The 72089-nt window shown below is 40.5% G+C and overlaps 1 protein-coding gene across 1 annotated transcript; it reads left to right on the forward strand.

The window, feature by feature from the left end:
* Nucleotides 1-24043: 24043 nt before the first annotated feature.
* LOC111879915 (uncharacterized) lies at nt 24044-46182 on the forward strand. The gene is made up of 3 exons (XM_023876343.1): nt 24044-24319; nt 24533-24895; nt 45931-46182. The coding sequence occupies exons 1-3, from the start codon at nt 24044-24046 to the stop codon at nt 46180-46182; spliced, it is 891 nt and encodes a 296-aa protein (XP_023732111.1).
* Nucleotides 46183-72089: the final 25907 nt, after the last annotated feature.

The following is a 72089-nucleotide window of genomic DNA, read 5'->3' on the forward strand; positions in this document are numbered from 1 at the left end:
GAGATAGTGAGACTGCATGGTGTTCCTTTAATGATTGTATTAGATTGTGATAGTCGTTTCACGTCAAGATTTCGGAGAATTCTAGAAGAGGAATTGGGTTTGAAATTATGTTTAAGTACGGCTTACCATCTGCAAACCCATGGTCAGAGGGAACAAATGATTCAAACATTAGAGGATATGTTGAGAGCATGTACCCCAGAATTCCAAGGAAATTGGGATGAACATTTACCTTTGGTAGAATTTTCCTATAATAATAGTTTCCACTTTAGCATTAAGATGACACCTTATCAAGCTTTGTATGGACAAAAGTGTCGATCGTCGTCATGTTGGCTTGAAGTTGGAGAAAAGCAGTTTATGGGAGCTGAGATAGTCCATCAAACTGCTGAAAAGTTAAAAATGATTATGGAAAGGATGTAAGCAGCTCAGGATCGTCAAAAGAGCTATGCTCACAAGAAAAGAAAACCAATAACATTCAAAGTTGGAGATTTGGTTTTACTTAAAGTCTCACTGTGGAAGGGACTTATAAGATTTGGTAAAAGGGTAAAGTTGAGTCCAAGGTTTATTGGACCAGTTAAGGTTCTTCAGAAGATTGGGAACCAAGCTTACAAGCTAGAATTACCAGAAGAACTAGATGGTATTCATAACACTTTCCATGTGTGTTATTTGAGGAAGTTCACGGGATTAGTACCAGACATCATTCCAATTTCTGAATTAAGATTGGATCAAAGCAAGAGGCTAATCGAAGAACCAGAGGCAATCGTTGACCGTAAGACTAAAAATTTATGACGCAAGATGGTTGAATTAGTGCTTGTGCGATGGAAACATGAGAATGAGACAAATCTCACCTGGGAAATGGAGAGTGGCATGATGAGTCGCTACCCACATTTGTTTTCTTATGTATGATTCTGAGGACGGAATCATCCTAACTAGGAGAGAATTGTAACGCCTATGTTTCTGGGCCAAATCATAAATGATGATGTATTAGTCTAGGTTAACCTTTGTAAGTCGTTTATAAGTAATAAAGAGGAATTATGTGAATATTATGTGAATTATGTGCTTATTTGCTTAATTATTAGGATTTAATACATTAAGGATAACTATAAGCGTCAAAAATAAATATTAGATAATCCCGGTATATAAGGCTGAAGATGTAGTGGTCGAAACAAGGATTCCAGAGAAATAAAGAATACCGAAATCTGAGTTATATCAAGAAGTTATGACCTATCGAAGTTTCGCGACAGAACCAGCATAAATCTGTGTGACGTAGAAAGTGAATTTACGATAAAGTGATTTTTAGCCGTAGTGATCTAAATAAAAGTCGTAGTACACGTTAAACCAAGAGTGAGCATAGAAAGAATGTCCAAATCTGACTTCGTATGAGGAAGTTATGAATTTTCTAAGATTTGGCATAGTAGCATGCAGCCCGAAACTCGAATTTTAGATCGAGTGATTTTTAGCCGAAACAACCTAAACGAGAATCGAAGATCGTGTTGATAGTAATTCAGCGGTAAAAATACAGACAAAAATAGACGTCGGATGAAGAAGTTATTAATTTTTAATGGACTTTTCCTGGGCCGGCCTTTTAAAAATATAACTTTAAAAATAATATCAAAATTAGCCGACAGAGTCTAAACAAAAGTTGTAGCGCACGGTCATACCTACGTTTGGATATAAAGAAGCTCAAAAAACAGAGTTCGTATGCATTAGTTATGGATATCTAAAGTTTGGAAATTAGGAGTACTCCCTGCGTACTGAAGGAGTACGCCCAGCATACTCATGTTCGTGGTCTAAAATGGGCCACATCGACCTACTCCTCGCAAGCGACACATATCATATGGAATCGACACGTTTTAATTCCACACATCTTACTACGCCTAGCGTACTAAGCTATAACGCCCAGCGTAGAACCTCGCAAGGGAGTATGCCCAACGCACCAAGTATTACACCCAGCGAAGAGGTTAACAGGGCAGAACGCCCCGAATAAATGTGAATTATGCCTAGCGTAATTTGTGATTCAGCTACTATAAATAGAAAGCGATGGCTGTCGTATTTTGTTTAGAATTCTCACTCTCTTTCACTATCTACTATACTTTTAGCCTACTTTTAACCCCCGAAGTCCAGATATCATCCCCGACACCAGAAGCAAGTTCCGAAGTCCCCATGAAAAGAGTTTTCGAGCCAAAACTCTTACCATGTGAAGCCCATTTTTGAGAAAACACCCTGGTTTCATCTGAAAAGATTATTTTAAGAGACAAGGTGCTGCCCAATTTTCGTCTTAACAAGTGAGTGTGTAGTCACTTTCATCTTACACATAGATATGAAGTATTTTCTATAAAATACATGATATCTGTATATATATTGTTTGTTTATTTGAGATAGGTGTTGAATGAATAATTTATAAAAGTTTTAAAATGATTTAAACTGTATATGTATTTTTATCTACAACTATGTAAGGTATAACATGGATAGATGAAATAGTTGATGTGTTTTAAAATGATGAGAGGCCTCGATGTTGTTGTTCTTGCTATTGTTTTTGTAGTCATCTTGCGGAGTATAGATGACGACCATGGACCTTTCTAGAAAGTCCAGTGGAACACTAGCAAGTTCGCAATCTGTAGGTGTTGGTGAACTATATGTTTGCTGGTGTATTCCATCCCCCTCATGGTTGCCTTAAGGACACGTATGGCTGAGGAATCCCCTTAGTAGTAGTGTCCATCCAGATGATGATCCTTAGGCTAGGTCCATTGTGATAGGTATTTTGGGACGTAAAGTGAGGATAATGGGAACGGGTAATCCAGATTATTGTTGATTAATAAAATTAATAAATTTATTTTAGATAGATAAATTTGTTTTTGGGTGATGAAATTAATAAATTTATTTTTGTTAATGAATTTAATAAATTTATTATTTGTGGGTTGAAACCCCTATATACTCACCAGACTCCCAAGTCTGACCCACTCAGCTTTTGATATTACAGCTAGTGGACCCAGAGCATAATTTGGAAGTGAAGATGGATTTTTGAATTATAGACCTTTAGATGTAAATATCTATTATAAGGTCTATAATGTATTGATATGCTTATGGCCTATATCAAAACCTGACATCCCGAGGTTTTGTTATATAATGAAAATATATTTCTTTAAAGAAATAGTTTGATAAAATTTTATTATATTTTGTTTTGGGAACAAATTCCACAACATCTTTTGGAAGATTACTCTGATTTTATTTTAAAAGCATAAACTAAATCGGTCTATTCTAGCTTAGAAATTGGGGGATGTGACACTACTTATCCCTTTTCATTTTGAGTAAAGAGATTTATGCTATGTCTATATCATTCGCAAAGGTACAATGAGTTTACTTAACCAATCTATGTATCCGAAGTTTTCTTCACGATCACACACATCACTGCATATCCTCGACATCTCTGGTAGAAACCAACCAAAATGTTGATATTCCACCAATCTATGTTTGTGATACTGATTCATTTTTCCGTGATGATGATGAAACCTAACAATCCCAACTTCTAAGACATTGACGGTGAACATCATGTTCATGATTATAATGAAACATTTGTTTCGGTACCATTTTTCGATATTCAAATTAATATTCCTTTCGTTATGTGTGATTTTAACAAAATTTTCTCTCACCAAGACATTTTTCCCAACGTGATCCAGATCTTAATTTTTGTTTGGAAAATGATCTCCGTCTGAAAAATTTTCACAATTCCTATTACTTCAAAATTTATCGAATGTTACTTGTTTTTTACTACACTTGTCATCCAAGTAATTTTTTTCAATTAACTCCCACTTATTTTAAGTTGTGGTATTGAGCAAAATTGTGACTACCTTCGATACCTATAGGAAAAGAGGCCCTTTGATGCTCATTTACGAGTATTCGACTGTACATCACGGGAAACCACGCAAACAGTTCATCATATCTATTGATGTCAAATGAAGAGATCTTTGCCTAGGATCCAAATGCTTTCGTATCAAATGCTATTTGATATCACTAATTGCATATTTTTTTAATTTGATTCCCACTTATTCATTGGCACACATTTTCATTGGAATCCTTGAGGTTTTGGGTAGTACCAACTTGAAACCTAGATTTTGCAAATTATGGCATATGATTTTGCTTTACAATCCCAAAAGCGAATGAGCCTACCTCAAAGTGAAGGCCTGGTGTTCTCTAGATGTCAAAACTATATGGTTTACTTGATCTACAGTTTAAAGCATGTGACGGTTCTTATCCTATAAGGAAACATTGAAAAGTTCAGCGGACGTGGCGGTTTAGTATTTCACAAGATTATAGGAAATCGTGATGATCAATTTTTCTGACTTGGCGACTTTTTCGGAAACCGGACCATAACCAATGCAACATGTGGCAGAGTCTGATTGGTTACCAGTTCAAATACAAATTATCTGTCGACTATAGAAGGAATTTGGTGGTGATATTTGAAGACTTTATGCGATATTATCAAATTTCCATAAATTTCTCCAAAGATTATTGTCTTCAGACAACCTTTGCAAACCCAAACAATGGCGGCACCTGCTGAAAATGTCAATCCTTCTAATGCTACAAATGAAGAAGAGATTTTTCAACCATTGTTAAAGATTTAAAGTTCGAATCTTCGTCTTCTACCCCACTATGGATCAATATCATGAGCAGTTGCAGATGCTAATTTTAACCATAAATCACTCTATTCTTTAAACTATCTTATGATCGTCGCTTGTTGTTCTAATGACATGGTTATCACTTGTTGGTTTAATGGAAATATTCAACAATACAACGAAGTTTGTTACTTTCCAACTGACGAACAACAAATGGAAAAACCTCACCAAGCGTTAGTTGCTCAGATTATGAAGTTACCATACTCAAGTCCATTCTATGAAGTTACGAATGAACAGGTTGTTTTATGTTTAATGAGATGGGTCATCAACTTCCTCTTATTGTGATAAGTCTATTCCGCAAGTATAGTATTCCCTGTGTGTGGAATCTTCTTTTTGGCATTATACTATGATGTTTGGCTGGCCGTAGTTCAGGGTTAGATTAAGCCAAGTTGGAGGTTTATTCGATGATTGATGGTCTTATTATGACTTGTGTTAACATTATCATGTACGACCACGTTAAATTTAACATAAAGCATAAACGAGACATTATTATGCCAGAACCTTGGCCTAAGTAACTCAGCACAAGGGTGGCAGTTCGCTTCCCTTCACGAGGAAAGAATATTCCTTGTGATCTTCTCATTCACTCACGACCAATCAGGACGTGACAAATAGTTGATGCCTAGAACTGACGTCACTAGGTAATTAGTTAGCGTGGACATAATTCTCCCAGTTAAAGGAGCCCACGTCTCACACTCATTGGACAAGGTACCCATAATTCGTTAGTAACAGGTATAAAAGGATCTCTTTCGTCTCAAGGAAGAGATCCATCTTCTTCCTCATTAAATTTACCCAAAACTCACTTTTTTAGAAAACTAACTTGGTCGTCGCGGTGAAGTCCCGGGATAACACTAGGTCATCCTTTAACAATTCTTATGTGTTGTGTTCTCAGGAAAACATCGATGTCTGATTGTGACATCCCCAAAATCACGGCCAGAAAAGACCGATTTTGTTTATGCTTTATGAAAATCAGAGTACTTCGTTTTATAAAAAGGTTGCGGAATGTGTTCCTAGAAAAACATGGTAAATACGTTATTAAAACATTTTCGAGGAAACGTATTTATTTCATTTTAAAACGTTTGGGATGTCATCGTTAATACCGAAACATAAGCATAAACAGAACTTACAATGATTTACACTAGTGATCTACATCTCTTTAAATCTCTCAGTGTAATGTCACTTCACTTCGTCACCTGTGATATACATAAACTGAGTGGGTCAGGTTGGGAAACCTGGTGAGTACATAGGGTTTTCAACCCACGATAATATAATTGTTATGTTTAATCATCAAACAATTAACCCCATTACCCATCCCCGTTATCTTCTTTACTCTTAAGGATTTAACCTAAGAGTCGTCTATCCTGCATTCGTTTATTCCGAAGTCCCTTACTTCCAGGGTTATAGGACTGGCACTAAATCCATAGCTGCCAATGTTCGTTCATAAAGCACTAATTCCATAGCTGCTATAGTCTATTTATCGGGTACTAAATCCATAGCTACCAGTCTTTATCTAATAGGTACTAAGTCCATAACTACCAATGTTCAACAGGTACTAAATCCTTAGCTACCAGCGTCTAACTAATAGGTACTAAGTCCATAGCTACCAATTCCCAACAGGCACTAAATCCATAGCTACCAACGTCTAAAAGGTACTAAGTCCATAGCTACCGGTGTTTGTCCCATTGGCACTAAGTCTATAGCTGCCAATGTATACTCACGTCATCTTCTATCTCTCATCATTCATCTACCCATCTCATACCCAACATTTTCGTATATATAAAATACATATACAGTTTAAGTCCTTTAAAACATGTATAAAACGTTCAACCAGCATAGACAGCAAGTATTCAGATAATGTGCACACATAGCACGTAGTTTATATAAAATACTTCATATCTATGTGTAAGATGAAAGGGACTATGCACTCACTTGAAAGGTGGTGAGTCGGCACTCGGACAGCACTTCGTTACTCTTAAAACAATTATCCCTTGACGAAACCTAGTATCATTACCACTAGAGTTTAGTCTAACGCTTGACGAGACTAATTTAATAGTCTAGCTATTATTACTATTATATAAGCGTTAAATAACACTCAATATAACTCATAATAATAGCCTAAATAATTATTTTAAGGTCCTAACAATGTTACTATAATTAAATAAAATCTATATTAAATATACTATAGGCGTAGCTCACTTACAGCGGGTTTTTATTAAAAACCGGGCTTCGCTGGAGCAGCGTTTCCGAGCCGAAAGCTTTTCTTCTCGGAGCCGTCGGGCGCTCCGGGGCTCTCTTCTCGTGCTAGGGAGGTTCCGTAGACTTGGGAGGGGTTTAGGGAGGCTAGAGAGAAGTTAGAGAGAGAAAGAAAGGCTTATGGTGTGAAGAAAATATGAGGAGTTCACCCTTGTATTTATAGGAAATGTATAGTAAAGTAGTCTCCAAGCTTCGTCCGTAACTTTTGCATACGAGCTCCGTTTTTGTCTGTCTTTTTACTGTTGATTTCCTATTAATGAGATCTTCAACTTTCATTTAGACCTCGTTGGCTAATTCTCATTCTATCTCGGATTTACAAAACTGTATCAAATTCGCCGCGCTCGAAAAGTAGGGACTAAGCTTCGTCCATAACTTTTGCATACGAGCTCCATTTTTGTATGTCTTTTTACCGTTGAGTTCCTATTAATGAGATCTTCAACTCTCATTTAGACCTCGTTGGCTAATTCTCATTCTATCTCGGATTTACAAAACTGTATCGAATTCGTCGCGCTCGAAAAGTAGGGACTAAGCTTCGTCCATAACTTTTGCATACGAGCTCTATTATCGACGTTCTTTATATCCACGCGTTGGTATTTATGAGTACTACAACTTTCATTTAGATCCCGTCGGCTAAAAATCGACGGATCTAAAATTAAGATTTCGGGTTGTGCACTGCTATGCTAAATCTTAGAAAAATCATAACTTCCTCATACGAAGTCAGATTTGGGCGTTCTTTTTATCGATGTTCTTAGTTTAACATATTCTACGACTTTCGTTTAGATCTCTAAGGCTAAATCTCGCTCTATCGTAAATTCACTATTTACGCTTCCCGGTATCGTGTCAGTTCCGTCGCGAAACTTCAACGGGTCATAACTTCTTCGTTATAACTCGGTTTTCGGCGTACTTTATATGTACGAAAACCTTGTAAAATACTCTACAACTTGGTTAAGATTATTTATTCTAAATAATCTTTTGTCGAAAAGTCGTTTTCGACCCTTATTGCCTCTAATTTGACTAGCCCAGATTTGCGGGCGTTACAATTATCTCCCCCTTAGGATGATTACGTCCCGGAATCATCAACGAAACATGATAGTATAATGACTCCATACGTCATCTCTTCATCCTAGGTAATATTTATAACTTCTACATTCCTTCAATTCTATATCTTAAACTCATTGACTGTAAGAGTACTCGATCGTGCACCTGCTCTCTACCTCAGGTTAGACTCCAAATTATGACCTTCAAGTCACAATCTCGATCCTTGCTGGATATGGACTTGAGATAAGTTCTTTTATTACTACTATAGATCGATGTGTCATATTCTAATGACCTATCATCGTATGTTGCAACACTTAGACTTAGGTCTCTTAGAGTTAAATTCTAAAACAGACTATGCCTTCCTTCATGTTCTAATGTGATATAATCACACTTTAACATTAGGCATTTCTAGCCACCAACTTCTTTAACAACGAGTGCGATACTTCTATTGATCGCTTTGATTTCAACCGTTTGGTTTAAGTCAGACGCTACATCAAACTTGGTTCTCTGAACCACACAACATACTCATCGTAGTCGGACTCGATTCGATATGACCACTAGGGTCGTAATATCAACAATCTTCTTAGTCATTACCGAAACGATGGTAACAACACACTTGAATAAAACGAAATCAATTACTAGCTTCTTGGTAACCTTGTGACTTTCCCTGATCCAAGTGTGAGTCCTGTGCTTCCGGTAGTATAGGCCTCTACTACCATTCACACCTACTCATACTCGTCCCAAGTATTGTCTCGCAGTTTCCCAAGTCACCATGCAGCAAATCACACAATCATTCGACACATCAGACAACAAAACGAAGGTTTTATATTAATTCTTGAAACGATTACATAGGTGTTCAAGTTCACCCTAGACTATGCCTCTACTAGGCTACATCATAAAATACTATGGCTACTACATAACTTGCTCTTCTGATATGAACTCCTCATCCGTGATTCCTCGCACGGTTTTCTGCTTCGTCGAGGATCATGTGAAATGCCCTTGGCCTTGGTGGCGTTTCTGGTCTTACTGCTTTATTTTTCTTTGGGCAGTCTCTGGACATATGCCCCTTGCCTCCACATCCGTAGCATACTTTATCATCATGTGTGCAGTCTTTGGAATAGTGGCCAGTCCTCCCACACTTGTAACAAGTCACTTCTTCATTGCACTTCCCACCATGCTTCTTCTTGCATCTATCACACCATCTTGCTTCACCTCCATCTGCTCCTCCAAGTTTTGAGAATTTTCTTTCCTTGTTCGACCTCGAAAATCCCTCAAACTTTCACTTCTCTCCTGCCTTATCTTTTTCTAGACCCTTTTCTCTTATCTGGGCCTCTACGTTCTTAGCTGCCCTAACAGCTGCTTTCAAGGTAGTTGCCATTTTGACCATTGGGCCAAAGTCAGTGGGCAGTCCGTTAGCAAACCTATCAATCTTGGAGAGTTCAGTAGGCACCAAGTAGGGGAATAGCTTCATCCTCTCGGTGAATGCGGTGGCATACTCATCAACACTCATCTTCCCTTTCTTCAGGTTCTGAAACTCGTTGTTTAGGTCTATCAGATCTACCTCTGAGCAGTACTGCATTTTCAACTGATCCAAAAACCCTTCCCACGACATCCTTAAGGCTTCTCCTCGTGGCATCGTATCTGCCAATAGCTTCCACCAGCTCAAGACTCCAGTTTTCAGTTGTCTTACAGCGAAGACAGTCTTCTGTTTCTCGTTACAGCTGCAGCTCTCAAACACCATCTCCATCTCAGAGATCCAATCCATAATCTCAACCGGCTTCGGGCTTCCTGAGAGACTTGGGGGTTTCGCACCCAAGAAATTCTTGTACATCCGCCCATCCTTGTTGTTTCTCCCTTCTGGGCCATCCCTTTGCTCACCTTGAGTCCCAACTTGACTCACTTGGCGGCTGTAGTTCCCTTCCTCAGATTGCTCGGGAATCAGTTCGGGTTGCTCAATGGGCATAGTAGGTCCGTCCCTATTCAACATCCGTCTCATTTCTTCCCTTTGTTCAGCCAACATAGCCCGAATCATGGCTTGAACTCCAGCCATGGTGACTGGCTCAGGCGCAACTTCTTCTACAACAGGTATTTGCTGAACCACTGGGGGTTGGTTCCTGTTCCCATTTACGTTTACGTCTCCGCTACGGGTCCTTACCATCTCGATCTATACACCGAATAAGGTGAATTTAGACCTTTACTTGACGTTTAAATCATCCTTATCACTCCGAAACGTTTACATGCTAGTTCTAATACCGTAGTCGTACGTTTAGAATCCTAAACACATAAGGTTTCCAGATCCGGTCGGCAACAGACCATAGATCCGAACAATTAACAACATATCATGCACAAAGCATTTAGCACATAAAAGCATTTTAGGCACAATTCCTAAAATAAGCTAGTGCTCACACCTCACAATCATCGCTTAGCATTCTAAGTTTAAGTCTAGAAATAAATCCATATTCCTAGTTCGCTTAAACTAATGCTCTGATACCAACTGTGATATCCCCAAAATCACAGCCAGAAAAGACCGATTTTGTTTATGCTTTATGAAAATCAGAGTACTTCGTTTTATAAAAAGGTTGCGGAATGTGTTCCCAGAAAAACATGGTAAATACGTTATTAAAACATTTTCGAGGAAACGTATTTATTTCATTTTAAAACGTTTGGGATGTCATCGTTAATACCGAAACATAAGCATAAACAGAACTTACAATGATTTACACTAGTGATCTACATCTCTTTAAATCTCTCAGTGTAATGTCACTTCACTTCGTCACCTGTGATATACATAAACTGAGTGGGTCAGGTTGGGAAACCTGGTGAGTACATAGGGTTTTCAACCCACGATAATATAATTGTTATGTTTAATCATCAAACAATTAACCCCATTACCCATCCCCGTTATCTTCTTTACTCTTAAGGATTTAACCTAAGAGTCGTCTATCCTGCATTCGTTTATTCCGAAGTCCCTTACTTCCAGGGTTATAGGACTGGCACTAAATCCATAGCTGCCAATGTTCGTTCATAAAGCACTAATTCCATAGCTGCTATAGTCTATTCATCGGGTACTAAATCCATAGCTACCAGTCTTTATCTAATAGGTACTAAGTCCATAGCTACCAATGTTCAACAGGTACTAAATCCTTAGCTACCAGCGTCTAACTAATAGGTACTAAGTCCATAGCTACCAATTCCCAACAGGCACTAAATCCATAGCTACCAACGTCTAAAAGGTATTAAGTCCATAGCTACCGGTGTTTGTCCCATAGGCACTAAGTCTATAGCTGCCAATGTATACTCACGTCATCTTCTATCTCTCATCATTCATCTACCCATCTCATACCCAACATTTTCGTATATATAAAATACGTATACAGTTTAAGTCCTTTAAAACATGTATAAAACGTTCAACCAGCATAGACAGCAAGTATTCAGATAATGTGCACACATAGCACGTAGTTTATATAAAATACTTCATATCTATGTGTAAGATGAAAGGGACTATGCACTCACTTGAAAGGTGGTGAGTCAGCACTCGGACAGCACTTCGTTACTCTTAAAACAATTATCCCTTGACGAAACCTAGTATCATTACCACTAGAGTTTAGTCTAACGCTTGACGAGACTAATTTAATAGTCTAGCTATTATTACTATTATATAAGCGTTAAATAACACTCAATATAACTCATAATAATAGCCTAAATAATTATTTTAAGGTCCTAGCAATGTTACTATAATTAAATAAAATCTATATTAAATATACTATAGGCGTAGCTCACTTACAGCGGGTTTTTATTAAAAACCGGGCTTCGCTGGAGCAGCGTTTCCGAGCCGAAAGCTTTTCTTCTCGGAGCCGTCGGGCGCTCCGGGGCTCTCTTCTCGTGCTAGGGAGGTTCCGTAGACTTGGGAGGGGTTTAGGGAGGCTAGAGAGAAGTTAGAGAGAGAAAGAAAGGCTTATGGTGTGAAGAAAATATGAGGAGTTCACCCTTGTATTTATAGGAAGTGTATAGTAAAGTAGTCTCCAAGCTTCGTCCGTAACTTTTGCATACGAGCTCCGTTTTTGTCTGTCTTTTTACTGTTGAGTTTCTATTAATGAGATCTTCAACTTTCATTTAGACCTCGTTGGCTAATTCTCATTCTATCTCGGATTTACAAAACTGTATCAAATTCGCCGCGCTCGAAAAGTAGGGACTAAGCTTCGTCCATAACTTTTGCATACGAGCTCCATTTTTGTCTGTCTTTTTACCGTTGAGTTCCTATTAATGAGATCTTCAACTCTCATTTAGACCTCGTTGGCTAATTCTCATTCTATCTCGGATTTACAAAACTGTATCGAATTCGTCGCGCTCGAAAAGTAGGGACTAAGCTTCGTCCATAACTTTTGCATACGAGCTCTATTATCGACGTTCTTTATATCCACGCGTTGGTATTTATGAGTACTACAACTTTCATTTAGATCCCGTCGGCTAAAAATCGACCGATCTAAAATTAAGATTTCGGGTTGTGCACTGCTATGCTAAATCTTAGAAAAATCATAACTTCCTCATACGAAGTCAGATTTGGGCGTTCTTTTTATCGATGTTCTTAGTTTAACATATTCTACGACTTTCGTTTAGATCTCTAAGGCTAAATCTCGCTCTATCGTAAATTCACTATTTACGCTTCCCGGTATCGTGTCAGTTCCGTCGCGAAACTTCAACGGGTCATAACTTCTTCGTTATAACTCGGTTTTCGGCGTACTTTATATGTACGAAAACCTTGTAAAATACTCTACAACTTGGTTAAGATTATTTATTCTAAATAATCTTTTGTCGAAAAGTCGTTTTCGACCCTTATTGCCTCTAATTTGACTAGCCCAGATTTGCGGGCGTTACAATTATCTCCCCCTTAGGATGATTACGTCCCGGAATCATCAACGAAACATGATAGTATAATGACTCCATACGTCATCTCTTCATCCTAGGTAATATTTATAACTTCTACATTCCTTCAATTCTATATCTTAAACTCATTGACTGTAAGAGTACTCGATCGTGCACCTGCTCTCTACCTCAGGTTAGACTCCAAATTATGACCTTCAAGTCACAATCTCGATCCTTGCTGGATATGGACTTGAGATAAGTTCTTTTATTACTACTATAGATCGATGTGTCATATTCTAATGACCTATCATCGTATGTTGCAACACTTAGACTTAGGTCTCTTAGAGTTAAATTCTAAAACAGACTATGCCTTCCTTCATGTTCTAATGTGATATAATCACACTTTAACATTAGGCATTTCTAGCCACCAACTTCTTTAACAACGAGTGCGATACTTCTATTGATCGCTTTGATTTCAACCGTTTGGTTTAAGTCAGACGCTACATCAAACTTGGTTCTCTGAACCACACAACATACTCATAGTAGTCGGACTCGATTCGATATGACCACTAGGGTCGTAATATCAACAATCTTCTTAGTCATTACCGAAACGATGGTAACAACACACTTGAATAAAACGAAATCAATTACTAGCTTCTTGGTAACCTTGTGACTTTCCCTGATCCAAGTGTGAGTCCTGTGCTTCCGGTAGTATAGGCCTCTACTACCATTCACACCTACTCATACTCGTCCCAAGTATTGTCTCGCAGTTTCCCAAGTCACCATGCAGCAAATCACACAATCATTCGACACATCAGACAACAAAACGAAGGTTTTATATTAATTCTTGAAACGATTACATAGGTGTTCAAGTTCACCCTAGACTATGCCTCTACTAGGCTACATCATAAAATACTATGGCTACTACATAACTTGCTCTTCTGATATGAACTCCTCATCCGTGATTCCTCGCACGGTTTTCTGCTTCGTCGAGGATCATGTGAAATGCCCTTGGCCTTGGTGGCGTTTCTGGTCTTACTGCTTTATTTTTCTTTGGGCAGTCTCTGGACATATGCCCCTTGCCTCCACATCCGTAGCATACTTTATCATCATGTGTGCAGTCTTTGGAATAGTGGCCAGTCCTCCCACACTTGTAACAAGTCACTTCTTCATTGCACTTCCCACCATGCTTCTTCTTGCATCTATCACACCATCTTGCTTCACCTCCATCTGCTCCTCCAAGTTTTGAGAATTTTCTTTCCTTGTTCGACCTCGAAGATCCCTCAAACTTTCACTTCTCTCCTGCCTTATCTTTTTCTAGACCCTTTTCTCTTATCTGGGCCTCTACGTTCTTAGCTGCCCTAACAGCTGCTTTCAAGGTAGTTGCCATTTTGACCATTGGGCCAAAGTCAGTGGGCAGTCCGTTAGCAAACCTATCAATCTTGGAGAGTTCAGTAGGCACCAAGTAGGGGAATAGCTTCATCCTCTCGGTGAATGCGGTGGCATACTCATCAACACTCATCTTCCCTTTCTTCAGGTTCTGAAACTCGTTGTTTAGGTCTATCAGATCTACCTCTGAGCAGTACTGCATTTTCAACTGATCCAAAAACCCTTCCCACGACATCCTTAAGGCTTCTCCTCGTGGCATCGTATCTGCCAATAGCTTCCACCAGCTCAAGACTCCAGTTTTCAGTTGTCTTACAGCGAAGACAGTCTTCTGTTTCTCGTTACAGCTGCAGCTCTCAAACACCATCTCCATCTCAGAGATCCAATCCATAATCTCAACCGGCTTCGGGCTTCCTGAGAGACTTGGGGGTTTCGCACCCAAGAAATTCTTGTACATCCGCCCATCCTTGTTGTTTCTCCCTTCTGGTCCATCCCTTTGCTCACCTTGAGTCCCAACTTGACTCACTTGGCGGCTGTAGTTCCCTTCCTCAGATTGCTCGGGAATCAGTTCGGGTTGCTCAATGGGCATAGTAGGTCCGTCCCTATTCAACATCCGTCTCATTTCTTCCCTTTGTTCAGCCAACATAGCCCGAATCATGGCTTGAACTCCAGCCATGGTGACTGGCTCAGGCGCAACTTCTTCTACAACAGGTATTTGCTGAACCACTGGGGGTTGGTTCCTGTTCCCATTTACGTTTACGTCTCCGCTACGGGTCCTTACCATCTCGATCTATACACCGAATAAGGTGAATTTAGACCTTTACTTGACGTTTAAATCATCCTTATCACTCCGAAACGTTTACATGCTAGTTCTAATACCGTAGTCGTACGTTTAGAATCCTAAACACATAAGGTTTCCAGATCCGGTCGGCAACAGACCATAGATCCGAACAATTAACAACATATCATGCACAAAGCATTTAGCACATAAAAGCATTTTAGGCACAATTCCTAAAATAAGCTAGTGCTCACACCTCACAATCATCGCTTAGCATTCTAAGTTTAAGTCTAGAAATAAATCCATATTCCTAGTTCGCTTAAACTAATGCTCTGATACCAACTGTGATATCCCCAAAATCACAGCCAGAAAAGACCGATTTTGTTTATGCTTTATGAAAATCAGAGTACTTCGTTTTATAAAAAGGTTGCGGAATGTGTTCCCAGAAAAACATGGTAAATACGTTATTAAAACATTTTCGAGGAAACGTATTTATTTCATTTTAAAACGTTTGGGATGTCATCGTTAATACCGAAACATAAGCATAAACAGAACTTACAATGATTTACACTAGTGATCTACATCTCTTTAAATCTCTCAGTGTAATGTCACTTCACTTCGTCACCTGTGATATACATAAACTGAGTGGGTCAGGTTGGGAAACCTGGTGAGTACATAGGGTTTTCAACCCACGATAATATAATTGTTATGTTTAATCATCAAACAATTAACCCCATTACCCATCCCCGTTATCTTCTTTACTCTTAAGGATTTAACCTAAGAGTCGTCTATCCTGCATTCGTTTATTCCGAAGTCCCTTACTTCCAGGGTTATAGGACTGGCACTAAATCCATAGCTGCCAATGTTCGTTCATAAAGCACTAATTCCATAGCTGCTATAGTCTATTCATCGGGTACTAAATCCATAGCTACCAGTCTTTATCTAATAGGTACTAAGTCCATAGCTACCAATGTTCAACAGGTACTAAATCCTTAGCTACCAGCGTCTAACTAATAGGTACTAAGTCCATAGCTACCAATTCCCAACAGGCACTAAATCCATAGCTACCAACGTCTAAAAGGTATTAAGTCCATAGCTACCGGTGTTTGTCCCATAGGCACTAAGTCTATAGCTGCCAATGTATACTCACGTCATCTTCTATCTCTCATCATTCATCTACCCATCTCATACCCAACATTTTCGTATATATAAAATACGTATACAGTTTAAGTCCTTTAAAACATGTATAAAACGTTCAACCAGCATAGACAGCAAGTATTCAGATAATGTGCACACATAGCACGTAGTTTATATAAAATACTTCATATCTATGTGTAAGATGAAAGGGACTATGCACTCACTTGAAAGGTGGTGAGTCAGCACTCGGACAGCACTTCGTTACTCTTAAAACAATTATCCCTTGACGAAACCTAGTATCATTACCACTAGAGTTTAGTCTAACGCTTGACGAGACTAATTTAATAGTCTAGCTATTATTACTATTATATAAGCGTTAAATAACACTCAATATAACTCATAATAATAGCCTAAATAATTATTTTAAGGTCCTAGCAATGTTACTATAATTAAATAAAATCTATATTAAATATACTATAGGCGTAGCTCACTTACAGCGGGTTTTTATTAAAAACCGGGCTTCGCTGGAGCAGCGTTTCCGAGCCGAAAGCTTTTCTTCTCGGAGCCGTCGGGCGCTCCGGGGCTCTCTTCTCGTGCTAGGGAGGTTCCGTAGACTTGGGAGGGGTTTAGGGAGGCTAGAGAGAAGTTAGAGAGAGAAAGAAAGGCTTATGGTGTGAAGAAAATATGAGGAGTTCACCCTTGTATTTATAGGAAGTGTATAGTAAAGTAGTCTCCAAGCTTCGTCCGTAACTTTTGCATACGAGCTCCGTTTTTGTCTGTCTTTTTACTGTTGAGTTTCTATTAATGAGATCTTCAACTTTCATTTAGACCTCGTTGGCTAATTCTCATTCTATCTCGGATTTACAAAACTGTATCAAATTCGCCGCGCTCGAAAAGTAGGGACTAAGCTTCGTCCATAACTTTTGCATACGAGCTCCATTTTTGTCTGTCTTTTTACCGTTGAGTTCCTATTAATGAGATCTTCAACTCTCATTTAGACCTCGTTGGCTAATTCTCATTCTATCTCGGATTTACAAAACTGTATCGAATTCGTCGCGCTCGAAAAGTAGGGACTAAGCTTCGTCCATAACTTTTGCATACGAGCTCTATTATCGACGTTCTTTATATCCACGCGTTGGTATTTATGAGTACTACAACTTTCATTTAGATCCCGTCGGCTAAAAATCGACCGATCTAAAATTAAGATTTCGGGTTGTGCACTGCTATGCTAAATCTTAGAAAAATCATAACTTCCTCATACGAAGTCAGATTTGGGCGTTCTTTTTATCGATGTTCTTAGTTTAACATATTCTACGACTTTCGTTTAGATCTCTAAGGCTAAATCTCGCTCTATCGTAAATTCACTATTTACGCTTCCCGGTATCGTGTCAGTTCCGTCGTGAAACTTCAACGGGTCATAACTTCTTCGTTATAACTCGGTTTTCGGCGTTCTTTATATGTACGAAAACCTTGTAAAATACTCTACAACTTGGTTAAGATTATTTATTCTAAATAATCTTTTGTCGAAAAGTCGTTTTCGACCCCTATTGCCTCTAATTTGACTAGCCCAGATTTGCGGGCGTTACACTGATCGACCATCCAACATCCCATCCCCTAAAGAACATGTCACAACAGCTTGAATGTTGATTACGTTATTCAACTTTAGGAAGAGTTAGGTGCGACAATCAGTCACACCAGTGTGTTGAATTATGTTTCTTGTACAAGATAATGGAGTTCAATCCTTGGGGATGTGTATGAAAAGGAAGGGATTTTGGTTCCCTCAAAAGATGAGAAGGTGGCATTATCGACTTTATAGTCTCCAAAATGGGTTATTGATGATCCACTTCTTTTTCCTAGTATGGCTCACATTCCAGACACCATGTTAAGAATAATTGATCCTACAAACCCAATTCTAGCTGGTTCAATATTTGGCATCTATTAACACAAATGTCACGGTTGGAGTTCTTTTGCCAAAAGGGATTAAGGGTTGGTCGAATTCTATTAAAGCATCAAAGAAAACGAATAAGACTGGACAACCAAAACTTATTTAAGAGCATGTATAGGAAGAAGTTTCTAAGGAATTCATTCCTTCGAAAACCTGGATTCTCGAACGTACAAAGAAGCTAGCTAACAAACCTCAACAATCACTTGTTAGGCCTCCTGTTCCAGAGGTTGTAGTTGAAACCACTACCAAATCTTAACAAACTCGTTATTCTAAGGGGATAAAGAAAATTCATAAACCTCAAATTAACAAACGACGTGTGATCTTTCATGAAATTCCTGCTCCTATTTCACATACTTCAAATAAATGTCAAGCACATCAGATGGTTAAAAAGATTTAGAAGAAGAAGCAAAAATTTGAAGACCCACTTAACCAAGTCATTATCGAAGCAAATCATAACAGTGACAACGAAAGATCTGATATTCACATTTCAGATTTTGGCTTTGGGTCACCTTAAAAGGATTCTCCAGTTAATTCGATTTTCGAGGAGACAAGAAGTCCTAGTGCAAGTGTACAAATATCTAATAAGGATACAAACACTAATTTGAGTGATACTCCATTTACTTCCATCCCTGAGATGGCCAAGGTCATACCACCCAAGGTTTCACTAACTGATTCCTATACAGAGGAGGTTCAAACCTAAGGCATCACTATGGACGTATCTGATGCGGACATATATGTCACCATGGGTTAAGGGACGTTGAACAACGAATCCTTTGGTACTTCCCATCTTGAAACCTCTACTGTTTCTATGTTACTCATTCTTTCATCTACAATCAAAACCACAATTCTTGATATTTCAACATCATTACCACCTTTATCATCTTTTATCTCATCTTCATTTCCTTTTTCCATATTCTCACCAACATACTCCTCAATGATGCATGAACCAATAACTACTCTTTTCTCTTCATAATCCACAGAAGCCAGAAAGGATAGTTCAAGGCGAGGAGCCAAATAACTATTAAAATCATGGTTTCTTTTGCTAACTTAGAATTTGATTTAGAGGAAGATAATGTTCCTGATAACATGCTAATAGCAAGTAAATATTTCAAGATCCTCAACAACAAACTAAATTCTCTTTTATAGATACAAGCAGATACCGGAGGTTGAAATTTTGTGTTTGGGGTTGAAATGGAGTATCTATTAAAGTCACAAAAGAGTCATTTTTGGAATATGGTGAAGAATTTTGAGAGTGATAGGCTGAAAGATTAAAAGCTCATGCTGATAACTTTGAGAATGAGATTAAAAAGCTTTGTAATGTTGATAAAGAGTGTCATGTAGTTTTCATTGAGCAAGTAAAGACTATAATAGAGTCTCTTAATCTTAAAGTGGCTGAAGGTAAAGTAGAGATGGCTAGAGAAGTTGAGAAGAATGAGAAAAGTTATTATCTTCATCATAGGAAACTAGATGTTGTTGCTGATGTAATTGCAAAGCAGGTTGAGTACAATACTGCTTATTCAACAAAGTTAGATGCGAAGACTCAAACGGAATCCTAAATTTTTAAAGAGTAAGAGGAATTTTTAAGCTGCATCAAGGAATCCATTTCAAAAGCTACTCTTTCAAACCAATCATTTGTTTCCCAAGAAAAAGTACTCAGATGATTTCGTCTATTGAAGCTAATCTCAAGAATGAACTTTCTTCCTTCCTGGAGTTGGTTCTTCGATTACCAACTAATGTTCCACCTGCGAAGCAAGTATAAAAAGGGGAGAAAAAGGATTTAGAGGAGTTGGACCTTCAAAAGATTTTGATAAGGGAGTAGTTGTTGGGAAGTTGAGGTCCATGCAAATACCCACATCACTTCTAGTTTTTCTTAAAACAATTTCAAAAGCTAACACAAGAAGACCTATAACAAAAGGGATTTTCATTAGTGAAAGTGTTGGAGGCTATGGGTAAAGCTCTAAGCCACCTCCTTCAAAAGACAACCAGGAAGATAAAGGAAAAGGTTTTGAGGTAACTCTTACAGAAGAAGAGATTGGAGTTGGAGATCGAAAGAAAATGGCAGATCAATAGTATTTTGACGCAAATACATAGTGATCCACCAGGCTTGATCAATGGAGATCCCAAAAAGCATTGGTGCTATGAAACTATTGAGAAAATTGTTTCGATAGGGAAGATGGAGTCTTTCTGCAAAGTGGCAAAGAAGAGTTATGATGTTGAAAACTCTAACATTAATCTACTCGATTTCCCTATAAATCATATGCCATATATTTCTTCTTAATACAAGTTGGTTGATTGGTAGAAAGACAAAGAAGAGTATAAAAGACTGAAGATGAGAGTTCATGTAGTCGTAAGGAAACGCGAAGAGGAGATTTGGTCTTTTGTAAGGATCATTAAAACGATGTGGATTTCTCAAGAAAACTTTTTTGAAAGCATTCTACAAAATTTATACTATGTTGTTGTAAGAGAAAATAATGTAGTCTGTGATTTTTCGGTAGCCTACTTTCCATTGATAAAATTGAACGGCTTGGTCACAGTGACATCAATTTTAAGCAATGTGGATGTAACAAAACTACCAATGAACAACAAGGATGATTTTATCATCGGCTTCGCTCATATCAGGGTGTTCATCTATAGTTATTATGATTGCCTTGCAATCATTGATATCGAGCTGACAATTGCTATTAATAAGAGTTCAAAAGTTCCCTAATCCTTGCTAAAATGGAAGATTAATATTGATAAATATGAAGATGGGGAAATTGTTCATCAGCCATTGGGGGTAGTGTTTCGTGGCAAGAACAAGAACTAGAGAATGAAAAAGTTTTTGTTCCAAGTTGTTGATGTAGAGAGGTACAAGAATGTCCAATATCCAAGTCTTCTTATACGAATCAGTAATTGTAAAAAGAATGATGTAGCAGACAACGTTGAAATTCAAAAGACTATTCTTTGGTATATGGAGATTTGCATGGTACTTCTGTACACCATGAAGCTAATGACGTGATTTCGATACTTCTCACTAAGGGGAGACTGTAGGGTGAGAAATGTCTAGTGATATGTCGAAAGTACTTTCGGTCTGTATAAGTGTGAAGTCTAGTACTTCGTTGTGTACGAATTTTGCAAGGCATTCGTATATGTCGAAGTCAAACTTCTAGTCCGTGCATACTTTTTGAAAGTTTGTATCACTCTATAAATAAAGTTAGTATAGAAGCAGAGAGAAGCATTTGGGCACGTTCGTTATCGTTCTCTCTCTAGAACTTTTGTAATTATTCAGACAATTAATGAGCCAAAAAATATTATTTATGATCATGTTCTTAATGATTTCTATAGTTGATTTTGTTTTCTAAACTTGATTTAAACACTCTTCAGTACTAGTAATATGTGATTGTGTTCATTCAATAGTTAGGTAGTATTTGTAGAAATCTTTTTTCGGTTAAAAGCAGAGTGGGGTGAGGAAAGGAGTCTTAGGGAGTCCCTATGGGATGCTTTGGTACGTAGGACACCTTATAGTTTGACGAATGTATCTGTTGGGGAATAACAAATTAGAGGAGTAGGGGTAGTCCTTCAGGAGGGTATAAACAGGTGTGAAAGGTAGTATTGGGCCTATACTATTCAAAACAAAAGATGTTTACCCCAGACTGGGAAGACAGCAGAGAATATAGGGATTTCGAGAGTTTGAACCTTCTCGTGTATATGGTAATACACGTCATAGAGCAGGAGGTTCATGATCTGGGTCTGGTTCAGGCACGGGCTCTCAACCAATTGATGTGAGATTATAGGTGTTCATTACATCAGAGACTTCTAGAGGCACACTTGGCACGACCTCGGTGATGTTCGGGTCAATCAAGGATGGTATCATGGAGTAGAAAGAGGATCTCCTTCAAATCTTCCTGGCCGATCTGGCCGCTATCTAGTCGGGGGCCAGCACACTGACCTTCAAAGATTTCAAGGCATGTGGGGCACCATATTTCTTTGGGGTAAAGGACCCTATCGCAACCAGGCATTAGATAGCCGATATCGAGTGTGCTCAGAGGACGAGCTTCTGTACCGAGGGGTCGAAGGTTACATTTGCTGCAAGATGTTTGATGGAGCGAGCCTAAGATTGGTGGAAGGAGGTCGGCTATACTTTCCGAGCCCCAGGCATTGAGGCCATGACCTTGCTAGATTTTATGACTCGATTTCGAGTAGAGTTGTCACCAATTGTTGAGGTGCATCAATTAGCCAGGGAGTTTCTCAATATAAGGTAGACGGCTGAGACTGTGGAAGAGATCACTGCCAAGTTCAGAAAGAGGGAATTGTTGGTACCCTAATATGTAGCTAATATGGAGATGATGAAGACCCGATACCATGATATGTTGAGATCTGATATCATGGAGTTCAAAAGTTTTTCTTCCTTCCCGACTCTAGATGATATGATATCTAGGGCGTGGGAACGAGAGATTGATCTGGAGCACATATGGAAAAGGAAGGAGAAGCCTGGGAAAACAATTCATCTGTCAATGAAGAAACCTAAGAGTTTTGACTCTAGGCCGAAGGGCCATCAGGGCCGAAGCCTCTGTGGCAAATGCGGCAGGTCGCATGATGGGGTTTCCAGAGCAACTGGTTCAGGTTGCTACAAGTGTGGCAAGTCATGACACTTTAGCAAGGATTGTACTGTTGCTATCACCACCACACAGACATCAGACCTGATTTGCTTTCATTTCAATTAGATGGGCCACAAGAAGGCCAACTCCCCGAGTCTAGCATCATGAGAACCAGTAGTAGTACCTTCTCCAGTGACTCTACGGATTACATACGACATCCAGGGCAAGGTGGATGCACCTATTGTGAGGGTAGGGCCTTTTAGCTGATTCCTGAGGAGGCATGTGTTGCACCAGATGTGGTGATGGGTATGTCTTTTCTCCTTAAATCTTTACATATGTTGATTTCTTTCTTTATATTTGCATGTTATCTTTTAGGATCATTCCTTGTGAATGGCATATCTACTTTTATATTGTTTGATTTGGGGGCTACACGATCGTTCATGTCTCTTGCGCTCAGCAAGAGTTTTTAGGAGCTCCGAGTGAGCTGGATTAACCCTTAGAGGTTAAGATTGTAGATGATCGATTATCCGGGCATCAAGGGTTCCTCAGGATTATGTTCCAGAGATATCTAGCGAGCGGTATCAGATTGACTTGGTTCCTATTCCTTTGCGTGGGAACAAGGTTATAGCGGTTAAGCTCAAATGGGCTTGTGATTGATTGTGAGCGCCAGCTGGTATATGTTCGGAACCCAAGTAAGGAAGATTAGGTGGTCTACAGAGAGGGTTGTAAGGGTATTTTGGTTGTAATGAGCCGAAGCCTTTTGTACTCTTCGTATGATTTATAATGTATTTTACTAAGGCAGTTTTATCCGGAGCTTATATGTTTACTCCGTAGTATATTTTTTGTACGCATTGTGTATCCTATAAATAGGATCGTTTACTAGATTTAGAACTAGAACACTTTGTCTACTCTTTGTAAAACTTACGAAGCGTAATAAAGCTGAAGAGAAAAATCTTATTTACATCGGTGTTCAATCTTACATACTTTTCTGATTTCAAACTCTGATTATTATTCAAACTCGATTAATTGATTCATCAATTGGTGTTAGAGCAGGAATCATATCTCTGATCTGATTTTCATCATTTCAAAAGTTTTTAAATCAATTTTCGATTTAAAAGTTTCTGCACTTTTTCAAACGTGAAAAGTTCATTAGATCTAAGTCTGTGATTCGATTCTGCACTTGAATTGTTGAATCGAGTGTTATCCTTGTTGTTTTAAGTTTAATCAACAAGTTTTTTGTTACAAATCTCAAGTTTTCTTCTAAATTCTCAAAGTTTTCTTCCGTACAACAATATCGTCATTCAATCTTAATTCCATCACTTCATTCTCTCAGTTGTTACGGTCTTCTACAAAAATTCCAATGCTAATTCCTGAATATTACGATCAGTAGGCTAATCGTATGGAGGATTATCTCAATGGTTTAGATGAAGAACTATGGAATTGTATTTCTGGTAATCTCAATCCTCCGTCGAATGTTCAATCAGTTGGAGCGTCTTCTGCAAGTTCTGGAGTACAGAATCAAACTGAACGTATGAAAAAGTTGGAGAAGAGATTTATGAGAGAGCTGCGAGGAGCTTTGCCTCCAGTTGTTTACAACCATGTGAGGAGTTGTAAAACTGCAAAGGAAATCTGGAACAATCTAAATGAGAAATTTCAAGGAAGTGAGAAGACAAGAGTTAATTCTGTGGAACAATGCTTGGTTGAATTGAAAGACTTCAAACAAAAAGAAAGTTAAACTATTGAGGCATATTACGATCATCAGAATGAATTGATCTATGGATGCAACCGATATGGTATCACAAGATCAGTCATGGAGTTTAATCTTATCTTTGTTATGGGTTTGAGAAAGGAATGGAGAAATGTAATCTTGATGGTTAAAAATCAATAGAGCTTTGATACATCAACTCTAAATGATGTGTACAATCAGTTAAAATCACACAAAAATGAAGTGAACGAAATTGCTGAAGACACGAAGACTAGTTTGGGAGGTCCACTGGCATTGGTTTCGAAAATGAATGAGAAAGAAGTTCATGAGAAAAGTGATTCTGATGGAGAAGAAGGTTTCATCATGAATTCTGATGATGAAGCAATAGCATTATATTCAAATAATCGTGTAAGGACGTTCTTGAAAAAGGCATTCAATTCGAAGATCAAGTCATCTGAGATTAAAGGAAGTTTTGTAAATAAAATTGAAAATGATGAGAAAAGGAAGGAAGAGAAGAAGGATGAGAAGCCGGTTGAGGGAAAAATTGTCACACCCCCAAACCTGAACGGCGGAAACGTTCGGGGGCGGATGACGTCATGTCCGGTATCACAACAATTCTATAGTAAAGAAAGTACACACCACCATATTACATTAGTAGAAAAGTTTACATGATTGTATCAATACAAGTTCAAAAGTTGATTACACAAATCATGATTCAAGAATATGCAAGCGATGTCAACAATTAAGTTGGTGAGTTCATAAGTAGTGGTTTGAATAAATGTATGCCATTCGAAAGTGTGTGTATGTATTTTCTGAAAATCCCATATTTTCTTAAGTGTATAAATGTAGTCTTTAAATGTTCAACACCGTAAACTGTAAACACTAGACCATGCTCAAAATGTTATTGTATAGTCTTAAAGACTAAAACTATGTGAAGATCGTTGAGAGCATAAAAGTAATCCATAATACTACTTTTATCGAAAAGATATGATACTGCATTAATCGTATATCCTGTGAGTTCTCATAACCATACTGTAATATTTGCCTACATGTGATGGTCTTCAGGTGTCGAAACGCTATGACACTTGTCACCCCGCGAACTGTAGCTAATAGTCAGGGTGCGGGATTATTAGTATCGTATAGATCTATTCACACTTGCCAAGCTCTACGAACGGGAGACTCTGGTTATAAGTCAAGACTTACTATAATACCCCCATTAGGTATAGTGAAGTTGTTGTCTCACGAATTCTCAATTATGTATCATATGTGTATGTTTGTTTTCGCAAAGTATCGTTTTTCAAAGTATTGTCAAAACCATGGTAGTAATGTATATATTCCCGTGAATATAAAATGCTATAGCTGAAATGTTTACTGTTGGTATGAAATGGTATGCATATTTATAAGTAAAACACATTTTGTATCCCAAAGCGGGGAAAGTAATGTAAGATGTTTATAAGTTAACTAAACCATTTGGTATTTGTAAGAACATTGTAGCACCTGGTTTCTGGTATGTAAAATTTATCTAAGTGTTTTGCATTTTTAGCCTTGGACTCGGCAAGTTATAGGCTCGACTCACCGAGTAGAGACGGGATATGGAGCACGTTTAAGTTGGCGACTCGACGAGTCCATATTCTGGACTCAGCGAGTCCCCGCTGTTTGATGAAACCCTAAATTTCAAGGGTTTGCACCCTCTTTAAGCCATCTTATGCGCCCCAAGCTCGCCCCCTTCACCCTCAGAGCTCCCTATACCGTCCAAACCTTGTTCCTTGTGAGATTGAAATGTTTTGGTGTGTTTTCTTGAAGATTTTGAGAGGAAAGGGAAGTAGATCAAGAAGAGAAGAAGGAGGGCAGACATCTTGGTGTTATCTCAGTGATTTCCTTGAGGTATAACTAAGTTTCCCTCTATTTTCATGCTTATAGTCCCTTTGAAGCTCCATTAAAGTCCTTCTTGAGCCATTTCCAAGCTTGAGTATGAATTAGGGTTTGTACTAAGTTGATTAACCTTTACATCTAGGCATGATTGAGCTCCAGGAGCTCGGATCTACTGCCTTTATGGAGCCATATTGCATGAAAGCCCTAGATCTACTCTTTTAGTGCATTTTGAGCCCTAAAACCTTCATTGGTGTTTATTTACACGTAATGTTGGAAACTTTACGTGTTAATCAGGCCCTAGAAACCCTGATCTATGAATGGAATGAGCTGGATTCAAGCAAAATCGAGTATATAGCATTTGCAAGTGACGGACTCGACGAGTCGTTCATCAGACTCGGCGAGTCGAGTCGCGAGTCCCCGAGTTTTCCCCCTTTTTGTGTTTGCGGGGTAGAGTAGTGAGTCATGGGGTATGACTTAGTGGGTCGGAAGCCAGACTCATTCATGAATGAACTCGACAAGTCAATGCCATAACTCGGCGAGTTCAAGGCAATCTTCTTGCCTCGAGAACAGACTCGACGAGTTGTTCATACAACTCGGCGAGTCTCAGCATAGAGTGTTCTTCGGATGAAGATGAAATAAACGAGTTGTTCATACAACTCGACGAGTAGGATGAAGGACTATTGGACTTTGGTTTAGAAAGAAAACTCGTCGAGTCAATTCCTAACTCGACGAGTAGAGACGAGATTATGGTCAGACAAAGGAATAGGGACTCGGCGAGTCGGGTCAACTGGAAGTTGACTTTGACTTTGACTCTTGGTTTGCTTAGGGGTAAATGGTCATTTTAACCTGAGGTCAGTTAGCAGTATTTGACTGAGTGTTTTGTGGGAATTATAGCCGGAGGATTTCCGGGGCAGCGGCAGCAAAAGACAGTCAGTTCCCACACAGATCAGCCGCTACTTTGAGGTGAGTTACCTTCCACTAGCGGTGGGTCTACGACCATAATGCCGGCCCACCAGTAGGAGTTGTATGTTAGATGATTGTCTTTGTGATATCATCTAGGTTTGCTACTACCTGATATGATTATATGCTGGCATGATATGTACATGTGATAGTAGTAGAGTTTGGTTGTTAGGACCGAAGGGTAGGTCAGACACCCTAGATATGTCTGACAGTATGCGATGATATGTTTATATGTTGGCATGATATGTTATATGTGATTGTGGTAGTAGGAGGGGAATAGTCCCCAAGTTCGGTTGTTAGGACCGAAGGGTAGATCGGTGATGTGCACAAAAGTACTCACTAATTTTAATATTTATAACCTAACAAACTTAACTAACTATGCACTTATAGGCAGTGTATCTAGTCAGATTACAATACACTTTTGGGTAAGTCGGGTGTCGATCACAGGGAACGGTGTTTCTAATTAATTTACTTACTATTAAATTAATCTAATTATTAACAAGTTTAAAAGGGGTTTTATCTGATTTTACAAGATCAGATGAACTTAAATCAAATTCAATAAGTAAAAACACACTCTTGTTTAGTTTGAATCCACTTCTTCCTTATGGCTAGCTAATGATTACGGATTATTAAGTTGGTTTTTAGTTATATTAGTAATTTAGTTCTAACTTACCAATAATTAACTAATTCATGTCAAACCATGTATGTTCACACATAATTAAACACAGAACTAATTATGAATGTAAATATGCTATGTAAGATTTGTAACATAAACGCAATTACGATCACAATACACATTCTCTAGCACAGCTAAGCTTAATTACTCTAATTACTAACTAAGATTGGTCAATCCTAGCTCTAACAATTCAATGTTCACTAAATCATCAGGTAAACAAATTCATGCAGTTAATGGTCACTAAGCTACACAGAACATGCAATCAAGCAATTAGAGAAACAAACAATAGCATGCTAGGTTATACAAATCAAACACAAGCAATTTTTACCAACTAAACTTAATCCATAAACACTGAACTATTCATAAGTCTGAAGCTTCATCTAGCTAAACAAGAGTAGCTAGATTCAGCTGCTCATCCTAGCAACTAATAAACCAGCACAACTTAAAGTAATAAAAGGCATGTTCTGATTTAACTAAAATATAAACCTTTATTCTTTTTGGTGTTGAAAACCTTCTTCCAGAACCCTTCTTTCGCTCTGAATCGTCTTCTGGAACTCTTTCCTTTAGCCAAAAGGTCCTTCTTTTCGTAATAATCAGGAGAACTTAAATAATCTCCAAAAACCCGCTCCACGTCGTGGCTATCCAGGCCATGTCGTGGCCCTCAAGCTATCCGTACCGAGCAAGGAATCCTCCGCGTCGCGATGTCTATCTTCTAGAACACTCGTGCCACATCGTGGCTGACTTCGCCATGTCGTGAATTCAGTATTTATCGTGGATTTATTCTTTTCTTGTCTTTCAAGTCTCCCATGTTCCTCATATTGTCACTTTTGGTCCCTCTCTTCGAAAATCCTTTTAATTGACTGAAAATAACAATTTAAAGTCATAAGTACCATTATTCTAAACATATTATCAACTTATTAATAAAAATGTACTTAAATATTGCCTAAAAATAGGTATAAATATGGCAATATCAATCGGACACACCATATATGTCTGATAATATGTTATGTTATGATATACGTGATAGTAGCAGTAGGGGGTGAAATAGTCCCGAGGATCAGTTGTTAGGACCGATGGATAGTCGGCACCCCATAATGGCTTGACATGGGTAGTCAGCACCCAAGAACGGCTTGACTCGGGTAGGTCGGCACCCCATAATGGCCGTACCGGGTAGGTCGGGCACCCCAGAATTGCCCGGCAGTATGTATGATATGTGATTGTATGGTATGTGGTATGATGGGGGAACTCACTAAGCTTCGTGCTTACAGTTTTCAATTTTGGTTTCAGGTATCTCTTCTTTGAATTGGAAGGAGTCGACGTAGTAGCAACACATCACATACACGCTTTTTATTCTGCACTATGAGATCTTCCTGGGGATTTGTACTCTGGCATTATTATGTTTTATAAAATGTTTTTCCAGACACGCGACATCATTTGTGAAACAATATGATCGGTGAATGTTTAATTCGAATGTTTTGCTAAATATATGATTTAAAAATGAAATTTTTGTCTCCTATTTTTGGGACGTTACAAGTTGGTATCAGAGCCCTGGTTTGAGGGATTCGGACACACCTTCGGGGGTGTCTGAACTCAAATCGAGGGATTAAAAGATTTTAAAGAAGAAAATGTTTTCTAAAAGCTAAGTAAAGAGTTTTAAGAAGGAACGAAGTGTGTGATGTGTGCGACCGGCCGAGCTCAAGTAAGTATTCCCCAAAGTACCCATACAAGCTTATGTTATGTTTATCAGTTTCAGTAGAACAGCATGCTTGAATAGGACTAAGGATCTAGGAGTGATGCCTTATGTGCCTACTTTATGCGCTTTAGTGTATGAAAAACTGAATGCTAGAATTGAGTAGACAGCAGTAGGATAGTCTGACTAGGTTACGCTTGTTAGTATGAGCTTAGCATTGTATGCTAGTGCAGTTCCTGTTATGAGGATAGAGTTGCTTGAGATTGTTTCCTTTTTGTCCGAATGCTGCTTGCTTTGTGCTATGAGGGCTTTGAGTGATGGGAGTTAGCTGTTAGGTGAATACGTTAAAGTCACATGTGATCAGGTTTGAATAATATCAGAGTGTTGGATTTGACCCTACTGCGTAGCTCTTGTTTGAGCCCTAACCGTTGTAGGGATGAGTCCCTTACTCGAAGGATTATTCGAGCCTCGTTGGATGTGATTGTATTCAGGTAATGGCTAATTGGCGTTACAAGAGACCTTCAGCAGTTGAGGACTGGGTTGGATGGAGTCAGAGGTTTCCTAGGGTAAGCCTAGGATGAGTATAGCAGTGATCAACAGTAGTAAAAGGGACCTGGTGGAGTCAAGGCAGTCCTTGGAGAAGGTACGGATAGATGTGGAAGGTAGTATGGGCCCGTACTACTGAAAGCAGAGGATTTGTACCCGAACCGAGGAAGGCCAAGATAAGACTAGGGAACTTGTAGTAGGTGTGATCCCTCCAGAGGTATTAGTATCGCTAACGATTATTATTTATGTATTTAGAATGATGGTACTACGCTCGAGGCCAGCAGTTGGCAGTACAGGAGAGGGATCAGGTTCGGGATCTGGTTCCGAGCCAGCAGAGGAGGGACTACGCGAGTTCATCGTGTCAGAGATCACCAGAGGCATCCTTGAGTCGACCGCCATTATCTTCGGGTCGATCAAGGAAGGAATATTGGAGTTGATGGAGGATCGCCTCAGGGCATTCAGGAGCGACATGGCATCTGGCCAGTCGGGATCTCGCACACTGTCCTTCAAGGACTTCAGGGGAAGTGGTGCGCCGGATTGTCACAGGGCGAAGGACCCCATAGCTGCCAGGAGATGGATTGCGGACATTGAGTCTGCACAGATGATTAGCTTCTGCCCTGAGGGGTCGAAGGTGAGGTTTTCAGCAGGGTGTTTACGAGATCGGGCTAGGGATTAGTGGGAGTCTGTGGGTGACTCGTTGGGAGCCTCCGCTGTCGAGGCTATGACCTGGTCGGACTTCACAACCAGGTTCAGGGCAGAGTTTGCACCGACTGTCGAGCTTCAGCAGCTGGCCAGGGAGTTCTTGGATATAAGGCAGACGACGGAGAATGTGGTGGAGATCACCGCCAAGTTCCGGGAGAGGGCATTGTTGGTTCCCTAGTATGCGGGTGATGAGGACATGAGGAGGACCCGTTACCATGACATGCTCCGAGCTAATATTCGAGAGCATGTCAGTTTTTCTACTTGCCCTACCTTGGACTCTATGATTGCCAAGGTAAAAGAGAGGGAGATAGATCTGGAGCACATCCGAAAGAGGAAGACAGAAGAGGGACAGGCAGGAGGGGCTTCGGGGAAGAAGCCTAAAGGATCAGATGGTAGGCCGAAAGGCCAGTCAGGACCGAGTCGCTGCAAGAAATGCGGCAGGCCTCATGAGGGGGCATGTAGGATGGGATCATCGGGCTGCTATAAGTGCGGCAAGACGGGGCATTTCAGCAGGGATTGTACCGCCCCTGCACCTGTGATTCAGACATCGGAGTTGCTGTGTTTCCACTGCAACCAGAGGGGCCACAAGAAGGCCAATTGCCCCCAGTTGACAGCATCAGTGCCGGTTAAGGCACCAGCTCCAGCTACCCTTCGGATTACAGATGGCCGGCAGGGCAAGGCAGAGGGTCCAGTGGTGAGGAGCCGGACGTTTCAGCTGACTACCGAGGAGGCACGTGCCGCACCCGATGTGGTGACGGGTATGATTCTTTCCCTCTATCTTATTTTTATGATGTTATGATATTGATATGTGCTCTGTGTATATGCGTTAGGATCGTTCCATGTGAACGGTATCCCTGTTCAGGTGTTGTTTGACTCGGGTGCCACCCGATCATTTGTTTCCCTTGCGCTTAGCAAGAGGTTTGCTGAGTCTTCGGGCATGTAGGATTGCACTTTAGAGGTAGAGATTGCCGATGATTGGTCGGTGTGAGCGTCAGCAGTATTCAGGGATTGTGTTCTAAGGTTATTTGAGGAACGCTATTTGGTGGATTTGGTTCCTATCCCATTGAGGGGGAACAAGGTGATTATAGGCATGGATTAGTTGAGCCCTAATGGGGCGGTGATAGATTGTGCACAGCAGCTAGTATGGATCAGGACCCCAAGTAGGGGAGAGTTGGTGATCCACGGTGAGAGGCCACAGCGTGGACCCACAGTATGTTCAGCAGCGAGAGCTAGGGGCTACCTTCAGCAGGGTTGCGCGGGATATGTCGGGTATGTTATGGATACCCGAGCGGCGGGTAAGGCGACGGTGAGCAAGGTTCCAGTGGTGCGAGACTACGCCGATGTGTTCCCGAACGAGCTTCCAGGAATACCTCTGGAGCGTTAGGTAGAGTTTAGGATCGACCTAGTTCCTAGTGCGGCTCCGATAGCCAAGGCACCCTATCGGTTGGCTCCTCCCGAGATGCAGGAGTTGTCGACGCAGCTGCAGGAGCTGCTAGACAAGGGATTTATTCGACTGAGCAGTTCACCCTGAGGTGCCCCGATCATGTTTGTGAAGAAGAAGGACGGGTCGCATCGGATGTGTATAGATTACTGGGAGCTGAATAAGGTAACGATAAAGAACCGTTATCCACTCCCGAGGATTGATGACCTCTTTGATCAGTTATAGGGAGCATCTTGGCTCTCCAAGATCGACTTGCATTCGGGTTATCATCAGATGAGGGCCAGAGAGGAGGATGTATAGAAGACCGCGTTTCGGACGCGTTATGGCCATTATGAGTTCGTGGTGATGCCGTTTGGCCTCACCAATGCTCCTGCCACGTTCATGGACCTCATGAACCGCATGTGTAGACCGATGTTGGATCGTTCTGTGATAGTTTTCATCGATGACATCTTGGTTTATTCAGAGACGCAGGAGGAGCACGAGGAGCATCTGAGAGAGGTTTTGGAGACCTTGAGGAGGGAGAGCTTGTACGCCAAGTTCTCCAAGTGTGAGTTTTGGTTGCACGAGGTGCAGTTTCTTGGGCACCTCATCAATCAGAACGGGATTTCAGTAGACCCGGCCAAGGTGGAGGCCGTGATGAGATGGGAGGTTCCGAAGTCTCCATCCGAGATTCAAAGTTTCCTAGGATTAGCAGGCTACTATCGGAGATTCATTTGGCATTTCTCCAAGATAGTCGTACCCCTGACACGGTTGACTAGGAAAGCCATGGTCTTTCGATGGGGGCCTGAGCAGCAGGCAGCGTTTGAGACTCTTAGGCGGAGATTGTGCGAGGCGCCAATCTTGGCCTTGCCCGAGGGCGTTGAGGATTTTGTGGTATACTGTGATGCGTCTATCTCAGGCTTAGGCACAATATTGATGCAGAGGGGGCATGTCATTGCTTATGCCTCGAGGCAGCTGAAGCCTCACGAGGCGAACTACCCGACGCATGATTTAGAGTTGGGGGCAGTGGTCTTCGCCCTCAAGATTTGGCGGCATTACCTCTACGGGGTTCAATGTACCATTTACACGGACCACAAGATTTTGAGGTACCTCATGGATCAGCCAAATATGAACATGAGGCAGCGTCAGTGGTTGGACGTGGTGAAGGATTATGATTGCGAGATCCTTTATCACCCGGGAAAGGCCAATGTGGTGACCGATGCGCTTAGCCGTAAGACAGCACCGGTCAGGGATGTGTGTGTGAGAATGACGGTGGTGACTCCACTATTAGAGCAAATTCGGGAAGCTCAGCAGGAGGCTATGAAGGAGGAACATCGGAAGAGTGAGCGAATAGTGGGTCAAGTCACCTCCTTCGATTATGATAGCTGAGGATTATTGACACTACACCGTAGGGTGTGGGTGTCGTATCACAGAGGCGTGCGCCATACCTTGATAGAGGAGGCACACAAATCCCGATTCTCTATTCATCCAGGGGCGACGAAGATGTGTAGGGATCTTCGTCTAGATTATTGGTGGCCCTGCATGAAGCGGGATGAGGCGTGGTACGTCGAGCGGTGTTTGACCTGCAGGAAGGTCAAGGCCGAGCATCAGAGACCGCACGGCAAGATGCAGCCGTTGGATATCCCGTTGTGGAAACGGGAAGACATTACGATAGATTTTATCACAAAGCTTCCCCGGACTGCGCGAGGAGTAGATTCGATTTGGGTCATCGTGGATCGATTGACCAAGTGCGCCCATTTTATTCCGATCCAAGAGAGTATCTCAGCCGAAAAGTTGGCCAATATCTATATCAGGGAGATAGTGGCGCGGCACGAAGTGCCAGTGTCAGTGATATCACATCGAGATGTGCGGTTCACTTCCAGGTTTTGGAAGAGGTTTCATGATGAGTTGGGCACTCGTCTGCATTTTAGCACCGCCTTTCACCCGCAAACCGATGGTCAGAGTGAGCGAACCATCTAGACGTTTGAGGATATGTTGCGGGCATGCGTGCTAGACTTCGGTGGTAGTTGGGATACCTATCTTCCCTTGGCTGAGTTCTCATACAACAACATCTACCACGCGAGCATTGACCGTCCTCCATTCGAGATGTTGTACGAGCGGAAGTGCAGGACCCCGATATGTTGGGGTGAAGTTGGCCAGAGGGTCATGGGGAGCATCGAGGTGGTGCTCTAGACGACTGAGAGAATCCAGTAGGTTTGAAGTAGGCTTAAGACTGCGCAGAGTCGTCAGAAAAGTTACGCCGACAAGAATCAATCAGACCTGGAGTTCCTGGTCGGGGATATGGTTCTCCTGAAAGTGTCGCCTTGGAAAGGCGTCATTCGATTCAGGAAGAGGGGCAAGTTGGGCCCGAGATACATTGGTCCGTTCAGGGTTGTAGCCTGGGTGGGCAAGGTGGCATATAGGCTGGATCTGCCAGCCGAGCTCAATCAAATCCACAGCACCTTCCATGTCTCCCAGCTGCGGAAGTGCCTAGTGGATGATTCAGCGGTGGTGCCACTAGAGGATATACAGGTTGATCACATCCTGAATTACATTGAGCGCCCAGTCGCAATCCTCGACCGGAAGTCGAAGGATCTGAGGAACAAGAGGGTGGAATTAGTAAAGGTGCAATGGCAGCACCGAAAGGGTTCAGAATGGACTTGGGAGCCGGTGGAAGAAATGATGGAGCATTACCCCGAGCTGTTTCAGGATCGAGCAGCAGACTTTGAGGACGAAGTCTAAAATAAGTGGGGGAGATTTGTAGCACCTTGTTTCTGGTATGTAAAATTTATCTAAGTGTTTTGCATTTTTAGCCTTGGACTCGGCGAGTTGTAGGCCCGACTCGCCGAGTAGACACGGGAGATGGAGCACGTTTAAGTTGGCGACTCGACGAGTCCATATTCTGGACTCGGAGAGTCCCCGCTCTCTGATGAAACCCTAAATTTCAAGGTTTTGCACCCTATTTAAGCCATCTTATGCACCCCAAGCTCTCCCCCTTCACCATCAGAGCTCCCTATACTGTCCAAACCTTGTTCCTTGTGAGAATGAAGTGTTTCGGTGTGTTTTCTTGAAGATTTTGAGAGGAAAGGGAAGTAGATCAAGAAGAGAAGAAGGAGGGCAGACATCTTGGTGTTATCTCAGCTATTTCCTTGAGTTATAACTAAGTTTCCCTCTATTTTCATGCTTATAGTCCCTTTGAACTCCATTAAAGTCCTTCATGAGCCATTTCCAAGCTTGAGTATGAATTAGGGTTTGTAATAAGTTGATTAACCTTTAGATCTAGGCATGATTGAGCTCCAGGAGCTCGGATCTACTGCCTTTATGGAGCCATATTGCATGAAAGCCCTAGATCTACTCTTTTAGTGCATTTTGAGCCCTAAAACCTTCATTGGTGTTTATTTACACATAAAGTTGGAAACTTTACTTGCTAATCAGGCCCTAGAAACCCAGATCTATGAATGGCATGAGCCGGATTCAAGCAAAATCGAGTATATAGTGTTTGCATGTGATGGACTCTGCGAGTCGTTCATCGGACTCGGCGAGTCGAGTCGCGAGTCCCTGAGTTTTCACCATTTTCATGTTTGTGAGGTGGAGTAGTGAGTCATGGGGTGTGACTCAGTGGGTCGGAAGACAGACTCACTCATAAAGGAACTCGGTGAGTCAATGCCCTGACTCGGCGAGTTCAAGGCAATCTTCTTGCCTCAAGAACAGACTCGGCGAGTTGTTCATACAACTTGGCGAGTCTCAGCATAGAGTGTTCTTCGGATGAAGATGAACTCGACGACTTGCTCATACAACTCGGCGAGTAGGATGAAGGACTATTGGACTTTGGTTTAGAAGGAAAACTCATCAAGTCAATGCCTAACTCGACGAGTAGAGACGAGATTATGGTCAGACAAAGGGATATGGGCTCGGCGAGTTGGCATGCCAACTCGGCGAGTCGGGTCAACTAGAAGTTGACTTTGACTTTGACTCTTGGTTTGGTTAAGGGTAAATGGTCATTTTACCCTGAGGTCGGTTAGCAGTATTTGACTGAGTGTTTTGTGGGAATTATAGCCGGAGGGTTTCCAGGGCAGCAGCAGCAGCAAAAGGCAGTCAGTTCCCACACAGATCAGCAGCTACTTTGAGGTGAGTTACCTTCCAGTAGCGGTGGGTCTACGGCCATAATATCGGCCCACCAATAGGAGTTGTATGTTAGATGATTGTCTTTGTGATATCATCTAGATTTGCTACTACCTGATATGATTATATGCTGGCATGATATGTACATGTGATATTAGTATAGTTCGGTTGTTAGGACCGAAGGGTAGGTCAGGCACCCCAGGTATGTCTGACAGTATGCGATGATACGTTTATATGCTGGCATGATATGTTATATGTGATAGTGGTAGTAGGAGGGGAGTAGTCCCCAAGTTCGGTTGTTAGGACCGAAGGGTAGATCGGTCACCCCAGATATGTCTGATAATATGTTATGTTATGATATACGTGATAATAGTAGTAGGGGTGAAATAGTCCCTGAGGATCGGTTGTTAGGACCGATGGGTAGTCGGCACCCCAGAATGGCTTGACATGGGTAGTCAGCACCCCAAAACGGCTTGACACGGGTAGGTCGGCACCCCAGAATGGCCGTACCGGGTAGATCGGGCACCCCAGAATTGCCCGGCAGTATGTATGATATGTGATTGTATGGTATGTGGTATGATGGGGGAACTCACTAAGCTTCGTGCTTACAGTTTTCAGTTTTGGTTTCAGGTACCTCTTCTTCGAAGGGGAAGGAGCCGGCGCGGTAGCGGCACATCACATACACGCTTTGTATTCCACACTATGAGATCTTCCTAGGGATTTGTACTCTGACATTGTTACGTTTTATAAAATGTTTTTCTAGACACGCGATATCTTTTGTGAAACAATATGATCGGTGAATGTTTAATTCCAAAGTTTTGCTAAATATATGTTTTTAAAATGAAATTTTTGGCTTGTATTTTTTGGACGTTACAAACATCATGCAATGTATACTCAAAAGTTCGATGTTTTCATACGAGTAGGGTTACGTTTTTACTTGTATTCTCCCCCGTATGGTGATAAAAGCCTTTTAAAAGAATTTAAAAATGGTAGAAAAGGGGGTACGTGTAACACCATAAATTTCGAGACAAAATTTTCATTTAAAATAATCATTTTAATGTTAGAACACTTGTTTAAAATCTCATTCATAATTGAATTACAAAACATAGCTTCATTTTCACTTGCATAGAAAACCAGGATCCTCCAAAATTTGACTCTTTCTCTGGTGTGTACAATCAAGCCGGTGCCGTCCCGTGATACTGAAAGAAACCTAAAAACAACATAACACAAAACACTGTAAGCACGAAGCTTAGTGAGTTCCCCAAAATACAACTTACGCACATACGCCTTTCCAGGCCCTGACCTTCCGGTCCATGTGTCTCAGGGGACTTCCGTCCCTGCTGGGTAAACCTTCCAGTCCTACCCACGCCAACCTTACGGTCCAGATTACACGCCTTCCGGCCCATAACATAATGCCTTCCGGCCCACATAAACATACATAGCACGCATAACAATTATCTTATCACATATAGCACATATATCACATATCATATCCGACCTTCCGGTCACACAGTCAAACCCTTCCGGGTACGGTATAGTGAGAAGACTCACCTCGCGTGTCTCGATATCTCACAACCCTGGGAATCCCTCGTGCCCGATTCTCCGAGCTCTAATCCTCTTATAACATCATATGTCCCTAGTTTACACTTTATATCTCTAATGTTGACTATCCCTAAGAAGTCAACACAGGTCCACTCTGGGCAACGGTCAACGGTCAACTTTGACCGGACTCGGCGAGCGCTAGGGCGACTCGGTGAGTCTACACGTTCTCACCAATTCTCTAAGATTCCCTTTCTACACGTCGAGTATCCCCCTTGACTCGACGAGTTCCTCCTGGAAGAATCGCGGGGCCACCCCGACTCAACTCGCCGAGTCTGAAGAACAACTCGGCGAGTCCCAGTTAATCTTCAAGCTACTCGTCGAGTCGGTTCATCGGACTCGGCGAGTCCATGCCATGCAACCACTCAAACTGCTTTCTAAGGTCAGATCTGCTCCGACAATTCATAGGTCTGGCCTTCCTAGACTGGTTCATCACGTAAAGTCCTCATTTCGGTGCTCATAATACACCCCATGACTCATAATTTACGTTTTGACCTAAGGCATAAGGATTCCAATCCAAAACCTCCATTGATTCCCGAAAAGCTCAGGCATGGGACATTCTGGACTTCCAAGGGTCCCAATATAGGGTTCCAATCGCTTGGGGGACTAAGGAAACACTCAATCTAGCCACAAAAGGGTTCCATAAACCCTAAATCCATATACACATCAACATAGAAGGGAACAACTCGAAAATATTACCTGAATAACGTTGCTCTGTGTCCCCAACCCTCAGAATATGGCTTCTCCTGTTGTTCCCTTAACCAAGCCTCCTCCTCCTTGCAAAATAACACTTCCAAGATCAATAATGGTCTTCTACCTTGCTCCAGATGCTCACAATCGAATTAGGGTTTCTCTCAAAGGACTAGGGTGAACAATGACGGCCATAAGGCCCCTTATATATGTCCCAAACCTGGACGGTTAGGGTTTTGCTAAACAGCGCGGACTCGCCGAGTCCATATCCGGACTCGTCGAGTCCAGTCGCGAACCCGCGACCAGATCCGCGATCCTACTCGGCGAGTCTGAGCTCCAACTCGCCAATTCCCCTCTTAAAACACCCAAAATCACAAATATAACGATACCTGAAATTTCGGGCTATTACAACTCTCCCCCACTAGGACTAGACTTCGCCCTCGAAGTCTCACTCTGAAAATAGCTCCGGATGCTGCTCCCGCATCTCACGCTCCGGCTCCCAGGTCATTTCCGATCCCTTCCGGTGCTGCCACTGAACTAACACCAGAGGTATCTCCTTATTCCTCAGAACCTTGATCTTCCGATCTCTGATGGCCACTGGTCTCTCGGCATAATTCAGGCTCGCATCCACCTGAATGTCCTTTAATGGAACCACTGCCGACTCATCGGCTATACACTTTCTCAATTTCGACACATGAAAAGTGTCGTGGATCTGTCTCAATTCCGTTGGCAACTCCAAACGGTAGGCCACCCGTCCTACCCTCGCAATCTCATGAAAAGGCCCAATATACCGGGGCCCCAACTTTCCCCTCTTCCTGAATCGAATCACTCCTTTCCAAGGAGAGACCTTCAGGAGTACGAAGTCGCCGACCTGAAACTCAAGCTTGGACCGGCGTCTGTCTGCATAACTTTTCTGTCGGCTCTAGGCGGTCAATAACCTCTGTTTAACCTGCTGAATCTGCTCTGTCGACTGAAGCACGATCTCTGTACTGCCCACCACTCCCTGTAACCGAGAATTACCCAAGATGCAACTTTGCTCTAAATCTCAACGATCACTCGACCCATAAGGGTTAGGAAACCATGAACCACCGGATCCCCGATCCAAAGCCCACTTTATCCATTCCGGAACGACTGAGAGACCCATTCTCACTCTCAGAGCAACTCTCACGAGTTCTCCTCTTGCAATCACATACACATGCTAAACTAGCCCCAACATACCTTTCTCTTCCCTTACCTAGGGAAATCCGCTTGACAACCTTGCCACTACTCCATGTATCGCACATGCTCTGGATCTGCTCGCAAGGACTCTCGGGTCCATGCGTTACCTCTCCTCAGCAAATGAGGGTCCGACACCACCTCCTATGCAACAGCTCAAAGGGCGGCATACCAATGCACTAATGATGGTTGTTGATATGGGACAACTCAACCAAGGATAAATACGTGCCGCAGCTTCCTCCGAAATCTAATACACATGCCCGAAGCATGTCTTCGAGCGTCTGGATCGTTCACTCTCTCTGAAGTGTCCTCAGACATCATCATGATAAACTCTAGCTCATTTCCCATATCCCTCTTCGAGACTGAGCACCAGGTTAGCTTTTGGCTCCACAGCTGAGCCCCCAAAGGTCACCCATATCATGATCCAAATATCCCACTAACTTCCTCCCCGTGACCACTATCCTGGCCCAGTGACACGCAAGTGACGAAATCCTCTTTTCCTCATGCGAGAAAAATACAATCCAACCGAGGATCGTCTCAACTCTGATCTCTGGTTTCTGCTGCGCATATTCCTTGCGTATCTCACCGCATCTCCCGACAGAGACGGAGACCCCCGTCTCGCCCCCGATTCAACATCCAGGCTCCAAAGACTCAATACTAGGGCTACTCAAACCCAAAACTCTTCCACATCATACACTGCTCGGAAAACATTCTAACATCACATTCTCTTGCCATCTAGTGAGCACTGCGACTCCACGCAGTATCACAACACCCTCTGAATAGTGAGTACTACGGCTCCCCGTAGTATCACAACACCCTCTGACTAGTGAGTACTACGGCTCCCCGCAGTATCACACACCCTCTGACTAGTGAGTACTACGGCTCCCCGCAGTATCACAACACCCTCTGACTAGTGAGTACTGCGACTCGAATATCCATCACAGACTTTGGAGGCAATCAACATAACAAATGCCCACCTTTGCGAAAATCCACTCCCTCAAATAATCTCCCTGGATGCCCATACTCGAAGGGCTCCCACTAGATCCATAGATACTTGATATACCACAAGTCGATTCAATTCAAGATTCACGAGTAACTCTGAAATAAAGATATCATACCCGGATATCTCAGAATACCCCAACAGAACATCACAAGATCCTGCCACAACCACTGATCTCCTGCCCCAAGCATCATATAGACACAATAATACATTTCCTCTGAACCCCATAATTAGATCTACATTTTTCCCACATTACAACTTCGGTGCATCTAATTTCTCGATTGGAATACGAGAAAACGCTGACGCTACGAAATATGCTGATAATTCTCCGAAACCCTTTTTCCCGCCGCTCAAAATCCAAACAAGGATACGCATACCGACCCCAGGAGTTGGCTGCCCAATCATTCTCTATCTACTTGCAACAACACCAAACACCTGTCGTGGAGAGATTCATCCTCCTCATCAAGTACTTCCCGCATTAACTCACTCTGACCCCTTTCCTCGATCACCGACATCTCTGGTCTCATGATTTCTTACAGCATATCTCTATACTCCACTTATAACTACTCTTGACAAATCTCTGCTTTCTTACATACTGTACCCGGTTCTCCCCCACTTAGGGTTCGAACCATCACCAATTAGCACACAACCAACCCATAACTATTTTTCACCAGCGAAATCGCACCTGCCCCAGGAAAGTGCTACACAACGCCCGATAATTCCCCCTTAAGGAAATCAATCAACCCCCTATACTCTGAACCTCTGATGAACTCCTCAAGAACTTCTCATCACGACTGCCTCTAGTCGTTCCAAATCTCATACCAATCTAGCACTAAGCATCTCAACTGCTCAATAACATCCCTGGCTCATAGACTGAACCGCAAAATCATCGTACCTCTAACCTCAACTCATCAACCAATGCTCCAACACCGGAATTGTCCCAAGGACAGGGACCCACTCCCAACATAGATGAAAACTCTCTGCATTGCAAAACTCGACTGAACTCCCCACTGATACCACTATAACACATCCTACTATTCTCAAATAGGTGTGGTGTGGTCGTCGACTACCTCAGTCCCAACTGACTGTCTGCTCACGATAAGTCACTGCCTCGCGGCACACATGCTACCTGATACTCTGGGAGAAATCATCACCGATAACGACCTGCAGGGTTTACCCCCAAACCCAAAACTAAAACATCAGGCCTCTCGTGTCTTGCACACGAACATAAATAGCACCACCCACATAGAAGGTGACCTCTCCTCTATCGACTGATTGCTCAACTCAGACCGAAATTCTCCTCTCCCTCTAACTCCTTACCAAAATACTCTGATAGGCACTCGCCTTCCCTCTCGAGGGACGCCTCTCCAAACTCAATCGTGGTCTACAGGCCTAAAACCCATAGCGTCCAATCTCTACCTCATCAATCATGACCGGATAACAAGATAATCACAAGCATCATTCACTACGAACCATGGTACTCATCCCATGACATCCCTTCTCAATCTGCTCCGGTGTATGGTACCCGAACCATAGCATCACTCCTCAATCTGCTCCGATGTATGGTACTCAACCATAACATCACTCCTCAATCTGCTCCGATGTATGGTACTCAACCATAACATCACTCCTCAATCTGTTCCGATGTATGGTACTCGAACCATAACATCACTCCTCAATCCGCTCCTTAGGACCTTCAGAATACTCCCTGTATCAAGTATGGGTCCTCTGCTTTCAGTAGTACGGGCCCATACTACCTGCCACATCTACCCATACTTTCCACACGGACCATCCCAGAGCTCCTAAGTAGCTGCTCGACCTGCTCTTTCACTAATCCCATCGCGCGTGCTCGCTCCCCAGCGAAATCCTCTACTCTACCAGCGCACTCATATGGCTAGGTTTACTCCCTAGGCTCTTCCGTTGTCCTCCCACTTCTTTGCTATCAGCTGCTGAAGAGCTCCTAATAATGCCAGCCATCTACCTCCTGAATATCGTCATACTCACTTGGTAGCTGACTCCCATCATCGAGAGTTCCACAAAGCACAAAGCAAGCAGCATTCGAGCATCGAAGAATACATAGGACTCCCTCTCTGTGATAACTCCACCTTCTCGGCTCATCCTCGGAAGTACCACTGAACTCTGTAACTCTACCCCTCATGGGTTCTAACTGGATACTCTCACTCATCACATACTCAAAAGCATAACACATATAACAACAAATCCTAGGCTAAGGCATCACAAATTAGGCCACTCTAGTCCTAAGATATGAAATACCTAGCCTGTCTCTAGCATGCAATAATATCTCATAAAGTGCATCATAAATATTTCATAACACAAAAGTAAGGGTATTTTGGGAAATCACCGTTCGGGCTCTGGCTGATTGTACACACTGCTCTTTCTTGCTTTCTCTTTGAACTCTTATTCACTTTTAGAAAACTATTTATTTGAAAACTTTTCTTACTTCCTCAGTTTGAGTCCAGATTTACCCGAAGGCGCATCCGAATCCCTCAAACCAAGGCTCTGATACCAATTTGTAACACCATAAATTTCAAGACAAAATTTTCATTTAAAATAATCATTTTAAAGTTAGAACACTTGTTTAAAATCTCATTCATAATTGAATTACAAAACATAGCTTCATTTTCACTTGCATAGAAAACCAGGATCCTCCAAAATATGACTCTTTCTATGGTGTGTACAATCAAGCCGGTGCCGTCCCGTGATACTGAAAGAAACCTGAAAACAACATAACACAAAACACTGTAAGCACGAAGCTTAGTGAGTTCCCCAAAATACAACTTACGCACATACGCCTTTCCAGGCCCTGACCTTCCGGTCCAAGTGTCTCAGGGGACTTCCGTCCCTGCTGGGTAAACCTTCCGGTCCTACCCACGCCAACCTTACGGTCCAGATTACACGCCTTCCGGCCCATAACATAATGCCTTCCGGCCCACATAAACATACATAGCACGCATAACAATTATCTTATCACATATAGCACATATATCACATATCATATTCGACCTTCCGGTCACACAGTCAAACCCTTCCGGGTACGGTATAGTGAGAAGACTCACCTCGCGTGTCTCGATATCTCACAACCCTAGGAATCCCTCGTGCCCGATTCGCCGAGCTCTAATCCTCCTATAACATCATATGTCCCTAGTTAACACTTTATATCTCTAATGTTGACTGTCCCTAAGAAGTCAACACAGGTCCACTCTGGTCAACGGTCAACGGTCAACTTTGACCGGACTCGGCGAGCGCTAGGGCGACTCGGCGAGTCTACACGTTCTCACCAATTCTCTAAGATTCCCTTTCTACACGTCGAGTATCCCCCTTGACTCGACGAGTTCTTCCTAGAAGAATCGCGGGGCCACCCCGACTCAACTCGCCGAGTCTGAAGAACAACTCGGCGAGTCCCAGTTAATCTTCAAGCTACTCGCCGAGTCTGTTCATCGGACTCGGCGAGTCCATGCCATGCAACCGCTCAAACTGCTTTCTAAGGTCAGATCTGCTCCGAAAATTCATAGGTCTGGCCTTCCTAGACTGGTTCATCACGTAAAGTCCTCATTTCGGTGCTCATAATACACCCCATGACTCATAATTTATGTTTTGACCTAAGGCATAAGGATTCCAATCCAAAACCTCCATTGATTCCCGAAAAGCTCAGACATGGGACATTCTGGACTTCCAAGGGTCCCAATATAGGGTTCCAATCGCTTGGGGGACTAAGGAAACACTCAATCTAGCCACAAAAGGGTTCCATAAACCCTAAATCCATATACACATCAACATAGAAGGGAACAACTCGAAAATATTACCTGAATAACGTTGCTCTGTGTCCCCAACCCTCAGAATATGGCTTCTCCTGTTGTTCCCTTAACCAAGCCTCCTCCTCCTTGCAAAATAACACTTCCAAGATCAATAATGGTCTTCTACCTTGCTCCAGATGCTCACAATCGAATTAGGGTTTCTCTCAAAGGACTAGGGTTAACAATGACGGCCATAAGGCCCCTTATATATGTCCCAAACCTGGACGGTTAGGGTTTCGCTAAACAGCGCGGACTCGCCGAGTCCATATTCGGACTAGTCGAGTCCAGTCGCGAACCCGCGACCAGATCCGCGATCCTACTCGGCGAGTCTGAGCTCCAACTCGCCGAGTCCCCTCTTAAAACACCCAAAATCACAAATATAACGATACCTGAAATTTCGGGCTGTTACAGTACGAACTCACTTGATAAGTGGTGAATCGAGCAGCGTTTCGTTTATAAGAAGGATCGTTCTTGACGTAACCGCGAGTTTCTGGCGATGAAACAAGCTTCACGCGGGTGGTACTTCGACTGGAAAGTAGTTAGTTTGTTGGTAGATTCAGAGTGTCGGGACTCGCGCCGTGTGTGAGGGGTGTTATCGGGGCTTCGTGGTGGTTTAGAAGGACTTAACAGTGTGTAGAAGTATGAGAAAGGATGGAAATGAGCAACTAAATCCAACTGCCCTCCATGCTTATTTATAGCCCAACATTTGGCTCTTACGTCGTGAATTTTCATAACTTACGTCGTCAGTTTGGTCCCGATTCGCTCATGGCATGCCTCACTCGTCAACTTGCTTTGCAAGGGTCATTCAAACTGCTCACGTCATGAGTTTTAAGGCTCACGTCGTGAGTCTTATACGTTGACTTGACTTCTGCATTCTAGGCCTGAAAACTGGTGATATAACTCCTCACGTCGTGAGAAATGATGCTCACATCGTGAGTTCAGTTAAATTAGGGTTTCAAACACGCGTCCTGTTCTCAGACAGCTGTATCTTCGGAAGGCCATAACTTTTGCATACGTGATACGTTTTCGACGTTCTTTATATCCACGCGATGGTGGAGACATAATCTACAACTTTCATTAAGATCATTAAGGCTAAAAAGTAGTCTATCTTAAATTCACTTTTTACACTAAACTACGTTTTGTTGGTTTTGTCGTTGATCCTTGATTGATCATAACTTCTTTGTTATAACTCGGATTTTAGTATTCATTATATTTTTGGAAAGCTCATTACGATATATACCACTTGGCATATCCCAATTATTCTTTTATAAAAGTTAAATTTTGACCCTAATTTCGCTGGTGTTACAAAAATTGAGAAGAAGTTAAAGGGAGATGCTGGAGTTGACTGTCATTATTGTAATGGTGCCAATCATTTAGCCAATGACTATGTGTTAAGGAAGAAATATGAGAAGAAGAATAAGGTAAAAGATGAAGCTTATTATGCTGAAAGATTAGAAGAAGTTCGTGCGAAGGCGAGGAACTTATCGTTGGTTGCCATGGGAGAACAAGATAATAATGGAACTTAACAGATCTGGTCATCTAAATTAGATAATGAGGAGATGCGGAATCCAACACGTGGAGCAATGTTTGCAAAAATGGAGGAGGACTCTGATGAAGAAGAATACGAAGTGAAAGGAAGGCTCATCGTATCAAAGGCTGCATATAAATCTCCAATGACAACAAAGGTATGTAACATTCTTGAATCCTTTTATATTCCTGTACATGCTTATAATTCTAAATTGGTATCTTTTGATGAAACTGTTACTTATTTTGATTTAATTGTGGTATCTGCTAGCAATGAGGCTAAGAAGCTTTTCTATGCAGTTGTTGGAGACAGAGAAGAAGTTAGATTTGAAAAAAAAAACGAAATTAGATTGTTTAGAACTTCAGATAACGAACATTATGATTGATAGGGATAATTTGTCCATTGAAATAAAATTGTTGCTAGCACAAAGAAACATTTATTGCAATACAGCTAAGAGATTGTATGGGAAATTAACAGAGTTACATCATTCTTGTGAGAAAAGTAGAGAACAACATAGAAAGTTATTGCCTTTTTTAGCTTCCGAAAGAGCTAAGGTAGATAATATTTCGTATGATTGTGAGAAAGAAATAGCTGAATTTGACAAATTCTTAATGATAGATATAGATATGGAATTTTCAAAATAGATGCAAATCTTGATGCTACTGAATTAGTTGAAATTCTAAATGATACTTTGACTGAGTCTGAACAAATTCACATTTTGAGAAAGACTAAAACTTCAACATCCGATGTTCAAACTAAGTTTGCTGATATTGAAGATAATTTTGACAATATTAGTGAATTTAGTGATCTTGAGGATGTTGATTGTTCTCAGTTGTCTATTATTAATATTGCATCTTCTTCTAAAGGGAAAGAAAAAGTTAATGATTTCTTAGTTAAGGATGGTACTAAACAACCCTAAACTTCGAAAGTTTGTGATTTGGACTTCGTGGAAATACGAGACAGTCAAACAGATGATAGTGATGATGAACAAGATGAGAAACTTTCAAAGGAAAAGGTATTTTCAAAAGATGAAGAAATTCCTCGAATTGTAGTTGACCCGGTGTAGGGTGATACACAAAAGTATGAAAAAGTGTTGAAAGAACAAGGTCCTCGTTACCTTGAAACAGATATTGTGGTGTATCCAATTTTCAAGTGTTCAGATGACGTTGTGTTTCCAAATCAAGTATTCGTAACAACTGGAAATGTTGAAAATGTTAAACCAGAATTCAAGAAATTGGTGGAACAAGACAATTTGAAAACATCAGATGAAGGGTTCTTCACAAATCAAAGCACTGTTGAAAACAATCTAACGAAGTATTCCTGTGTTTTCAAAGAAAAAAATCTCAGAGAAAATGGGTTGAAAAATCAAAACTTACGAAACAAGTCAACACACCAATTTTTGAAGAAACAAAAAGTGGGGTAAAATTAAATTCAAAAGAATTCAAAGAACAAATTGACAAATTTTCGAACGAAAATCAGGTTTCAAAAAGACAAGATCGAAAGAAAATATTTTGGCAAACAATCGAGTCTCGAAAACAGTCAAATAAATTATCGAAACCAATTAAGTCTGTGCATTCAGAAAACCATTCAGACAAAAAGAAAAATCTTGTTCATCCAAGTAATAACGTGTCTGAACCAACATCACCAAAATATATTTTCAAAGTGAGAAATTCATCTTTTTCAAAAGAAAAACAAGTTAATCGTCCAAAAACTCATTCAAAGGTTGAAGTAAAAACAACTCCAATGTTTTCAAAAGTAACAAAACCTAACATTTCAAGGAACATTTCAGATAATTCATTAAAATCTAATTCATCAACGCTTTTTTCTCAACATCAACATTTTAAATCAACAGTTGATACCTCCTATGCTGAATCATTTGTTTCAAAACCAATAATTCATTTTGTTCCTCAAAAGCCAAATTTTCCTAATCATACGAAGAAACAAACAATGAAAGCTTCGCATAAAAAAGGAATAACTTCAAGAAATAATATTGATCACTGGCTCGAAGGAAGAGGAAAATTTTATCAATCAAGTAAATATTTGAAAGATCAAATCAACGAAGCATATGAGAAGTATGTAAATACTTCCTCAAATGGCAGTTCGTCTTCAAAGGATTCGGATATCTTGGTAAAAACATGGAAACCTATCATAAAAGCGAATATCGAACAATCACAAACTAAGAATGTGAAGGGTGTTGTTAGTATTCATACGAAATAAACAAAACCTTATGTTTCAATCCCTACAAATGAAGATGTAGACATTATTAATAGTCTCAAAATTAAAGTTTGTGATTTTGTCAATAGTTATTCTTTATTGAAATCTAATTTCCAAGGACCCAAAAAGCATTGGGTACCTAAATTCTTTCAATGATTGCAAATACTTTGTGACGAGCAATACGATAACAAATGGTGCATTGATAGTGGTTGCTCTCGTCACATGACTGGAAAGAAGGAGAACTTGCACGATTTTCGAAGCTTGAAGAATGCTGGAGTGGTAAAGATTGGAAATAATCATAAGTGTCAAGTCAAAGGATATGGGAAGATCACAAATGGACAATTCATGGTGAATCGTGTTGCATATGTCGAAGGCTTATAACACAACTTGATAAGTGTAACAAAACTTGTGGTAGGCACTGGCAATCAAGTACTTTTTAAACAAGAAGGAAGCATTATTTCGAATGTTTATACAAAAGAAGTTTTGCTGAAATCCAAACGGAAGGGTGATATGCTTACTTTGGACATCAATCCAATAGTGGGTAAACCTGTTGTTTGTCTTCTTTCGAAAGCGACATCAGATCTGAGCTGGCTATGGCATCGAAGACTTTCACATCTCAACTTTCGGAACATCAACAAACTTGTTATTCAAGATCTGGTAAGAATTTTACCTGTACTTAAATTTGATAATGATTCTTTATGTGTAGCTTGTGAAGTTGGCAAGCAACTTAAACAAGGTCATCCAATTACAATTGATTCGAAGATAGTTGAACCACTGGAGCTATTACATATTGATTTATATGGTCCTTCGACAGTTTCAACCCTCAACAATAAACGGTATATCTTAGTTATTGTTGATGATTTTTCAAGATTTACATGGGTTTATTTTCTCAGGCTAAAATCCGAAGTTGCACAAATCATGATTGACTTTATCAAGCAAATGGAAAAGATTCTAAAGAAGACGGTTCGAAGGATAAAGAGTGATCATGGAACTGAGATTAAGAACAATGTTCTTGATTCATTTTTAGTGGATAAAGGCATTTCGCATAATTTTTCATCTCCATATAGACCACAACAAAATGGAGTTGTTGAGCGAAGAAATCGATCTCTATGCGATGCTGCAAGAACTATGCTGGCCTATGCAAATCTTCCAAAATATCTTTGGGCTGAAGCAATACCACTTCATGTTTTACTCAAAATAGATTTTTCATCCATCGTAGTTTTAACATTACTCCATATGAAATAATCAATAACAGAAAACCTAATGTCAAAATTTTCCATTTTTGGATGTAGGTGCTTTATTATGAATCTTAAGGACAATCTTTCGAAATTTCAAGCGAAAGCTGATGAAGGGATTTTCCTTGGATATTCACATAATTCAGTTGCCTATCGAGTGCTCAACAAAAGAACTCGAAAAGTGGAAGAAACATTAAATGTTACATTTGATGATTATTATATCAAGCAATCTGAAAAACAGTTTGAAAATCATCCAATTTTGCAAGAAATTCCTGCTAAATCTGAATCTATACAATCATTGGATATTGATTATGATTTGATTTTTGGAAATTCAGATTATGCTGAAAATGCTGAAATCAATGCTCCTGATAATCATATTCCTGAAATTTCAAAGCTAACTGATGATTCAACATCATCTCCTCAAGAATTAGGCGAAAGTATGCATAATGATCCAGTAGAGGTGGAGCACTTGGATTCGAATACTCTAATGAAGGGGGAGCATTCTTTCGAGGGGGAGAATGAGAGAGCAAATTGTGATGTTGAGCGGAAGCGATTAAGTGAAAATATTGAGGGGGAGTTAAATCAAAATAATGAAACTTATCATGATATTAATGATGTTTGTTCGATTGCAGAATCTGAAAATGATGAATTGTACGAAGATGCACCTTTGGACTTCGATCCAACTTATCCATCAATGGACAAATGGACAAAAGATCATTCGAAGGAGCAAATAATTCGTAATCCACAAGAAGGACTTTTAACAAGAGCTTAAATTTGTGCGAAGAATGAGGTATTAAATGTTCATCAAGAATTTTGCATGTTCAACGTTTTTATCTCTAAAATTGAACCAAAAACAGTTAAGATTGCAATGGAACACTCAGATTGGGTTGTTGCGATGCAATCTGAATTTTCTGAATTTGAACGAAATAAAGTTTGGAGATTAATTCCTAAGCAAATGATGTTTTGATTGTCGGATTAAAACGAATTTTCAAAAATAAAACCGACAAAGATGGAAATATTGTTCGAAACAAAGCCAGACTTGTTAAAGGGTACTCTCAACAAGAAGGAATTGATTATGAAGAAACTTTTGCCCCTATTGCAAGACTCAAGGCGGTTCGTATATTTTTGGCTTATGCAGCTCACAAAGATTTTGATGTATATCAAATGGATGTGAAGTGTGCATTTCTGAATAGAGAACTCGAAGAAATAGTTTATGTGGAACAACCTCCAGGTTTTGTAAACGAAGAACACCCTGATTATGTTTATATCTTAGATAAGGCAGTTTATGGTTTGAAACAAGCACCACGAGCCTGGTATGCAACTCTTACTTCATTTTTGAAGCAATCTAAATTTAAACAAGGATCAATTGACCCCACATTATTTCGAAAGAAAGTAGGGAATCATCTAATGCTTGTTCAAATTTATGTTGATGATATTATTTTTGGCTCAACTGACCTGCTTTGTCTAAAGAATTCGAAGATCTGATGAAAAGTAAGTTCGAAATGAGCATGATGGGAAAAATTAATAATTTTCTTGGTTTAAACATTTGTCAAAACAGAGAAGGTATCTCCATAAATCAGGAAATATATACAAAGAATTTGCTCGAAAAGTTTGGATTGACGAATAGCACAAAATTACGTGTTCCAATGGCAACTAGCATCAAACTAACTCCTTCATTAGATAAACCTGCCATTGATCTTACATTATACAGAAGCATGATTGGATCTTTACTTTATTTATATTAGACCTGATATAATGTTATCTTTATGTAATTGTGCTAGGTATTAATCAAATCCACGAGAAACACATCTCACTGCTGTAAAGAATATCTTTCATTATCTCAAAGGAACATCTTCACTTAGATTATGGTATCCTTTGAATACTGGGTTCTTTGTTCAAGCATATTCGGATGTAGATTTGGGAGGTTGTGATCTTGATAGGAAGAGCACAAGTGGTGGTTGTTAATTGCTTGATTGTAAGTTGGTAAGCTGGCAATCGAAAAAGCAGACATGTGTTTCAATTTCAACGGCTGAAGCTGAATATGTTGCTGCTACTGCATGCACGTCACAGATTAGATGGATTTAAAGTCAATTACGTGATTATGCAATTAACATGAAAAATATTCCTCTATATTGTGATTCACAAAGTGCAATAAGAATTTTTCATAATCTCGTGCAGCATTCGAAGACCAAACACATTTCTCTTCATTATCACTTCATCAAAGATCATGTAGAGGATGGTAATATTGAAGTACATTTTGTGAAAACAATTGATCAGTTGGCTGATATTTTCACAAAAGCATTAGATGAAAAATCGTTTGTGAGAATTTTATAAGGACTTGGAATGATTGATGGTAATTCAATTCCATGTGAAAAAGGAGCATGAAGGTTCAATAACAGTAATTCACAGACACGTCATCAAAGGATAAGGTTACTGTTCATAATTAACTCTTCGAATGCTTCGAATTCTCATGATTGGTATTTTTCATCGCATCTTAAAACTTCATAGGTTTCCAACAAGTACTTTCATTTATTTTGTTCTTGGTCTTTCTTTTCGAAAAATCAAAAACATTAAAAAGATTTTCATTTTGTTTTGTTCTTTATTTTCAAAAATCAAAAACAAAAAAAAGATTTTGTTTCTTCTTTCTTTTTAAGTACTTTGTTGTAGCTATTCTTGAAAATATGAAGAGGCAAATGCTTGCAAATTCTTGGGCCAGGTATATATTTCTAATCTTTGAATTTCAAATTTTTTTGAACTAGTTAAGATGTCCCTAGAAGCATGCTGATGCATGTTGTCCGAAGCCTCAAAATAACACATTGTTCAAAAGCCTTAATGAAAATTTCATACGAAGATTTCTTCCCAATTAGGCTTACATTCACACTAGTCCAATGAGCTACCTTACTCTTCTCACATGAGTTAAGAGTTTTCTGTTTGGTCCAAAATAACAGAGGTACATTGTTCTTCATAAACCAATATTTTTCATCATAAAATTCTAACAATAGCACACACGAAGACATATATCCAAGAGGTTTCTAATCAAAACCAATCGAAATCTAGATATTCACAAATTTTTGTTTATGATCAGACATCATGAGACTGTGATGAAAATGAAACCCAAATCAATCAAACTTTAAGGAATTAACGGGGAACTATGTTCCAGACTTTAATCAAACATTTGTTTCTATACCTACATTTGAAACTTCAAATCATATATTCAATTCTTTTGAGTGGTCTGGATCAAACATTCGAAACCCACAATGTTTGTTACCCAACAGGATCCAGTATGAAATTTTTTTGAATATGATTTCAGTGTGAGTTTTCTCAGAAATTCCTAGTTACTTAAAAGTTTTTCAAAGCAAACTTGTCACTAACTACAATGATCAAACAAGTAATTTCGTTTACAATTGATCACCTTATGTTAAGGATGATATGTAACGAAATTTGTATGCCACCCATTGAAATATAAAATAAGAAGCCCTTCGATACTTATTTACAAGTATTCGATTATAATTTACGGTAAACTACACAAGATGTTGATTATCTCTCTTGATAATTAACGAAGAAATCTTTGCTCGGGATTTTATCTGCCTTCGTGTCAAATTGTCTTTTTGATATCACCAAATATCCAATCTTAATTCTTTGACATAGTGCACACATGAAATCCTTGAGGTTCTGAGTAACACCAACTCAGGCTGATGATTTCAAAAATCTGGTAAATGACTCTACTTCGAAACCCCAAAGTAAAAGAGCCTAATCTCCATCCGAAGGGTTCTAATGGTTACAATTCTATTGGGGCAATAAATACAGGCTGGTTGAGGAGACGTTTGGTATTCCATCCGATTTTCAAGGCGATGGGACAGTTACTTTTTGACGCATGGTTACTTTATCATCATCATGATGCGGTTTTCTCAGTAACACATCAGCTAGCATTAAGTGCATATCCCGCTTTGATTTTAAATTAAAGAGTTACATATAAAAAGGGGATTTAAGGGTTCATTATCAGTTTACGCTTTCATATTACCAAATTCTATCTGATAAACATCTGCTTCCAAACCCTAACAATGGTGACTGGTATTCCTGATGCAACTCTTTCTCACACAACCAACGATGTTACTTCCTTACCGATCATAAAGATTCAGGATACTAATTACCAGGTTGAATCAAATGTCTCTTTGTATCCTAAAGAACTGAAAATGCTGGTGGTTGCACTGCAAAACTCGGTATTGTCCAAAGCCATGTTTAACTCATTCTCTATTCCTCTTTTGTGGTTATCTCAAGCTGGATCAACTGCAACTTATTCAAAAGCTTTGGAAGCTGTTACATTCAACCTTGTCAATGATAAAAAGGTTAGACTTACAAAGAAGCTTTTCTGCCAAATCCTTGCCATACCCAATTTTCCACCGTACGTCACTTTTACCTTCCCACAAATCATTCACATGTTCAATGAAATGGGTCATCAACCCCAAATGACAAAGATTAGTGACTTCAAGAAGTCAGGGCTACCAAGTGTATGAAACTTTTTGTTTGGGATTTTTCTTCGTTGTTTAACTGGAAGAATAGTTGGGCTAGATAAGGGGAGAATGGAAGTGTACGCCATGGTTGCCGGCTTGTACTACGATCTTCAAGTCGATTACTCAACACAACTGTGGAAGGAGTTCCAGAAAAGTACCGAAAACACGACTGTTATTCACGGCATTTCATGTGCTCAATATTGGAGATTAATTTTACAATATTTTTATGAGAAGGAAGGGATATTAGTTCCAGCAGAAGAGGAAAAGGTTGTGTTCCACACTTATGGTTGTCCGAAGGATGCAACAGATGACTTAGATGAATTTCTGTTTGCTGCTCATATCCCAGACTCCATGCTTAAAAGAGTTGATCCTACAAACCCAGTATTGATTACTTATTTGAAATCCATAGATACTTCTGTGGAAATTGGTGTTCTTTTGGCACGAACAGAAGAGAAGAAGTCTAAGAAATCGAAGAAGACTGCTGTTGGGTCTTATGGTACAAAAGTTAAGCCATCCAGTTCATCGAAAAGTCCGAAGAAGGTACCTATTACCGAAGTTGAGCCAATCCAATCGGAGCCTATTGTTTCTGATACTCAGTTAACCGAATAGGAAGTCATTCCTTCGAAGGCTGGTGTGTTTAGAAGAATACAGATGAAGTCGAAGTCGAAACACAAGAGTCGCTCATCTCTTACGAGTGTTATTCGCAAACCCCAAGTTTCGCATCAAGGGGTTATTTTTCATGAAATACCTGCCCCTGCATCTCCATCTTCTAAAAAGTGAATGGCAACTGATATGGCCAAACAAATATCAAAGAAGAAGCAACGTAGGGTCATTATTTCGTCGTAATCTACACTAGATGAGAGTGAAATCATTTCAGAGACACCATAGGCAGTTCTTATTAAAGATTCTTCTAATGTTGATACTTCAGTTAGTACACCACCCAAAGTTTCGATTGCCAAGACAGTTACTATGGAGGCACGAACTTCAGACACCCCTATAAACATATCTAATATGGATACAAATGTCATCATAGGTGAGGATGATTCGAATACAGCAGCACAAGGTAAACCTTCGAGTGTTATTTCAGATTCTTTTATTTCTTTACCTCCACAAATTACATCGATCATTCCTACAACATCCACAACCGATTCTACTACTTTTGCAAACATTATTTCACAACCATTCACAACTCTTTTTTCTTCATAATCCACTGATCCACCTACCACTACCTCTCCGGTAAAAGATTCTTTCTTGGAGACTAAAAATGAGTCTGAAGGTTTTGGTGGAACCTTTGACAATCTAGATTTTGATGATGAAGATACTGACTTCCCAGATCACATGCTCATGACAATGAAACAATTCAAAATATTGAATACGAAGCCTAATTCGATTATTCAATCTTAGGCTGGTCTTGGGGGAGGACATTTAGTATCTAATCTTGAAGTTGATGGTATGCTGTCATTGCTTGAAGGGAGGTTAACAACTAAAGTTTCTTGGATGTTGAAAGACTCCGAGACTCATCTTTTATTGAAGATTGATCTCTGTGATCAAAATAACGAATTAAGGCTGAATTCTCAGAAGTCTAGTTTTGGAACTGACTTGAAAGATTTAAAGATGGTTGCTAAGGAGAGGCATGTCTTATTCGTTCAGGATGTCAAGAAGGTTCGAGAAGATGTGAACTTCAAACTGCAAGAACTGAGAAAAGATATGGAGAAAGAGATATATGTGGTTCGAACCGAATTTGAGTCCACCAACAAGAAGGTGGATATCATTTGTGAGGCGGTTACAAAATTTGCTAAATTATACAAAAGCCTGAGTCCTCAAATTACTCAGCTTTATACCAATGACAACAAGAATTTTTTGGAAGTTTTCAAATTGTTGAAGGAGCTTAACACTCTATCTTCAAAACCTTCTTTGTCTTCTTTGCTATCTTCTGAAGATCTTATTAAGAAGTTTTCTCAGTTCGAAGCTTTACTTATTCAACAACTGGCTTCTCTATCACGCATATCCAGCCTTCTTCCAACAACTTATGCCCCACCTGCTAGCACAGGGGTGCAAGGGGGAGAAAAACCAACTGCAGGTTCAAAGGCTGGAGGAGAAGATTCGAAAGTGGTGGGAAAAGTGTTTTCATCTAAAATCCCAACAACAAAACCAATCATAGGAACAACTGGTCCAATTTCCTCGACAGTGGTAACAACTGTGCTAATCACAAGACCAATTTCGAAAGGAATTGTAATTGGTAAAACTGTTGATGTTGGTGGAAGTGCTTCGAAGGCAAGAGATGTTATTGATGAGTCTAATTCGAAAGCAAGAGTTAAAGGGATTCTTATCGAAAAATCCAAAGAAGAGAAGAAAGCAGAGGCTGAGGCTGAAGTAGAGAAGATGAGGATAATTCAAAGCATTATGACTCAAAGGGCCGGTGATCCTCCTGGCATGAACAAGGGTGATCCTACAAAGCATTACAATTACGAAACAATATAAGCCAAGGTTGCATTCAATCACATGTATTCATTTGAGAAAAAGCCCAAATAGAGTTACATTGTCACGAATACAGATGCAATCCAGTTGGATATTTTGATAAATGAAATGATGTTCATCATGCCACAATTTAAAGCAGAAAGCAAATTCAAGGAGAAGGATGAAGGAACACATATGAAGATCAGGTTTCATGCAGTACTTGCAAAGTCTGCTGAGGAGGTTTGGACTTTAACGAAGATTAAAAAGGTCATAAGTATAAAGAAGGATGTGGTCTTCGAAGACACAGTCCAAAATTTGAAGTATGTGGTGGTCAGGGCAAATGACAATGTGTGTGACTTTACAATTGCAGACTTTCCGTTGATGAACTTGTATGATCTTATACAAGTTGCATTAATTCTGACGGAAAGGTCTTTTTCATATCTTCAAAACACGGAGCCTGATAAGTTTAAGCTAGGAGTTACTCACATTAAAATCTTTATCGAAAATTATTATGAATGTCTGGCAATGACTGATGTTGAGTTAGCTATAGCTAAGGGTTTGGAAATCACTGCACCAATGAATCCTTCGAAGATACAAGCAGAACTAAAGAAATATGCTGATGGGGAAATCTTCTTGAAACCTTTTGGTTTAGTCTTCTCTTGGAAGGACAAGTTAGGAAGATCGAAGAAGTTTTTGTTTCAAGCTAGTGAAGTGGAAACATATTTGACTTCACAATATACGAACTTAATTGTTCGTATGAACCATTGTGTTGAGTTGAAGACTCGTTTGAAGATTGCGTCATTGGGCTCGGCTGTTAGTCCATGAGTTTTGTACTCCGGTATTGGGCCTGTCCAACCGTGAGTTTGCTAGGTTTATTATATAAAGATATGCTTGCATGCATATTAGGTTAACAATTCAGAAGTAACGATTACGATAGCATTGCAGATTTATTTTATCGTTCTTGTAAACCTCCAACCCTCTACAGTTGACGTTCTTGATCGAGCTCTTCTGAGGGTTTTGTTTATAATCATTCGACTCGTTTGATTCATCGTTGAGTTGTTCTTTATTTTGCATTCGTTCTTATTGTTTAAATATTTATTCACCTGTTTAAGATCTAATCGATCTTCAAGATTAAGTTTTAATCTCATCAATTGGTATCAGAGCAGGAGGCTGTGTAATCGATACACTTCTTTTCTGTGAAAAGGTTTCAATTAGGGTTTTTCCGCAATTACTGATATTTATTTAGCCGTCATCTCATTATTGACGTATCTTGATATTTATTATTTTGCCCTAATCTGAGTTATTACAAGTCTGATCTTTGAACAGGTTTTTCGATCATAATGGACGAGTCGCAATCGAATCCCATCAATATTTCCAACAGCATCGGTTCAACCACGAAGATTCCCATCCTATATACCCATGATTATGAAGTCTGGGCGCATCACTTCGAAGACTACGTTATAGGATCTAAGGATAATGGATACCTCATATGGGAAGCAATCATTAATGGACCTTTTTCTCACTCTGCAACGTCGAGGATTATTAAAACTCAAAAGGAGTATAATGATCTGCTGAAGGATGTTAAATATATTGCGCAAGATGAAAAGGACAAATTCCAGTGTAATATTAAGGCGTTACGATTGATCAGATTCGCCCTTCAGTCCGACACCTTCAGGTTGGTAAGCTCATGCACGACGGCGAAGGAAGTTTGGGATAGACTTCGTGAACTGTACTCTACAGACGAGGATCTTGAACACTCTATCCAAACCTTGCTCTTATCTGAGTTTGGAGAATTTAGGTAAGGAGCCGAAGAAACTGTGACCCAGACGTTCGATCGCTTCAATCATCTTCTCAGCAAGATGATCAAACATGACATCGAAAGGGAGCTTATCGAGCAGAAGGTTACGTTTCTAAATGGTCTAAGGTCAGAGTGGAGAGCAGTGGTGTCCATGATTAAAGCCCATGAACAGTTTAAATCTTATTCTTTGGCAAAACTGGTGGGTATTCTCAAGTCCCAGGAGAAGATTGTGCTGCAGGAAAAGAACGTTGTTTCAAGCCTAGGTTCGCTGGCCCTCTTGTCAAAAAGTAAAGCTGTGATGGAGGACGAAGACCTCAACCTGGAGGAGTATGACCTCACGTCTGAGGATTATGCTATGATGGTGTCTAACCCCAAGAAGTTCATTAAGAAGAGATTCCCCAGCAACAAAAATCGAAATTGGCAGGGGAGTTATAGTTCAGAAAAGGTTAACAATGAGCCAAAGGTTGAAGAGTCCAAGAAGGAACCGAAGGCAGATGGTGATTCTGGAGTAAGTTGTTACTACTGTGGTGGGAAAAACCACTATGCTAAGGATTGTGTCCTCAAAAAGATGGCTGAAAAAGATGAGGAAAAGGATGAGGAAGCTTTGCTGCAGAAAAAGCTTGATGAGATGAGGAAGAAGAAATCTACCATTAACCCTTCCATGAATGCTCTAATTGTGCAGGGTTCGGTTGCTGATGACGAGTTCGGTGGCGTGGAAGTTTGGTCAACCGACTCCGAAGATGATGAAGTGAGGAAGCCTTCGCATGGAAAGGCTTGTGTGGCTAAAGAGGAGAGCAGTGGAGGCAGGTGCTTGATGGTGTCTGAAGTATCTCAGATGAGGGATACAACACTGATGGTGGAAGCAATGAACCGAAGGAGCAACAGGATATGTGCTTTACGGCCAAACCGCTTAGCGTGCAGTTCAACGAACTCGATGAACAGATCAAGAAGGTACAATCGGTTTTTGTTTCATTTAAAGTTCCACAAAGCTCCTATGAAAAAGAACTAAAAAGTGTTAATTCACGAATCTCACATCTAGATAGTAGTTTAACTCAAACTCGAGTCACCAATTCTAACCTAACTGATCAATTAAGCAGGGTGTCTTCGAAGAGTGAGGAGCGGCGCATGTGGATCGAGTTGAAGGAGTCTGAATTAGTTAAAATAAAAGACGAAAACATTTATTTACAGAGAGACAATTTAAAGTTGTTAAAACAGCGTAATGTTTTTTGTTTGATTGCAAAACGTCATTATACTAATATTACTCAGCTTCACTTGGATTGTGAGATAGGACAAAAGATCCATCGCATGATTTTGCCCTTCCTTGAGTTTAAGGAGGATGAAATCGATGCTGAAGCTTATAATTGTGAGAGTGTGATATCATCTGATGACGTCAATCCGACCTATATGTATGGACTGGACAAAATTGAATCTTTCATTAAATCCAAGGACCACAAGGACATGCTCAAAAACCTTTTGGATGAAAATGATAGACTTAAACTGAGAACCGAAACCATACAAAAATTTAACTCTTTAAATGCCAACTTGAGCTCAGAAAATAAAATTGATGTTGAAAATGCATCTGAGCTTAATGAGGATGACAACATGAGTGAAATTTCTATAGAGGACACGGTTGACTGCTCAGAATTTGTAAAAAGCGAACCTGAAAACCACAAGAATCTAATTTCTGAAAATTCAGTGGAGTTCGCTCGATTGTCCCAACAAAAGTCCCCGATCTTAGCAGAGAAAGCGGTTGTATATCAAAAGGTCAGGACCACTCCAAATCAAGTGTACAAGGTCACTAGAGTAACCGAACATCAGACTGCTGAACTCACAGCTATCGTAAACGAAGATAATGTTGATGGCTGCGATGAGTTCTTTTGGTCAGCTCCAATCGATAATGCAGATGAAACTAAAGGCTTGTCAGAAAGGACTTCATGGATCAGTAAAGGTAGATACATACCAGAACCCTTGAACAAGCCAGACAATTTCGATGTGCCAAGTACCAGTGGTACAAAAGACATTCCTCAAGAGAATGGAAGCTCAGCCAAAGAAGAAGTTCCCTCTAGTTCGTCAGTTCAAAGTGAAACTCCCACAGTCCAAAGTCAACCGGCCAAGGAGAAACCAAAAATGAAAGCCAATATCCATCATCAACCGAAGCAGTTGAGGAATAAGAAACGTGAAAGGAACCAGAGATACATGAAGAATCTCTCTGAAAGGAAACAATTCTGGCAATCCCAGAATGCATACTTCTCACATCAAGACAAGAATCTGAAGGTTGAGAATGATCCTGTCAAAAAGCATGAGAGCCACAACAACCGAAAGCCAAGGTTCGGTTCGGAAAAGAATACCAACCGAAAGCAAAGGTTCGGTTTTGAGGATGACTCCAACCGAAAGCCAAGGTTCGGCTCACAGAACGACTTCAACCGAAAGCAAAGGTCCGGTTCTGTTATCAAAGGAAATCAAAACTCTAAGGTTAGTCCCACCAATGATCAAAAGCAAAAGGGTCACCTAGAGTCTCCAGCCAAGAAGTCATCTCCATCTAAGCCCACACCTTCTCATTCATCTAATTCTTCTAATTCTTCCAATTCATCTTCATCTCCATCTTGCACTAAAGCTCATTCTGTTCGTTCTCAAAAATCTCATTCGTCAGCTGAACAAAAGGGCAAACAGAAGATTTCTGCATCCAAACCAGAGTCTAAACCGAACGCATCTAATCCTAATAAAATAAAAGTCTTTACCATTAAAAAGAAAGATGAAACAACACTTATAAAACGAACATATCTTGTTGACATCTCTCTTACTATTCCTGTTCCTGTGAAAGGCTCACGTGGATCCAAGAAGCTTTGGGTTCCTAAATCTGCTTAATTTTTGCAGGTTATTAGTGACGAGCAGTTTGACGAAGAATGGTACATCGATAGTGCCTGCTCGCGTCACATGACAGGGAGGAAAGAGGAGCTCAGGGAATACAGGTCTCTTGCAAATGGTGGCAACGTCAAGTTTGGAAACAACTCTTTCGGCACCATAAAGGGATACGGAATGATAACTAATGGTGATTTTACTATAAGGAAGGTGGCATATGTTGAAGGACTGCAACACAACCTCATCAGTGTATCTCAGCTTGTTGGAGGTACAGGTCTCAAAGTCTCATTCGACGATGAAGGTTCTGAAATTATTGAGAAGAATACGAAGAAAGTAATTCTCAAATCTGAACGTAAGGGTGAAATGTTTCCTCTAAACCTCAAACCCATCAAAGGAAACCCAGCTATATGCTTGTTATCAAAAGCGCAATCTGACGAAAGCTGGTTGTGGCACCGAAGACTCTCTCATCTCAACTTTAAAGATATCAACAAACTTATCATTGGAGGTCATGTTCGAGGCCTTCCATTGCTCAAGTTCGACAGAGATCATTTGTGTGCTGCATGCGAAATGGGGAAACAAATTCGTCAAAGTCATCCATCCATAATTAACACTAAAGTTGTTGAACCACTCGAATTACTTCATATTGATTTGTATGGTCCATCATCTATCGAAAGCATCGGTGGTAGCAAGTATATTCTTGTTATTCTTGATGACTTTTCACGATTTACATGGGTGTTCTTTCTAAAGCTCAAATCTGAAGCGACTCAAAAGCTGAAAGTGTTCATCAAACAGATTGAAGTACAGCTCAAGAAGGTCATTCGCAACATCAGGAGCGACAATGGTCTGGAATTCAAGAACAGGGAATTTGAAGAATTTCTAGCAGAAAAGGGAATAAGTCACAACTTCTCAGCTCCCTACACACCTCAACAGAACGGAATTGTCGAAAGACGAAACCGATCTTTGTGTGAAGCTGCCCGAACTATGCTAAGTTTTGCTTCCTTACCTCTTTATTTTTGGGCTGATGCTATTTCTGCTGCTTGTTTTACACAGAACAGGTCATATCTCAACAAGCGCTTCACGCTCACGCCTTACGAGATTCTCAACAACAGAAAGCCCAATGTGAAATTTTTCCACGTCTTCGGCTCACGGTGATTCATCTTTAACTCTAAAGAACACCGCAACAAGTTCGATGTCAAAGCCGGCGAGGGAATCTTTCTGGGTTACTCTCTTACTTCCAAAGCATATAGAGTCCTAAACAAGCGTTCGAGGAAAATCGAAGAGACCTATTACGCGACCTTTGATGATAGCTATGTCAAAAAGCTGCAGGCCAAGGTAGACACAGCTGGGGAAATCTTTCCTCAAACTGGCCAAGTCACAGTCTCGATTGCTAATCTATACGAGAAGTTTATGGAGCTCTTTGACGAACCAGAGAAAGCCACTCTCTCAGAAGCAAGTGCAGCAGACAACAAGGTAGACCATATGAAACAAATTATCGAAGAAGCTGCCAGGAGAATGAACGAAGGAGGATCGAATTCTGATGAACCTCCGTCCAACGATGCTTCAGCTGAGGGGGAGCCAAGTTCTCCAACTGCTCCAGACAGTCCAACTCCAACCGAAAGTGCTTCACCAACCGAAGGTGTATCAACGTCTGAAAGCTCAGCACCACAAGAAACCTCTGAACCTCAAGCTTCTCATAGCTCATCTATCGAGGGGGAGCATGCTGATATGTCGCTCGACTACGAAAGCCAATCCGAGCCAGAAGAAATGATCAATGCTGAACTAGACCCAACCTTTGATCCAAACTATCATCCTCTCACCAAATGGACCAGAGATCATCCTATCTCTCAAGTGGTTGGTGATGTCTCTGAAAAGGTCCTAACCCGATCACAACTAAAGGCAAAACAGACATCCTTATTTTCTAAAGTTGAGTTTTGCATGTTTAACTCATTCGTATCCAAAGTTGAACCGAAAACAGTTAACACTACTCTCGATCACTCCGATTGGGTTCAAGCGATGCAAGACGAACTGAACGAATTTGAAAGGAACAAAGTCTGGCGCCTCATTCCAACTCCTCTAGATGCCTCGGTTGTTGGTCTCAAATGGGTCTTTAGGAATAAAATGGACAAGGAAGGGAACGTAATAAGGAATAAAGCTCGTCTGGTTGTAAAAGGATATTGTCAGGAGGAAGGGATTGATTATGAAGAGACTTTCGCTCCCGTAGCTAGGCTCGAATCTGTAAGAATCTTTCTTGCTTATGCTGCTCACAAAAACTTCGAAGTTTTCCAAATGGACGTCAAGTGTGCATTTCTTAATGGAGAACTAGAAGAAACAGTGTACGTGGAGCAACCTCCTGGGTTCGTGAACGAAAAGTATCCAAATCATTGCTACATTTTGGATAAAGCTGTGTATGGTCTCAAACAAGCTCCGAGAGCCTGGTATGAAACGCTAACTAAATTCTTAAAGATGTCTAAATTCAAACAAGGTTCGGTTGACCCAACCTTCTTTCACAAAAAGGAAGGTAACCACCTTATGATAGTTCAAATTTATGTCGATGACATCATCTTTGGCTCAATGAATCCCAGCCTAACAGCTGAATTCAGAAAGCTGATGGAGACTAAATTTGAAATGAGCTCAATGGGTCCTATTAACTTTTTCCTTGGTTTAAATATTAGACAGGGACCCGAAGGCATCTTTATCAATCAGGAAGCTTACACGAAGACTCTCCTAGCAAAGTTTGGTATGATGGGAGACTCCAAAGTCAAAGTCCCAATGGCATTCGGCACCAAGCTAACTCCATCTCTAGACAAACCGGCTGTCGATATCACGCTCTATCGTCAAATGATTGGCTCACTAATGTATCTTACTGCTAGCAGGCCTGACATCATGTTTTCTGTGTGTTACTGTGCTAGATTTCAGGCAAACCCACACGAACCTCACATGCTTGCAGTCAAGAACATTCTACGCTATCTCAAGAGAACTACCTCCTTAGGTCTATGGTATCCATCCAACTCAGGCTTCTTCGTTCAAGCCTACTCAGATGCAGACCTTGGAGGATGTGGACTCGACAGAAAAAGCACCACTGGCGGCTGTCAATTCCTTGACGGGAAGTTGCTCAGCTGGCAATCCAAGAAACAAACGTGTGTGTCGTTGTCTACTGCCGAAGCGAAATACATAGCCGCTGCATCCTGCACCTCCCAAGTGATTTGGATCCAGAGTCAACTTTGAGACTATGGACTCAATATGAAGAAGATCCCACTATATTGTGACTCTGAAAGTGCAATTAGGATCTGTCATAACCCAGTGCAACACTCTAAAACCAAACACATAGCACTGAGGTATCACTTCATCAAGCATCATGTGGAAGATGGAAACGTCGAAGTACACTTTGTAAGAACCACTGATCAACTGGCTGACGTCTTTACCAAAGCTCTTCCTGAAGCATCATTCAACAAAATATGGCAAGGGCTAGGTATGATGGAATCGGAGTCAGTACCTAAAACTACCTCTCAACCTCAAACGTAAGAAGCGAAATTGACCGAACGTTCAGGTTCGGTTGAATAATCTGACTCGCTCATCCCCACAAAGGTAGTTTTCTTGGTTGTATATTTCATGTTCAAAGTTGTTTATCTTATTGTTAAAAGTATTTTCTGATTGCTTGTCTAAATTCCTTGGTTTCTCAAAATTTTCCAAAACCGAAACCTACCAAAGGTTCAGGTTCGGTTTCTCAAAATTTTCCAAAACCGAAACCTACCGAAGGTTCGGGTTCGGTTTTCCAAAATTTTCTTGAACCGAACGCTCGGTTTCGGTTTTCCAAAATTTTCTTGAACCGAAACCAACCGAACGCTCGGGTTCGGTTTTTCAAAAATTTTTTGAACCGAAACCAACCGAACGCTCGGGTTCGGTTTTCCAAAATTTTCTTCAACCGAAACCCACCGAACGCTCGGGTTCGGTTTTTCAAAATTCTCTTGAACCGAAACCAACCGAACGCTCGGGTTCGGTTTTCCAAAATTTTCTTCAACCGAAACCAGCCGAACGTTTGGGTTCGGTTTTTCAAATTTTTCCAAAGTTTTTTTTTCTTTCTTACTCTTTCCAAGTCTTATTTTTTTCTCTTACTTATTTTTTTTTAATTTTTTATTTTTATTTTTTTTAATATATATCAAAAACACCAAAAATATTTTTCTCTTTTAATTTTCTTTGTGTGCTCGTTCGTTTATGGAGTGTGCTCGTTCGTTTATGGAGATATAATTGTTGGATTACTTAAGTGTCCCTAGAAGCATGCTGCTATATGTGTCCCAAGCCTCATAAGATTTTGAATAATAACCTTAATGACTTGGTATAAACAAACCTTGTCTTCCCAATTAGGCTATCATATTTATTCTGATCGTGAGCTACCTCACTCTCTTCTCACATGAGATAAGAGTTGTTCTGCTTGGTCCTTATTTTCGCAGCAGAGGTACTTTAATTTCTTACACCATCTCCATTACATTTCTCCATTACATTCGTTTCATCAACATAACCCTTGAGACTCTCAGAAATTACCACTGAGGTTTATGGTTATACAACAACTGTGTTTATGATCTCAGTTTCGTGCCACTACGAGCTGAGTGAAACCCAATATTCAACACCAAATCTGAATTGACGGATGTATCCTACTGAAATCTCAAATTTTTATTTTTGTGTGATTCCTATGAAATTGTTAAACACCATAACATTTCTTCCCTTGGGATCCAGTTTTTATTTTTTATTAAGATTTTATATTTTTTCCAAGCTATTTAAAATTAATTCCTACGTACTTGTTCAACAGACTACACCGGTCTCACAAGTACTTTGTTCACTTTCTTTCTTATTTCAAGATTAGAATTGTTGAATCAAAGCGAAAGCCACCCTTAAGTAGCCTTATTAAAAGAAACCTTTCAACATTTATTAATAAATGTTTGATCGTCATTCAACGGGAAACCACATTAACACTTTGAGGTCTCTCTTGATCTCGAAGGAAGAGATTCGTGCCCGGGATCATTTGTTTCGTGTCATTATTGACATCACAGTCATTCCTAAAAAGAGTTGCTTTATTTCTTTTCTTTTTACACTCTTTGCATGAAAATCTTTGATTTTCCAATATTCCGTTACTAATAATTACAGGCTGTATTATTGCTTTGGTGGTTAATTTTCAAGCTGTGGTCAAAAATCATCCACGTGGGTATTTAATTCACAAGATGCCATTTACAAGATAAGACAAAAAGTTGCTGACTCAGGCGGGAGTTAAACGGATTGAATTTCAAACGACGGTAAAAAGGGAACGCGTGTGAATTTGGAACGTCCACACTTTTACTGACATCATGGACGCGTGTGCGAATTTCAAGCGACACCTCTCTGGCACTTAAAGGCGCGTGAGGATTTGAACCAGTTTATTCTGAAACGGCGCTTGTTGGGCGACGTGATCCTAGGAATCTGACACTCTCTCTCCTACGTGATCTTCGCCTGCCTTAACTGTCACGCATAGAAGATTTGAAATGATTTTTCTCTCTCCTTTCCCCCACTATAAAAGGCAGTCTCTACTCTCATTTACCTCTTTACTACATCCGGAATTTCCAAGAGAGCAAACACTCCCAAAAGCTTCACTGTTCATCTTCTTCTTCTACCTTCAACAATGGCAGAATCATCCTCAGTCCATGCTACCTCACACATCCTTCCCATCCATCCACAACAATGCTTGGTGATCGACCTCACTCCTTCGTTGTATGATTCTTATATGACGCCGATCATCGAGTGCTTGAAGTACTCTCAGATCGCTCCTGCACTCACTAGGGTTGAATCTGTGCCCATGGAGATTCTTTCGCAGGTGTATGCGGCTGCTCATTACGACAAAGCAGTCGAGCAGGTATTCTTTGAGGTTGCTGATCACAAGACCTCCATTTCTCGCCAACGATTTCGTACACTGCTAGGGTTGGCTGCTGATCCTTCACGAGTTCATCCGAAGTCAATTCCGATTGGGCATCTCTACAACATGTTTTACAACATGGGGTACACGGAGGCGCTCCCCTCCGTCGCAAAGTTTAAGAAGTCCTGCTTGAGGATTTTGTGGTTTACTGTGACGTGTCTATCACGAGATTAGGTGCGGTCTTGATGCAGAGGGTTCGTGTTCTTGTATACGCTTTGAGGAAGTTTAAGCCTCATGAGGCGAACAATCCTACGCATAATTTACAGCTAGGGGCTATGGTTTTTGCCCTCAAGATTTAGAGACATTACCTTTATGGGGTCCGTTAAACTATCTACATAGATCACAAGAACCTGAGGTATCTGATGGATCAGTCGAATCTAAATGTGAGGCAGCGTCGGTGGTTGGATATGGTGAAGGATTATGATTGTGAGATCTTCTAACATATGGGGAAGGCTAATGTGGTGGCCGATGACCTTAGCTTGAAGGCGTTCGTGGATCCAATCATGGATATCTATCTTAGGATGATAGTGATTACTCCGCTTTTGGAGCAGATTCAAGAGGCACATATTAAGGCTATAAAGGAAGAGCACTAGAGGAGTGAGCACATAGTGTGTCAGCTGGCTTTCATTGATTATGATAGTTGAGGGTTATTGACACTCCATCGGAGAATATGGGTTCCTTACTAGGGCGTTGTACATCAGATTCTGATGGAAAAGGCACAAAAATCGAGATTATTCATTTACCCTGTGGTGCCGAAGACGTATAGAGATTTATCTCCTCATTATTGGTGGCCCTACATGAAGAAGGATGTAGCCTGGTATGTGGAAATGTGCTTTACTTGCAGGAAAATCAAGGCCAAACATCAACAACCTCACGACAAGATGCAACCGTTGGATATTCATATTCGAAAATGGGAGGAGATTACCATGGATTTCAATACGAACTTGCCTCGTACTGCACGTGGAGTGGGTTCGATTTGGGTCATCCTACATCAATTGACCAAGATCACACATTTAATTCGAATTTGGGAGAGCATCTCTGCTGTGAAGTTGGCATAGGTATACATTAGGGAGGTCATAACACGACATGGGGTGCTGCTTTCTATGGTTACTAACAAAGACGTCTTATTTACTTCTAGATTTTGGAAGAGGTTCCACGATGAGTAGGGTACTTATATGCATTTCAGCACGACCTTTCACCTGCAGAAGGATAGCCAGAGCAAGTAGACCACTAAGACATTAGAGGACATGCTGCAGGCATGTCTTTTGGATTTTGGTCATAGCTAGGATATGTATCTTCCGTTAGTGGAATTTTTGTATAACAATAGCTACCATGCTATCATCGATCGACCTCCTTTAGAGATGCTCTATGGGAGGGAGTGCAGGACCCCGATATATTTGGGTGAGGTCATCCAACGAGTCATATGGATTTTCTAGGTGGTACTGAAGGCTACAGAATTGATTCGGCAGCTTCAGAGTAGACTTCAGACAGCTCAGAGTCGGCACAAAAGCTATGCCGACAAGCACCGGTCAGACTTGGAGTTTCATGATGGGGATATCGTTCTCTTGAAGATGTCACCTTGGAAAGGTGTCATTCGATTCAGGAAACGGGGCATGCCAGGCCCTAGGTATATCAGTCCTTTCATGGTTATAACTTGGTGGGCAGGGTACCGTATCGACTGGATCTTTCGGAGGAGCTCACTTAGATGCATATTACTTTGCATGTCTCATAGCTGCGAAAATGTTTGGCTGATTATTTCACAGTTGTTCCATTGGAGGACATTCAGGTGGACGACCGCCTGAACTACATAAAGACCTATAATGATTCTTGTCGGGAAGACGAAAACCTTACGGAACAAGGTTGTTGAGTTGTTTAAGGTGCTCATAATGGACTTGGGAGCTAGAGGACGAGATGAGGGAGCATTACCTAGAGTTATTTCTGGCAGTGGACTTTGAGGATGAAGTCTGATTCAAGTGGGGGAGAACTGTAGCCTCCGAGTCGCCAGGTATGAAGTTGTTGACTTAGTCTATTTTAATTCAACATTAAGCTGATGGAGGGTTTGTGAGTATGTTGGGCGTACATTAGGTATGCACGGCGTACTTGTTAAATGCATGCCAATGGGGGATCCCTCGCATACGCTGCGCATACTCATGCATACATTGGGCATACCCATACGTATGCTAGGCTTAATCAAGCCAGGGGCAAACCTTAATTTTTAAGGTTTTCACCCTATTTAAATTCCTTTAGTCCCTCAAGATCTTTACCCTTTCAGCCTCCATTATCCTTTTAGTGAACATCTCGAACCTTATCTTTCTTGAGTTCATCTTTGAGCTTACCTTGGTTATTTTGGTGATCTTGGTTGGTTTTGAAGAAGAATGAAGTTTAGGAAGAAGCCAAAGAGAAGAAGGATTTTGTAGATCCAGAAGTTTGGCACCATTTCTAGCCTATTGAAGGTATAAAGTCTGAATCTTGATCCTTACAAGCTTAGATCTAGGATTAGGGTAGAATATGGCATCTTTTGGTCCCTTAGCTTGGTGTCTTGGATTATGAGCAATTCCAGTCCATTTGGTTTGTCCTTCTTGGTCTCTTGAAAGTGTTTTGAGTCGTAAAAATTGGATGTTGGTTGTAAATACTCCACCATGCAAGTCTTTGTAAGCATCTAAGTGAGTTAATGGACTTAATTAATGGTCTGAGCCCCATCCATGCACACAAAAGCATAAAGTTTACAGCTTTCTGGCTTAAGACATTATTATCGACTTGCATCCATGTTGTGGACTTTAGGACTTAATGGATTAAGTAATGGAAGTGTTTTTGGGTTGGCAGACCAGACACTATGCATACTCCAGTGTACGTTGTGCATTCTGGGCCAACTCTTGACTCGGGATCAACACCAGCGTTTGCTGGGCGTACAAGCCAAGTATGACACTCTTATGCAACCAGTAGGCCTAGATTTTTTTGGGCACATTTTGTGGTTTGGCTTTGGACTTTTTTATGTTGGGCCTCAGGCCTACCTGATTATAGTAGGTTATTTTTGGGACTTAGGCCATGTTGAGGGTTTTTCGGCCATATTGGGCCTTAAAGGCCTTATAGTTGAGCTTAGATACCTTTTTTGGTCTATGATTGGATTTAGGTCTTGGAAGGAGGGAGCCCTAATAAGGAAAGGGTAAAGAAGCCCCTTTTTCCTTAAGTCAAGAATTAGGGTTTGGATTTTCGAGTAAGGTGTGGTCTAATTTTTAGTTAGGGTTTTGTGCTTGTGTGTTAGGAAAAGGATTTTGCAAGTCATCCGCCGAGTATGATCTGATACCTACAGTCTGAGGTGAGAATTCATTTGCATTATCCGTGGGTCGAAGGCACCAATGTCGACCTATTAGTTTATGATGTAGTGTTATAATTTTCTTTGTGATAATTGTCAGTTATGCGTCTATTTGCATGATGACTCTGTGATTCCTGTTAAAATATTATGTGGAAGTAGTAAGGGGTGAAATAGAACCGATATCCATTTGAAATAGACCGAAAGGGATTGCAAGCACCCAGATATGCTTGATAGTATCCGGTTGAAATAGACCGAAGGGGTAGGCAAGCACCCAGATATATTTAGTAGTATCTGGTTGAAATAGACCGAAGGGGTATACCAGCACCCTGATATGCTTAGAAATATGTTTGTTTAATATGTGGTATGTTGGGAAAACTCACTAAGCTTTATGCTTAAAATTTTTAGTTTACGCTACAGGTACTTCCGGTTCAAAAGGGAAGGGACCGACCCGATCGCATCGCATCACCTTATGATTACCGCACTTAGTGATTTTGGGAATTTGTACTCTGATAACTTGTTAGTATGATACTCTTTTGACTATTTTGATATTAGTGTTGTGTGATTTGAAAGAAATTAAAAACAAAATTTTATCTGTATTTTTAGGATGTTACAATGTACTTGCTGGTTATTGATTGTTATTGTATATTTCAACATGTTATGGTTGGTTGGGTTGAGGCGGTCCTGCTTTGTGCTGAAGGCCAAGATATATGGGGCAGTTCGGACAGGTTAAAGGCTCGAGAGGCAGTCCAATCAAGATCAAGGTTCAGATAGCAGTCTACAAAGGTTGTAGTCCCTGCGAGACGGTCCATTAAGGCTAAAGGCTCATATGTGCATGTTGTTATCTAGTTGGTTGTATGTGGTACTTTTGAGGAACTCACTAAGATTTTCCTTATAGTATAATTGTTACGGTTTCAGGTACTTCAGAGGAATATGGCAAGGCAAAGGCTTGATCATACATATCATCCTGTATATTTTATGGGTTTATGATTTTGAGATATGTTGATTGATGCTTACTGATGTTTGGAAACTATGATTTGTAGACACTTATGGTTTTATAATGGTTTTGAAAATGAAAATTTTACCTTGATTTTTAGGATGTTACACATGATCTAGTAGCTATAAATTCTATCTTGAAACTCATTTCAAAACTGAGAAGGATGATAACACCTCGTGATATGTGGAGTAATAATGTTTTCTTACTCTAGCACATTTGGAATTGAAGCTATGATGTTTTTGTTGATTAAGAAATTAAAGATAAACTAAGACCCATTCTATGAAGTGTTTTCTTGTTAAAAATCCACATAAACTTTTGAATATTAGTTTTAGGTCGTCAATGAATGTTTATTGAGAGAAAAATTATATGTTAAGAAGTCAGTTCGAGTCGTATTGATCTTGAGAGTTTCAAGAGTGAACCGCCAATAATCCTTTTAGTTATCACTAGCACGTGACCTGAGGTTGATAATCGATTGTGTTTATTGACATATTCTAATTTCTATGCACCTCCATTTGAGTTGTCAATGCCTATGATTTCTATGTTCTTCATTTAACAGCAAAAGGCTAAGCATGTTGGTCAGTGAAAGCAC

The sequence above is a fragment of the Lactuca sativa genome, chromosome 2 (genome assembly GCF_002870075.4).
Source record: "Lactuca sativa cultivar Salinas chromosome 2, Lsat_Salinas_v11, whole genome shotgun sequence".
NCBI classification, from domain to species: domain Eukaryota; kingdom Viridiplantae; phylum Streptophyta; class Magnoliopsida; order Asterales; family Asteraceae; genus Lactuca; species Lactuca sativa.

What these genes read in the sequence shown, in the direction of transcription:
- LOC111879915 (XM_023876343.1), top strand. Translation starts at nt 24,044, where the DNA reads ATGGAGGATTATCTCAATGGTTTAGATGAAGAACTATGGAATTGTATT. An exon ending in AAGGAAGTGAGAAGACAAGA is followed by an intron (nt 24,320 to 24,532) that starts GTTAATTCTGTG and finishes AAAAATCAATAG; the next exon opens with AGCTTTGATACATCAACTCT. An exon ending in AGCCGGTTGAGGGAAAAATT is followed by an intron (nt 24,896 to 45,930) that starts GTCACACCCCCA and finishes CTTTTATAAAAG; the next exon opens with TTAAATTTTGACCCTAATTT.